This window comes from Glycine max, chromosome 8 (genome assembly GCF_000004515.6).
Source record: "Glycine max cultivar Williams 82 chromosome 8, Glycine_max_v4.0, whole genome shotgun sequence".
NCBI classification, from domain to species: Eukaryota; Viridiplantae; Streptophyta; class Magnoliopsida; order Fabales; family Fabaceae; genus Glycine; species Glycine max.
Genome location: NC_038244.2, coordinates 42,041,889 through 42,104,651, shown reverse-complemented (window position 1 = coordinate 42,104,651; position 62,763 = coordinate 42,041,889). Strand labels below are relative to the sequence as shown.

At 32.8% G+C, this 62,763-nt stretch overlaps 1 protein-coding gene and 1 pseudogene across 1 annotated transcript; one reads left to right on the top strand and one right to left on the bottom strand.

The window, feature by feature from the left end:
• The first annotated feature begins 8,906 nt into the window (after positions 1-8,906).
• On the top strand, positions 8,907-46,690 carry LOC100782497 (callose synthase 7-like; annotated as a pseudogene).
• A 6,773-nt stretch (positions 46,691-53,463) lies between these two features.
• LOC100781965 (cytochrome b561 domain-containing protein At2g30890) lies at positions 53,464-57,011 on the bottom strand. Its single transcript, XM_003530681.5, has 4 exons — positions 56,255-57,011; positions 55,911-56,072; positions 54,675-54,823; positions 53,464-54,046 (listed from the first exon to the last, which is right to left on the bottom strand). The coding sequence occupies exons 1-4, from the start codon at positions 56,393-56,395 to the stop codon at positions 53,740-53,742; spliced, it is 759 nt and encodes a 252-aa protein (XP_003530729.1). The 5' UTR covers positions 56,396-57,011; the 3' UTR covers positions 53,464-53,739.
• Positions 57,012-62,763: the final 5,752 nt, after the last annotated feature.

Sequence of the window (62,763 nt, the reverse complement as noted above, 5' to 3'; positions counted from 1 at the left end):
CTGAGTATGTTAATTTGTGGCATGGTAGACTAGGACATGTGAATGTGAATTCTATCAAGAAGCTTAGAAATATGAATCTAATTAATGTGCTAGATATAAATAACTTTTCTAAGTGTCCTATAAGTGTGGAAGCTAAGTATGCAAAGAAGCCTTTTAAACCTGTCAAAAATAGAACTACGGAACTGCTTGAATTAATTCACACGGATTTGGCTGACTTCAAAAACACAGTAAGTAGAGGAGGTAAAGCATATTTTATTACTTTTATAGATGATTTTTCTAGATATGCCAAAGTTTATCTTCTAAGGACAAAAGATGAGGCTGAAGAAATGTTTTTAAAATATAAGGCAGAAGTTGAAAACCAATTAGATCGTAAAATTAAAAGACTTAGGTCTGATAGGGGTGGTGAATATGGAACTTTTTTTCTTAAGATTTTTTGTGAAAAGAATGGGATTATCCATGAAACTAGTGCCCCTTATACTCCTCAACAAAATGGCATAGCGGAAAGAGAAAATAGAAAACTTAAAGAAATGATGAACGCTATGTTATTAAGTTCTGGTATGTCTACCCAAATGTGGGGGGAAGCCATTTTGTCGGCCTGTTATATACTAAATAGAGTTTCCCATAAACGACTAGATAAAACTCCCTATGATTTTATGGAAAGGATTTGCGCCAAATTTAAATTTTTTTTAAAAGTATGGGGATGTCTTGCTAAGGTAGCTCTACCAGATTTCAAGAGGACTAATGTAGGTACCAAAACTTTTGATTGTGTGTTTATTGGATATGCTCAAAATAGTGCTGCTTATAGGTTCTTGCGTTTGAATGATAATTCTATTTGTGAATCTAGAAATGCAGAATTTTTTGAACAAGAATTTCCTTTAACAAAACATGTTAATGAATTGATTTCTTCTTGTAATACTACTTCAGTGCCTTTACATTTGCGTACTTCTTCCTCTGTAACAAATGAACAAGTTAATGAACCTAGAAGAAGTAAAAGGAAGAGAATAGAAAGTAGTTTTGGACCAGATTTTGTTACTGCCTTCGTGGTTGAAAACAATGATGTCGATAAAATAAATGATATTTTTGTATCTACTTTTCTCATTGAGGAAGATCCTAAAACTTATAATGAGGCTGTAACTTCCATTGATGCCAACTTTTGGAAAGAGGCAATTAATAGTGAATTAGATTCTATCATGTCTAATCATACTTGGGATTTAGTTGACTTACCTAAGGGAAGTAAACCAATTAGATGCAAATGGTTTTTTAGAAAGAAATTAAGAACTGATGGAACCATTGATAAATTTAAGGCTAGATTAGTAGTTGTTGGTTACACAAAAAAAAAAAGAAATTGACTATTTTGATACATATTCTCCTGTTACTAAAATTTCCACAATTCGTTCTCTTGTTGCTTTAGCTGCTATTCATGGACTTATAGTGCATCAAATGGATGTAAAGACAGCTTTTCTTAATGGTGACTTGAGAGAGGAAATTTATGTGGAACAACCTAAGGGCTATGTGATTCAAGGTCAAGAGAACAAAGTGTGTAAGTTGAGAAAATCATTATATGGCCTTAAACAGGCTCCCAAACAATGGTATGAAAAATTTGACCAAACTTTGGTAAGTGATGGTTATATTGTGAATTCATCTGACACTTGTGTTTACTCTAAATTGTTTGGACAAGAATGTGTGATAATATGTTTATATGTTGATGACATGTTAATTTTCGGTACTAATGTGACTGTAGTGGAAAAGACCAAATTATTCTTATCTTCTCATTTTGATATGAAAGATCTAGGAGAAGCTGATGTGATTCTTGGAGTTAAAATGAGAAAAAGTGATAATGGTTTTTCCTTGTGTCAGTCACATTATATTGAAAAGATACTTAAAAATTTAACTGTTATGATGAATTACCTGTGAGAACTCCCTATGATCCTAGCATACATCTTAAGAAAAACAATGGTTCTAGTGTTTCACAAACTGAATATGCTAAAATCATAGGGAGTGTTATGTTTCTCATGAATTGTACTAGACCTGACATAGCATATGCTGTGAGTAGACTAAGCAGATATACTCACAATCCAGGTAATGAACATTGGACTGCACTTCGTCGCTTACTCAGGTATCTTAAAGGTACTATGGATTGGTGTTTGCAGTTTTATAAATTTTCTGCTGTGTTAGAAGGATTTTGTGATGCAAATTGGGTTACTGATAATGATGAAGTAAGTTCCACTAGTGGATATGTTTTTACTTTAGGTGGAGGTGCCATATCATGGAAGTCTTCCAAGCAAACTTGTATAGCACGTTCAACTATGGAATCAGAATCCATTGCTCTTGATTTAGCAGGTCAAGAAGCTGAATGGTTGAGAAACTTGTTGGCAGATGTGCCATTGTGGGGGAAACGGTCTATACCAGTTTCTCTTCATTGTGACTCTGAAGCAGCTATTGGAATTGCTAAGAACAATGTTTATAATGGAAAAAGGAGACACATACGCATTAGACACAGTTCAGTCAGAGAATTGTTAAAAAATGGTGTGATCTCATTACAGTTTGTTAGATCAGAGAACAACTTGGTAGATCCGTTCACTAAAGGTCTAACAAAGAAAGTTGTACTTGAATCGTCGAGGGGGATGGGGCTTAAGCCTTTGTGTTGAGGAAAGTATGGTGGATACCATCAATGGTCAAACGAAACCATATGATTACTCTATTGTATTACATTTCTCATCTCCATGACATGTGGTAATACATTGTGGATAGGTTGAACTTTCAGTTCTTAATGAGTGCATAGCCTTAATTATTAGGTGGTCCATATGAATTGGACTTGATGGACTCACTGCTTGTTATTTTGAAAGATGAGAATTTTTTGCTCTTAATGAATCCATAGCCTCTTTGGTGGTGCTTTTGAGACGCACTTGATGGATTCAACTTCGTGAGAGTGAAGGTGGGCCGCCTTCTATGAAAGAATTAGGCTTTCTTTCTAGAGCTCTCATTAGTATCCAAGGTGTGCACATGGCCATTAAAAGCGCTGATTTGTAATATCGCGGAAATCACAAATATTAGAGAAATACATGTGTTGTAAGGGTCTCATTTGAAAACTTGGTAGTTCAAGAGTAATTCACTACCTAGACACAATTGTTGCCTTACTTCACTATGTATCAATTCAATCATTATGATATTGATACTTAAATGTTACTCTCTCTTTTGCCCAGAAATTGCTCTTTTTTTTAACTCCAACTTTACCATTGGTGGGGGATTGTTGGACAATGACAAACTGAAGCCACAATTGTTTCATTGTGATGTCCCACATCGGAAATATAATATTCCTTTTATTTATTCCCAAATTTCCTAACTGATTTTAATCAGTTTTGATTGTTATTCTTTTAACAAATATTTCCTTTTTTTTAATGCTCTTGATTAGCTATAAACCAAATAGCATAACCTCCACTTTATTAGCAATTCTCTAACGGTCAATTTGTTAAATGTGTAGCTAATAATGATGATTTGTGGACAGGAAAATAAAAAGAGGTTTTTCATTGTTTTGCTATTAAAAAGATGACTGTCATAGTCTTGCACGGGGAGAAAATAATTTTCAATTCTTTTCTTATTATCTACTTCTAAAATTTTGGGCAATTGTTCTGTGATTTCCATAGCCTAAGGCCACGAGTGCACGTGTTCATAGGCTCGTTGTGTTAACCTTGGGGAGCAGTCGGCAAACTAGATTGCATCAAGGTCTAGCCGAATTTTGCTTTCAAGGCAGTGATTTTTCACGGCACAACAAACCTCTAATCTGTGTTATATTTTTCTGTTTTGTACTTCTGACTTCTAGTTTTTTCCAACATGGACGAGAGAATTTAAAATTTTAAAAATTTCAAATGCTTCAATTTAAATTTTTTTATTTTTAAAATTGTGTGTTTAAATTTCATTATTAAAAATGAAAGCAAACTTCTCTAGTAAGTTGCATCACTCTTTACTTCTACCATCACATGCTCAACAAATTGGTGATCTTACTCTTATCGAAAAATATTATTTTTATAATATTTTAAATTTAATATGTTTAAAAGTCATCTTAGGAAAAAATTTGTTGCAAGTTATAAAAACAGAACTAGTACCTTCTAGTCATTTACTTAAAATGTCTTCTGGTTAAGGTCAATTCTGATGGTGCCAAGGTGTTAGAAATTATAGCTGAATTTGCAAAGCCTACTGCACCACTTCCTGTAGCCAATTGTTGCTTGTGTTCCAAAAAAAGTTCACACGTATTTACGTGTCTTCTTTTTTAAATTATTTAAAATTGATTTATAAAAATATGTTAAATTATTAAAAATTGTATTTAAGTTACATGTATTTATGTGTCTCCTTTTTAAAATTATTTAAAATTGAGTACACTTTTTTGTTTAAATTAAATTAATCATATTAAAAAATGTTTTATAATCGTTTAAAATAAGACGATGTTAAATTTTCATTAAATATGATTTCTCCATGATCATAATTTAATTTAGATGATAAAATCAAATTGAATTAATTTAAGTAATTAAGAGGATTAAGTTATCTTGAAAAAAAATTAAAAAAATAAATTAAATTTAACAAATAAATTAGAGGAAAAAATTAATTTAACTATCTTTCTTAGTAAATTAGAGGAAAAAATATTTAAGACTCTTTTTAAGAGAGAGAAGACTTGATAAAACAAGAGAGAAATATTTATGTTTATAATTTATATAAGTTTGGATAGAAAAGAGAGAGAAAGATGGATTATATAACACAGTAATGTTACTTAATTAGAATATATATTTTCCCCCTTATCCCAGGGTTATTGTACTGCATTCAAACTTCTATTTATTCATTTTAGATAATGACACAGTAATGTTAGTTAATTAGTCACTGTTGTTTGTTAACATAGAGTATCATATTCTTCTACTATGTCTTGGCATTTCAAGTACTTTGTTGGAATGCATTATTTGTCAGAGTATATTATAATGCTCTTATTTCATACATATTTTACATAAATGAACTTTGTTTATGGATTCTTATATCATTGTAGCCAAATCTGGCATTGATCCTTCCAACTGTGAAGAACATTATTTTTATATATTATAATTTTAGCTGCTTAATACTCTCACTTGCTTGGATATGACCTATGTCTCATAAGGAAAAAAAATAATTAAATGAGTACTTAATTTTTATACGGTTAAGAAAAAGAGTAAAAAAATATATAAAACATTTGGTGTTAAGAAGCATCAATTCTGAAATTGCTTTTCAAAGACGGTTATTAGTTAATAACCGTCTTTGAATGTTTTTGACATTCAAAGACGGTTATTAACTAATAACCATCTTTGAATGTCAACACAGACATAACATTCAAAGACGGTTATTAGCTAATAGTCGTCTTTGAATGTCAACGCAGACATAGCATTCAAAGACGGTTATTAACTAATAACCATCTTTGAATGTCAACACAGACATAACATTCAAAGACGGTTATTAGCTAATAACCGTCTTTGAATGATTCTTACTTTCAAAGACGATTTTTAAAATTGCTGTCGTAAAAAACAATTTGGTTTTAACGACGTTAAATACAACGACGGTTTAGAACCGTCGTTAAAAACACTTATTAACCGTCGTAAAAAGCCCTTTTTCTAGTAGTGATCACAACACACCCATCCTTCCACAAAGGGAACTTCAGCCATGTGCTCCTCTCACAGGTATTATTGTAACTGCTATTCTTCTGTCTCTCTCTCTCTGCAATGGTCTTTGTGTCACTCTTCTTATTTCTTTGGATGCTTCTCTTCTCTCTCGGGTTTCGAGCTCCCTCTCTCTCTCTCTCTCTCTCTATGTTCTCTGAAGACCGAACCAAATGACCTTCAGAAGAAGAAGATTCACCTTTCTGTCTTCACATTTTGCCATACCCAAATGCCCCCCTCTCTCTATGGGGTGAGTTCCAATTCACAATGCGTTTGTTTCTTCTTGCTTGTGTGTTGCTGCAGTCTCCTCTGCTTCAGACACCTCCTCGCATGCCATTAAACGATTTTGGTTTTCATATTATGAATGGTCAATGAGTAATCCAATATATACTGTTTAAAAGTTATGTAGGAAATATATGCATTTGTATATAGGTTTGGGTATCCCTTGTAGCTTAATTTATTATATTTTGTCTTTGTTGTCTATTGATAAAAGAAAAAAAAAACAGTTTAACAATCTTAGACCCGTTATCTAGAAGTTTGTGGAGAGGAGAATCCGACTCATGTTTACATGCAAAAATGGAAGCTCCTACCAATAGTTATTGGAGAAAGAAGGTTTCAGCTTTATAGACAACATGTCCTTAATTTGTAAAGAATAGTGATATTTGAATATTTCTAATTTATTTATATATTTTATCAACTCTTTTTATTTTTTTCATATTTTTTTTGTCTCATCAATCCTATCAATCACTTATCATTTTTCTCTTTCTATTTCTCTCAAGGGGCTGCGCTATACACCGTTTGATGTTCAAGAATCATTTACCATTTGTAAAATAAAGTTACCAAGATTGTAATTTGTCTTGTTCCATTTCTGATGGTGTAGGAAAATAATTTAAATTTGTAATTTAAATTTTTTAAGATATTGTTTAGATATCAAAAGATATGATCTTATCTTTAGGATTTGTTTAGATATAAAGATAATATTTATAAATTAGAAATTTGTTTCATCTTCTTAAATTATGATGTTATAGATCTCTATATATAGAGATTCATAAGATGAGAATAATCATCAAACATGTAAAAGGAGTCACCATCCTAAATGAGAGAGAAACGTCATGTGAATGGAGGATTTACAAAATTTGTCCTAAAAAACTTTTGTCAAAGTTTTGAAAGTAGGAATGGTGGTCTAAACCACATTAAACAAAATTGTGAATGTTAGCATAAGAATCAAACTATGCTAAATAAATTGGTGATCCTTTCTTTTTCTTATAGTGTTGCGTTCAAGGCCAGCCATAGGCTTTATGTGGAGGTGTGACTGACATATGGTCCATGACTAAAAAAAACTCAATTAAAAAAATCATGTTTGTATATATATATTGTTATTTTTATAACTAAATTGAAGTTTTTTTGTTTTATTTCACATATTTGTTTTTGTTTAAATTAAGATGTGAAATGTGATTAAAAGAATTATTATGTTGTTGTTAGTTTTCTTTTTATGTATTACTTTTATAAGTAGTTTTATATGAATGAGTTTTCATCTAACTGTGACATAAACATGTAATGGATCTATAATAATTTATTTAAAATATTTATTTTTAACAAAATAGAAATACAAATAAAAATATATTTAAGCTTTAATATTAAATGATATTTTGTCAATGATAACTATTACACAAACACATTTAATATTAGTTATAAAAATCTTTTAATATTGACTTTGAACTAACATTGTATCCACTAATGTTAAAAGTAGGACATTTTTAACATCGATTTTTAAATCAATGTTGAAAATGCCTTTCATACTGGTTGTAGAAAGTGTTTTAAAATGTAAAAATCTATCACCTATTACATCCATTGTGGCTTAAACCTATGTAGAAAGTATTTATACATTTTATTTTTGTTCGTTTCAACCTTTTTATTTACCATTCATTAACAAATATCATATGTTTTTTTACTTGTTTATTTAAAATATATTTCCCTCCTAACATCATTCATTTTATTTTTGCTCACTATAAAAGACCTTATATTTTAACCTATTGATATCCCTTTCTTAATGTAAGAGACAAATGGGCCGGTCACTGCATAATCAGTGAAAACCGATACCTCTCACATAACATTTCTCAATGATTTAATTTTTTTTTTTTTGAAAAGAAGGTTTAGCTTTGTTGAAATTGAGATATATCTTAAATTATCCACCAATATAATTCTCGATCAGTAGTAAAATTTGTGATTTAAACTTATACAATCTTAAATATTTAATAATTGGATCAACTTTTATTTGCTAAAAATATCATTTGAAAGTATAAAAGTCATTCATTATTGAAGTAAAAATTTAAGTATTTTTTAAAATAAGAGTACAATCCATTTATTTTTACCATTCAATACTTGTTTTATTAATATGTTCTTCATTTTAATAAAATAAAACAATCCAATCAAGCATATTAATTTAATAAAATCGAAAATGCAGTTATTCCAGGATTATTAATTAGGCAGCAGAGCACACTCTACACTTACCTTTGATAAACCATAAACTCATTTTTCTTTTGTTTTCGTAAGTCTTTTGAAAACACAATGATTGATGGCAACTCCAAACTCGCAAGTCCTCAGCTTCCTTGGCGTGTAAGAATTAAGAAATCGTCAATGCAACCCGGTGTGTGAGCTTTCTTCTCTGTTTTCTTTTTTAATTCTGACTTTCATATCTGGTTTGTTCCTTTTGTTTATCACCAAAAGAAAAGGCACTCAGCAAAAAAGTAGTAGCACTATTAGTCTATTACTATATATGTTAAATTATTTTTTTTGTTCATAATTTTTTTTTAAATTTCTGTATTTGGTCTTTGAATTTTTTTTATTTTTAGTTACTTAACTTTTTTCATTTTATTTTTAGTTTTTCTTTTTTATTTTTTCCCCTTATTTTGAATCCTTTCAAAAGACTAAAAGTAAACATAGAAAAAAGTTAAAAAGCCAAAAATCATGACGAATAAAAAGTTAAAGAATTAAAACAGATAAAAAATAGTTCAAAAATTAAAATAGAAATTTAAAAAATTTAAGTATTAAAAAATAATAAATCTTCATATATATATATATATATATAGCAATTGCATCGCATCAAACTGTGTTCCCTTCTTTTTCTTTATTGTTTACATTTTTTAATTTTTTTGCCATCCTTTTCCCTTGCTAGCAGGGCAATGTATATGTTAAATATATAATATGTTATATATATAAAAGTAGCAGCAACTGCATCAAATTCTGTTCCCTTCTTTTTCTTTAATGTTTAATTTTTTTTTTTAAATTGCCTTTTCCCTTGCAATCAGAACAATTCCGAAACCTCTCTGTGAATCAAGGTATCAATCGTTTTGCTGGTTCCATCTTGTACCCCAGTACAAAAAGATGGAAACTTTAGCTTCCTCTACTATTCACTCAAACCACAATATCTGTTGTGCTTTCTGGGTGGTGGAGGAGGAGAAGAAAATTGAGGAGGAAACCATAAACCTTGTTGCATTGGTTGTGGCAGTGGTGGCAGGACCATGGCCAGCACCAGTGGCACAAATGATACTTTTGGGATTGGTGTGCAGCAACCAAATAAGATGGTGAGGGCTCCTACTATGAATTTTTTAGATTAACTATATCTATTTTTAATCAATTAGGTGGATTAACATTAATCAATTATTAAGAACTATTCTTTAATTATAAAATTACTGTAATTTATGGTCAATAATTATATTATTATGACTCTAAATTAATTGATGAATACTATTACATTGACCTTCTTCTGATGAGTTGGGCTATTTGATTGATGTCCAGCAAGAGGTTGCTGATCTAATACGATCGTTATTTACTGATAACTCCAATAGACGGTTAATGCAAGAAGGTACACAATCTTGATCTCTCTCTCATATTGATGATTTATAAGTTATAATTTGTATGTATGTTTGTATATTTTTGCACATTCTAAAACTGCTTTAAATTCTTCAATGGGGACTTGGGAAATGGGGAAGGTGATGATTTGGACATTGGAGATGTTCCTTCTTCACTTGCTAGCCTTGTGCCTATTGTCATAGCAGCCCTTCAAATTGAGGAGGAGAATCCAAGAGTTGCCTATCTTTGTGAGTAATTTTCATTGAATTTTGATTATTTTTTTTAAATTTGTTTTATTGATCATTGTTAAAAAAAAAATTGTTCAAAAGAGAAAATTTTGAAAGAATTAAAGAAAACAGTATGGAACTGCAAAAGAGAATAATGTATTGAAAATGATAAACATAATTTTACAAGGAGTAAAATGAGCAGGGGCGGACCTATGGCAAACTGAGGGGAGCCTTGGCCTCCCGGACTTCTTTAAATTAGTTTTTTTTTATATTAGGTAATTTTTAAAAAATAATATTTGGTAATTATTTTGTTCTGTAAATAATATTATCTAGATAGTAATAAAATATTCTATTATTTTGTAATATTCATTGTAAATATAATTGCATTTTTGTTTTTCTAGATAATTTTTTAGTATTATTTATTTTTCTTTTAAATAGTCTTTCTTTTTATAATATTTTTTTTATTATTATTATTACTTCAAAAGTTATAAGTAATTATTAATTTGTAACCAAATAATTTTATTAACCTTTTTAAATTTTACAAACACTATATATAAATTGACAACTTAAATTTTGAAACACATTAATTAAGAAACATCCATCTTCTAACGGACAGATCCAGATTGGCATGCGATGCAATTAATTCTTAGGAAAGAAAATTAGATATTAAGTTTGCCTAAAGGTTTGTCACAATTCGCTTTTAATGTTGTCTTTGTTACAACAACGATTTTTCTACAATGTTTTAACTGTCTGAAAGTAAATTATTCTTCAATGGTTGTTGGTTACTATTGTCCTAAAAAATAATTTAGTGAGTTACATAATTTAATTTCCAGTAGCCTATTCAAGCTTTAACACCCAAATTTTCTTTTACAAGCCTATTTAGCTTTACCCACAACTCTACAACTAAAATAACTCACAACACACACCAATTAATCCACTTGGTTGATCTGGTCAGTGCCTTTTTCTTTTCCTATTTACTAAACAAATTATTTTTCTCTTTGTTAAGTCACTCAATGAGTGGATGCACAGTGAAGTACAAAGACATATGAACACTCTTTCAATTATTCCAAATGATTCACAAGGCTGTAAAGTGTTTGCAAAAGGAAAACTTTCTAAAAGTAGATTTTTCTTTCTTTAGAAGCATAAATTTTTTAAATCACCTAACTATGTTTTTTTTTCTTCCTTGCAATGAAATTTTCGAATGAAGGATGTATTGATGGTAAGCTTTTAGGCTTCAAATTAGTTGTTTATTTTGAAATGAATCAGCTGATCAGTAAAAAAGGAGTTGAATAGTAGTATTTATAAGCCTAATATCAATTGTTTAAAATTTATAAGTTAATATAACACTAATGTATCTAAAGGAAAATTAAAAAAAAGAACCAAAATAATATAATACATTTTAAAAATATAAAAAATCAGAATGAAAATTTTAAAATTTAATGTATATATAAAGTGAAAAATTGCATAACATAAGTGCCATTAAGTCTTTTTTATTATATATGAGAAGAGTGAAAAAAAAAAGAATGGGATATTTTCATGCTTCGATTTAATACATAACAAATCTTTTGAAAAATTAGGATTTGTGTTGTTGAATATTTTACTACAAAAGATCTAAATCTTCCTACTTAAAAGTTGCAAATTGCCAAAATGAGTAAAGAACAGTTTCTTCTGTTATTCCTTCCAATATAATAGGATGGACTATAGGCCAAAATTAAATGGTCCAATCAGTTTATAAGATGGAATTAAATATGTATTTTTATAATTATAGTTTTTATTTTACTTGTGTTAGATTAATACGAGGATGCTGATTCATTGATTGATATAACTTAAGACTATATCAATGTAGTCATCTTTACCTACTATAATCAATGAATGAAATATCAAATTTATCTTATTCTCTTTATAGCTTTATGATAGTCTTTTAGGGTATTTTTCAGTAGGAGTAGAAATATCATTCTATCACAATACCACTAAAGTTGGTTAAAAAGTAACAGATTAAAATGAAAGGCTATATATGTCCAGCACGCATGCAGCTCACATTAAATAATCATTACAACGAATTGGCCATAGGGAAACATGAAATAAGTGGGCGACTGCATCACACCAGAGTGAAGCATAAATTTTCATAGATCTTCAGTGCTTATCTCTTTTATTAATCACAGTCCAAATGAAATACAAAAAATTGCAGTGAGCTGTGGACGACAATAGAACATTGAAACCAAGTTCTGTCACAAAGAACATTGAAACCAAGTTCTGTCACAAAGAGGACTACTTCGTAAACAAGCACAAACATGCAGTAACTAGTGAAGACAAATTAAAAACTAAATTTGTGTTTATATTATTTATGTTACTACTCACAGACGGATCCAGAAACCTATTTGTAGGGCTGTTTTTTTTTTTTTTTTTTCCTTTTAAAATTGTTTAAATGTTTATCTTCAAATAAATAATGATTTTTAAGAAAATATTTACTATTTTTACACATAGAATTAAAATTAATTTTTATTTTAAATGATAATAATCTTAATCATTACCATAAAAACAACAAACACACAATTAATTTTACTATTTATAGCCTTAATCATTGCAGTGCACAACTAGTTTTACACTAACTAATTAGCCTTAACTATTATTATAATAATAAAATACACAATTTTATACTAACCAACATAATAATATACATGAGAAGTTCCGGGGGTATAGGACCCCTGCCTGGCCCCTCTAGGTTACTACCATCTATCACCATTTCTGGTTTTTGTTACTATTGATTAGAAAATATTTTCAGTAAATGCATAGATAGATTATCTACTAAAATGACATCCTTACTTTTTTTTTTTTGAATCTACCAAAACTGTCAAAATTGTTCTCATATGTTTTACTTTTACATCAAACTGCACGTGGCTTTTATATGCTGTAAAACTTTTTATTTATGAAAGATGGTGACTATAGTTGTTACTTGTCTGAACTTGTTAATTTCACTACTGATTCTACTCCAGTGGGTTCATTTTCATTCCTCAAAAAATCAACATGTTTCCATCTAGTGTTCAAACTCTCTGATTTGGCAGAAACTAAATCACTTCTATCAAGTCTCCATGAGGGAGATGAACCTCCAACTACTCACTAACCCTCTGATTTGGTCTGATGTTTCACAGAACTCAGAAGAAAAAGGATGTAATAACAAAATGAATATTAGTAAAATATATCCAAAATAAGCCCTTATTGTAAAGTATTACATTGAAGCCAGATTATGTTTGCAGAAATTGTTACTCTGACAGTGAACACAAATTAAAAGTCACCATCTAAAACGAGAAATGAAACAACTAAATAGAATGGAAACATTCTTTGAGCATGTCAAAGGTGTTTTTAACTTATATTTGCGGATGAGTATATGGTACTACTGAGGTTTCTTTGTTTGTTGAATTAGGTCGCTTCTATGCATTAGAGAAGGCCCATGTAATGGATCCATTATCAGCTGGGCGTGGTGTTCGTCGGTTCAAGACTTACCTATTGCAAAAACTTGAAAAGGTACACTGGCTCATTTTATTTTCTTACAGTTATTGAAGTTTTTGAAGGTGCTGAGCTGGTAATGATGGGTGCCTACTGTTCTGTTGATTCATATCTTAAATATTAATTTAAGTCTTATAGGTATTTGTCTTATTCTTTTCAATAAAAATCTTCTTTTCATCAGGAAAATATTAACAATATTAGACAAGGATTATGTTTTGGCTATATAGATTGATCATTTATGAATAAGAACAGCAATCTTTTCGTAATTGCTACCCAAAAAATGAAAATCAACCTGTATTAGACATTTAAAAAAAATTTAATTTGTATGGTTTTAGGCAGGGCCGATCCAAGGATAAAACAACTAAAGTCTATGCTTTAGGCACACCAAAAAATAAATATTTGCTATTGATTTTTATAAAGTAAAAAAGATCACATATGTTGACAAAAGGCTCAAGATATAGCTCTTTCTTTTAAAGTATTTTTTTTTCTTTAAACTTGTTTTAGGCTCTTCTCACAGTTGGGCTGACTCTGGTTGCAGGAAAATGAGCTTACAGTAAGATCTATTGAAAGAAGTGATCCTTGGGAGCTGCAGACCTACTACCAACAGTTCTATGAAAAGAAAATCCGGGATGGGGAATTTTCCCAAAGACCGTGAGGCTTGATCTTAAACTTGTGCTTTCAAGTTTTGTGAATTGTGTTATGATGTCTTATTCTTCTGATGTTGCTGTTGAAGGGAGGAGATAACTAATAATGTTCAGATTGCCACTGTATTGTATGAAGCGCTAAAGACTATAGTACCTCCACAAAAGATTGAGGCTAAGGTTTGTTTTGCTTGATTAGGCTACCATGACTAAAATTTGTAGAATACTTGTAAACTTATTCAGACATGGATTAAGGATGTTGTTTTGTTTATTGCCAGACAAGAAGGTATGCTGAGGATGTTGAGCGTAAGAGGGGACTATATGAACACTATAACATCCTTCCATTATATGCTGTTGGTGTTAAACCAGCAATCATGGAACTTCCCGAGGTTTGTATGTCTGGGGATATATATATATATATATATATATATACACACACACACACATTGTTTGTTTTGCTTCTGCTAACTGTATAATCTCCCTGAAAATTTTAAATTTTAATTTTAAGATCAAAGAAGCATTTATTGCTTTACGTAGAGTGGATAATCTTCCAATGCCCATAATTCGAGCAAGACCTGATACTTTTCATGATGATTCCACAATGCCTACGGATAGGCTTAAAAAAGTGAATGATATACTTGATTGGATTGCCTCAGTTTTTGGGTTTCAGGTAATGAATATCCACCCCTGCTTCTATATTTCCCATTTTACTTGGATTGAAAATTGTCCTGTTTACAAATGCAGGTATGAATTAGGTGCCACGCTTATTATTAATCCATAATAGTTGGGTTCTAGGTTTAAGATGGTGGTGGATGAAGTGACGTAGATAGAACTCATTATAGGGTTTTTGATTGTTGAATTCATAGAAGAACTGGAATCACGGTTTTAGTTTTTACTTTTTAATAAAAGGAATCAAATCTTTAACGGCCTGGGGTAAGTTTCACAAGCAGTGGATTGAAGATTTAAAGTATATGTTTGGTTAAGCAAATTTTAGAGAAATAATGGTTTCGATACCAGAAAAACTGAAATAATGTTTTTTTTTTAATCTTACCAATTTCTTGAGAGAGCTTTTGAAATAATGGTTACTTCCACATTAGAATTCGATGGAATACTAAAAATAACAAAAATTATGCTTAAATTATTACTTTTCGTAATATTAATGCTATCTAGATAACAACAGTATGGCATACTTACAGAGTTGCCGTGAGAATATATAGAATTTTAGTGTAGTGTTCTTGAAGTTTAATAAGCATGCACTGATAGTAAAATTTTTTTTGTACTGTCAGCGAATTAGATATGATCTTTGGTATGACTTTTAAGGTTGTTATTATAGAAGTCAACAAACTTATTATACGTAGTGACCGGCAATATAAAAAACCCTTACATATACATTGTCAATACAATATTATGTCATGCTCATTTCTGGTGAATAATCTGATCAAATGTTTGCTTCTATTTCGTGATACCAAGAAAGGAAATGTGGCTAATCAAAGGGAGCACCTCATACTATTACTTGCCAACATGAATATAAGGGACTGGGCTGAATCATCTTATCAGGTGAACTATTATTTTCTGCAAAAATCTCGTGCTTCAAGGTTTTTTTTTATATTTAATGGACAAGGTGATGCTAAATTTCAGTGTTGTACTTACACTTCCACTTATTATATTAAAAGCTAACAAGAATCTTGTTGCAGCTCCATGAAGAAACTGTAGAAAAGTTGATGGCAACAATTTTAAAAAATTATGAGTCATGGTGTCATTATGTGCGTTGTGAATCCAATCTTAGGTAATTGAATGATATATTGTCAGATAATAAAACTCAAGGATTAGCACCTTTCCAGAGTATGTTTGGATTAAGATGTTGGGAAAGGGAAGGGAAGGTTAAGTTTTCAATTTGAATTAACATTTTATTTTTGAAAATTTTTAAAATGAAAGGAAAAAAAAGAAATATAACCATGTAAGCTTCCAGTCACCCCTTATTATTTTTAGTAAATGTTTTTTACTCAATTTGATTAAAACCGTAAAATTAACCCTCCTTCCCCTTTCTCTCCAAACCCTTGCATCCAAAGCATACTCTTAATTGTGCTTCATATAATGTTTATATATACAAAAAAGAGCTCTTTGGTTCATTTTGGTGTATGATTTTTTCTACACTTAATAGGTATCCAGAAGATTGTGACATACAACAGATAAAGCTGATTTATATTGCACTTTATCTTCTAATATGGGGAGAAGCTTCAAATATTCGCTTTATGCCTGAATGTCTTTGCTATATTTTTCATCATGTAAGTTTTCTATTAGTGTCTGTCACAATAAAAAAATCTGCCTGTCAAACATTGTTAATGGCAGCATTCATTCTTCTGCAGTGCTGCCCTGTAAGTACATCATCTTAGTCTTATGCTTTAATACTTATAACAAATTATAACAAACTTATGCTTCATTATGTTAAAAAAAATGTTTCTCATGGCACTTCTTCTAAACTATCATCATACCATCTTTCTCACCTCCATCAGCAACACTACATGATATCGGGTCATCATACTGCTATCAACATAGACATTACATGATATCGGATCCAAAATTGACCCAATATTTGCACACATTCAACCTGTTACAGCAAGACTTTAAATAAAGAACTTACAAGTCCCTCATTGGGTGAAATAAACAGTAAATTATGGATACCTAAAACTAGGCATCATTAGTTAACTATTTCTGAGCACAAATGACCATTAATCAATTTTACAAGCAACAACAAAATCTTCAAAGATATTTTATGACAGTAGAAAAATCTCACACTGCCAACAACATCAGACCTATTCTGAACATGCGTCATGTATCCTCCCAAAGACAGACCTAGTTCCAACACCATTCTTTCTAATTCTAGCACTGATCCTGACCCAGTAGTTACACATATTTTCAATTTCAGTTTCATGTTTTAACAGAGTAACATAACAAGCATTGGCTAGAATGGTAGTTAGCTAGATATCATGTTAATAACTCTCTCCTTTTTTCTCCCAAAGATGTGCCATGAAGTCTATAACATTTTAGCTAAGAATCTCGCTCGTGTGACTGGGAGCACAGACCTTGTAGAAGGACGAGATGATGAACATTTTCTGAGGGAAGTTGTAACTCCTATATATCAAGTTTTAATGAAGGTCAGTATGATGCAGCAATAATTGGAAGGGTTTTGCTGCTTGTTTTCAAATGTTTGCCTGAAACTTGTTTCTGTATTTGGTGAAAAAGGAAGCCAAGCGAAACAACAAAGGCAAGGCAAGTCATTCCAATTGGAGAAATTATGATGATCTTAACGAATACTTTTGGTAAATGTTTCAGTAAAGTTATCAAATAATGAAAACTCTTGTAACGGTGCCAAAAGCTAGTTTTGTTTACACTTGGATGACAAGAAGCTCAAACCTGTCCTTTTCCAGGTCTAAGAAATGTTTCAATGATCTATGTTGGCCATTGAATTCCAAAGCTGATTTTTTTAGGCATTCTAATGAAACACAGACAAGACATTGGGTCCGTATCTATTTTCTCTTTCTCTTTTCCTTTACATTCTCTGTATGTGTTATTTTTCAACATGTTGAATTCTTCTCGCACAATACATAGGTATCAGATGTAGTTAGAATATATACATGAATATTTGGTTTGTTTTTATGCGAGCATATCATTCACTTTATATTCTACGTTGTTTAAATAACTTCTCATCACATGTTAATGACATTTTTATACTCTATGCGAATATGCCATGTAATATCTTATTTCCTCCCCTATATCGAAGAATGATTTTATTGGCTAATACTATTTCATCCCTAAGATATAAACCACCACAACAACAATTAAGCCTTTTGCACGTGCTGGTGTTGGCTACATGTATAGATCAAACGATGCCATACTGTTTTGAAAGATTCACTGAGACAAAAAGCTATAGCAAGAATAATCCTGTAACTACAAATATGAAGTCCCAATTCTCACGGAATGGAACCCTATGATTAGGATACAATTTTTGGGTAAATGAACTTTTTAATTTTATTGGATATTTCAAGGATCATCTCTCCTCAAAGCTAATTTTAAGTTGCTAGGTGGAGGCACTTGAATGCATTTATATTTCCTACATACATTGTGCAGAAAATCTAAATAGAAGAATAGCTGTTTCATTGAAGTGGTGGGGATATTTGAAAAAAATAAATAAATCTCATATATGATAGAACAACCGACTATCTGCAAATTAACCAAAATAAGATTTAAATGCAAATCAATTCATGACAATCTGTTTTATAAAAAATTTAAAGTACAAATGTCAATGACAGGGCCGCCATAGCCAAGTCAGCACTGAAGATGGCAAGAGGAAGCCCAAAACAAACTTTGTAGAAGTTCGTACATTTTTGCATCTGTATAGGAGTTTTGATCGAATGTGGATATTCCTTATATTGGCTTTACAGGTAATTGGAGTAGTTCGACCAGGGCAATTCATTATGCTGACTTTAACTAGATGTATAGAGCTATGGTTAAGTATTGAAACTTCATCCAACTTTGATTTAAATTTTGAAAGTATTTGTTTCAGGCAATGATAATCGTAGCATGGAGTTCCTTGGGACCTCTTGGAGTGTTTTTTGATGTAGATCTCTTGAGAAATGCTATGACTATATTCATTACATATGCTTTTCTCAATTTTCTTCGAGGTACTTGATTCCTATATGTCTGAGTTTTTTGTTGTGCCTACTTTTATAAAATGATTTATTTAGTGAAGAGAAAAGTTGTGAGGATAAAATATCTACCATCTCACTAAAAAAACAATGCCTGATACTTTCTAAACTTTGCAAGAACAAAACATAAATTAATGTCAGGGTATATTGCTGATGGTAGGCTATATAAAAACTTCGTACCCCATTGCCCAGAGGCTCTTCGCGATGCGAAGGTATGGGGGAGGGATGTTGTACGCAGCCTTACCCTTGCATATGCAAAGAGGCTGTTTCCGGATTCGAACCCATGACCAACAAGTCACCAAGGCACAACTTTACCGCTGCACCATGATGGTAGGCTATATGCACTAACAAATTGTTTTCTACACCTTCCAAAAGGAGTCTGTGGAAACCCAGTCTTGACTAAGAGAAGTTGTGGATCAAATACTGAAAAAGTGTAATGATGAAGCAATTTCAAAATGTTAGACAAAGATGTCCACCTTGGCATGTATTGAGAATGTTGAGCAGAAATAAAAATGCATGAGAAAAAGACAGAAAAAAGGAAACAAGAAAGATTCTGAAATTTGGTTGATTATGTTTCTTTGTACAAGCCAAGCACTCATATAGGTGCTGCTATTCAATCAATCCTGAAAGTTGGTGACTATCAGTTACAAAAAACTCTAACAGACTCTTATAACAAATTGAGTAACCAAATAACTAAACTAATTGTGTAATTTCTCAACTAGCTAGTGAGGAAGTGTCTATATACTCTGAAGCCTGCAACTTAGACTGGGTATGTGTCTTGAAAAGCACAGAGACCCACCCCAGGGGTGTCTATTACTGTTTATTTGGAAAGAATAGCTGACATCAAGGCTATCAAATATCTATAGGAAATGGGGTTAATAGTTTCTTGCTTCTCAAGAAACTGAAAAACACCCTAAATCTGCATACTCGCCCTTGCTAACTGTGATAGCTCTGCTCGCTCCCTATCAACCTTAGTTCTCTGTGTCTCCATTGCTTATTCGTAAACCTCTATTGACTTATGTTTTTTACATACAAATTCAAAATCCAAAATGGAAATATTTGTCAAAAGAACCCCTCCATTTTGTTGGAAGTTGTTCAGTTCTTTTGTAAACAACATAGAGAATATTAAAAAAGAATTAAGGTAGCTTTATTCTCTATGTAGTTTCAATAACAATTACTGTTGTCTTATAGTAAATTTTTTCTCATATGTTCAATTGCAGTAACTCTTGATATTATTCTCACATGGAATGCATTGAAGAATATGAAATTTACTCAGCTGCTTCGATATTTTCTGAAATTTGTGGTAGCAGCTGTTTGGGCTGTTGTTTTGCCAGTCTGTTATTCCAGTTCTCAAGTGAATCCACCAGGGCTTTTAAGATTTGTCACCAGTTGGGCTGGGGATTGGGGGAACCAGTCACTTTACACCTATGTCGTTGTATTATTTATGTTGCCAAACATAGTGGCTGCAATACTATTTTTCCTTCCTCCACTCCGGAGAAAATTGGAGCGCTCAAATATGAGAATCCTTACCTTTTTGATGTGGTGGGCTCAGGTCAGTAACACATACATTTATTGGTTTGTTTTTTGCGGAATTACCAAACAGATGCTTCGTGTATTAGTCTTTCCATCTCTTTCTACTTGAAATATGTTTTTCGGAATACTCTATCTAACATTGACTATACTGCAGCCAAAACTATATGTAGGAAGAGGCATGCATGAAGACATATTATCACTGCTGAAGTAAGTGAGAAATTCTTTTTCTTTTTTTATCAGCAAATGTTAGCTGTTAATTTTGTTAGAATGATAGTGTGGGAGGATGTTATGCCACAATGCTCTGATGATAATTCTAGGCCCATTAGAATTGGAAGAGAGCCCAAATGGCTAGACAATTATATCCAGTGAGTAGTGGGACCACTCAGCCTTCTTTTCTTAGGATTACAGCTCACCCTCCATTCTAGGAGTTTCCTATTAGGAGCAGGATCAGGACACCTGTAGGGTGGATCCTTACAAGGGAACAATCCATTTTATGTATTTATGCTCCTTTCTCATTAATGAATACCCGAGAAGAGTTTCAGTCTTTATTTTTGTTTGTTTTCTTATTTGGAGTGTCCCTCTCTAACAAGGCGTTTGACCTAATTGATAGGGCTCTATCTTGAGTCTTATCAGAAGAATTCAAACCCATGACCTCTCCTTCCCTCCTTCCCTTCAACAATTAAGTCAACCTTACAACTCTTAACTGAGAAATTCTTATCAATTTCCTTTCTGCATCCAGTTCTTTTTGTGGTATATGGAAGAGAGTTTCAAGGTGGAAACCTTGGTTTCACTCTAACAACCTTTTGCTCTGCTTCATTTGTGCTCAGGAAATCTTTTCTTAAGAAAGATGATATTTCTAAACAGGACTGACTATTTAGAGGTCCGATTTTTTTGTTATATTAACCAAAGTAGTCATAGCAGCAAGTAGTGCACAGCTGCCACCGAAAGTAATAGTATTATAATAGAAATAGTAAAACAGCAAAAAACCCCACCCCAAGTGTAAGACTGTTTGGGTGAAAAGTTACTCAATTGAGTGTGCAGACCAAACACCCTTCTCACCTAGAAAAACCATAGCTTCTTTGTAGTTTCTCCATTAGCTGCCACCCCCTCTTACAAAGAAAAAAAAAGCTTGTTTTTTTTTTTTTTTTTTTTCTCATCTGTCATCACCTTGTTAGAGTATATATCAATAAGGCATATAGTTTTATTGTAAACTTTGTAGTAGGTCATTTTATTTACTGTATATGTATCTCAATTAGTCACATGATTAGTTATAAGTCACAATCAATGCTGAGTCAGCACTTTAGCTAGCTTCTCTAAGACTCTTCTCAGAGTCTTGAGACTGTAAATATGTACTTCTTTAGAATTCTGTGATAATAAAAATCTTTCAGAATATGTCCATTTTCTCTGAATATACAAAATATATTATGGTGTACAAAGCTTGAGAAGCTTCATCAATGGCTTCTGATCCTCTTAGACCAGATCCTATCTCCACTTTTCCGTCTCATGGTCATGACAGAGGAGCCTCTCTGCCATCTCTGCCAGCTTCTCTTCATTTCTCTGCCTGCCACTGTTTGCCACCTCTGTGTTGATACAATCTACATCGGCTTCTTCGCCAATCAACTTCTCCTATGCAATTTTGGAGAAACTCTGATCAGAATTTTCTGGCTTGGAAGCATCAAGTAGAACCAGTGCTAAAAGCACATCGACTTCATCGATTTGTTGTAAGTCCTGAAATTCCTCTGCAATTTCGTTCACTCTCCAATAACAATGCAGGGATTGAGAATCTTGCTTATCATGCTTGGGAACTTCAGGCTCAACTCTTACATATCTTGGTTGCAGTCGTCACTTTCAGCTTCATTTCTTGCCAAAGCTAGATCATGTAAACTAACTTGGTTTTAACATTGGGACAAGATCCAAACTAACTTCAATTCGCAGACCAAAGCTAGATTGAGTCAATAACACACCAAGCTTCACAATTTGAAGAAAGGAGATAGGTCGATTCCTGAGGTTTTGTTATGCATCAAAGCTTTTGTGGATTCACTTGATTCTATTGGTGATCTTGTGTCTGAACATGAACAGTTATATGTGATTATTGAAGGTCTTCCACTAGACTATGAATCTCTTGCTTCTCTGATTAGCAACAAATTTAAGCTGTTTCCATTTGCTGAATCAGTATTCTACACAAAATATGATTTTTCATCCACCAGGTTTTCCATCACAACATAATTATGCTTATTTGTCTCCTTCCCAAGTTTGCCCCACTTCCCAAGCACATCACCTCAATTATGCTCCGCCTTCTCAATTTCACTCGATGTCACCTTTATCGGTGCCTCTGATGAGTTATTCAAAGGCCTATGAGGCTCACTCTTCTAAGCCTATTGCTCAACAATCTCAGAACTGGTTCATTAATTTTGGAACCTTAACTTGTGACCTCAAACTCAGATAACCTTAGCAATTAATGCTGAACCAATTCAAGCAGAAGAACATGTGTTTCAAGGCAATGGTCAAGGTTTTCCTATACAATCCATTGGCTCTGCATCCTTTACTCTAAACTCTCATCCACATATTACTCTATATCTCAAATCTTTTACATGTTCCTTCTATAACGAAAAACTTAGTTAGTGCTAGTAAATTTGCCAAGGATAATAATGTCTACTTTGAATTTCATCCCTCTCTTTGTTACATCAAATCTAAGGTTGATAACTTTGCCTTACTTCGAGGTTCTGGCTAAATATTGATGGAAAAGAGAAGGAGATAATATGTTGCATTTACAAGATAAAATTGTCCATACTTCTCTTCTCGTCTCTTACTGCCTACACTACTTCACTCATACTCCCAAATCCTATCTTTTGTTTTTCCTTTTGCTTGTCTTATCATTCTGTTTGTTCTCTAAGTCAACCATTAAAAGGGGAATTTGAGATTTTGAGGAAGATCAAGGGAGAAGGAGACATTTTTTATCGAGAAGGGTCGGTGAGATGATGGCACTGTATGGTATTGTAGCAATGGAGCAGGAATACACATGTTAACAAAATCCTCTAGGTTTAAAAAGTCCTAAACTATACTTTTGATCCCTTATCTTTTTCCTAAAATTCTTGTTAGTCATTTTTCTTTTAAACGATTCATTTTAGTCCTTCATCTCTCAAATTTGAGTTAATGTTGTCCTTCTGAAACAATTGTCCTCCTCATAGCATGACCTTGAAAAACACAATGGGAGTGAAGAAAACTTATTACTCACTTTAAGTGTCGTGTAAGTTTGTGTATAGAAACAAGGTTGTTAGAAAGTTAGCGATAACATGTAGGATGTTATTCAACTGAAGGTAAAGTTAAGCTGAATGTTGTTGCATACAGTAACAGCAGAACGATATTTGTTAGGAAGTCCCACATCGCCTGCCTCAATTCTTGGGGTGCAACTTATATATTTGCTGGGCAACTTCACTCAGTACCAATTGATTTTAAGTTGAAATTTAAGATGATATCAGATTAGGAAGTCTCACATCGTCTGCCTCAATTCTAGGGATGCAACTTATATATCTGCTGGGCAACTTAACAGTGGGGTGTTAACATAACCCCCAAGATTGGGAGTTGTGATACAGCATGCTGAAGAATATATCCATCAATTTGTGGATTTATGAAACTATTTTGAGTTTTTGACCCATAAACATACATTTTGGAAACAATAACAGGTCAATTTGTTGATTTATTTTTCAAATTGATCAGACTAATGCATTGAATCAAGGCACCTAAATGCTGCTTATTAATAATTTCATTTATACTTTGTCTTTAAAATATATTTGTTATGGCAGGTATACCCTCTTCTGGATCATGCTGCTAATCAGCAAGCTAGCATTCAGCTACTATGTGGAGGTATTTTATATTTATGAAAATGGTTTTGATTTGATTTTTATTTTGAGTTCAGTAAAATGTGGACACTAAAACACATGCGAGTGATAATGTGGCTATGTACATATATAATCAAACCAACGAAGGTGATAAGGGGCATCTTTACTTTTAACAATGGATGCCAATGCTAACTGACATATGAGTATGTTAATCAAGTAAAAAACATGGCTTCAATGCCAAAATAGGGAGATAAAAATCCTGAATGGCAAACTGAATTTCTTTGTTAAAATATCAATTCAAATTATTTAGAGTGTTAGAGTATCTTCAAAATATTGAGGAAAAGAATTATATATGATATATTAGGATAAACAAGGTTAGGTGTTTGGTACTTAATTTCTGGTATAAGTAGACTGTAGGTTCTTTGTATTTTGTAACACATCAAAATATTCCATTCTATATTCTCTCTTTTTCTCCTTTCTTACCTAAACCATACAGTTTCAACAACTATATTGGGTGGAGCAAATTCATATTTTGTTATTAATAAATAATGTTATTTTAAAATTATATATCAACATTTATATTCTAATTTTATAAATTGAACACAGACACTACCACGGTTACTTCAACTATTCAAGCCTAATGCTAACAATATGGAGTTTTAATACATCGAAGTAGATGAATGATGAATAAATTCAACTTGTGTTTTTCTACTTTCTGATCCTCGAGTGCATTACCATTTCAAGTGCGCTTTTGTTGGTCCACATAGATCACATAGAGTGATATAGTCTAACCAAATCATCTAATTATGGTAATCAGGAACTGCATCACTGCATTAATTATAATAATCCTAACAAGCTTCCATTGTGTCTTAAAAACACATGGTTTCAGCATCTCAGTGCCTCTCCCTCTTCGAAACACATGGTTTCAGCATCTTTTTATTTTGAGCACAAATTTACAAGATCATAGAATCAATTCCCAAAAGATGAACTGTTGAATTCTTGTAATCATGTTTCATGTATTTTACTTTTTCCTCCGTGTTATGAACTAATGATTGTATGAAACTGACCAAATATTTTTTAAATTGTACTTCATTAAATTTTTTTCTCCTTTCACTAAATTAAACTTTCAATAGATATTGCCCCTTGTTGGACCCACAAAATTAATCATGGGATTGTCTATAGATAACTATCAGTGGCATGAGTTCTTTCCAGAAAATGGTAACATTTAATGTCCTTTTCACTATCTTAACTCCGTGTTCTGTCAGATTATTCAACTAACACTCTTTAAGTGTTACAGGTCAGACTCACAATATATGTGTTGTCTTTGCAATATGGGCTCCAATTATCCTAGTGAGTTGCAAATTTCTAGTTACAAACTTTATCTTGTTCCATTACTTTGGCTTTAATATTTTTGTTGATTATTTCATTTCACTCTTATATCTTTTATTAATGTATATAGGTTTATTTTATGGATACTCAAATATGGTATGCTATATATGCCACTCTATTGGGTTTCATTGTTGGAGCCTTCAGCCATTTGGGAGAGGTTAGTGGCATGTTTATTGCAATATTTTATATTGAACCTTTGTAATTTGCCCCTTTTGTGATGTGATTTCTTCTTAGAAACCTGCATTATTTGTTACTAAGCTATATCATAAAACTTATCTTTACATGATTTTTTTTCCTGAAAGATTTGAGTTATTGCTTGGGACAATGATAGTACTAAATTCATGCTGAAGGTAATACTTTTCTGGCTATATGGTGCATGAATACAGCAAAATTGGTATACATGTCAGATACTGATATGCGTGCTACTGAGTTGCCTCGGTATCAAAGCATGATTGTCTTATCTTCAAACAACGTGATTCTTTTAATATAATATTTTAAAATAATTTTTATTACAATTAGTCTTTTTAATTGTTTTTTCAAGAGATTAATGACCAACAATAATATGACGATGATAGCAAACCAATATTAATATCGGCTATATTAAGAAAAATAACGAAATCAATAAAAATAAATTAATAACATATATAATGTACCTATATCGATCATAATATTTTTAAAATTGTACTACTTATGTATTGTATCTTATTGCACCCAATACTATGCCCATATATGCATACGCATTTTTGGTGATTTTCTACTAACATTTTGCATCTCTTAGATAAGGACAGTAGAAATGCTCCACTCCAGATTTCAATCTGTACCAGGAGCTTTCAGTCTGCGCTTTTGGACTGGAAAAGACAGAAAGACTAAACAAGTGGAATTGGTATGTGTACATTGAAATTATATAACTGCATAGAAGCTAATAAATATCTATCTGGAGTCTTACAATGGAGTTTATCTCTCACAGGCTGAGACATATGAACGAAATAATATTTCATACTTTTCTCAGTTTTGGAATGAGTTTATAAATTCTATGAGAGTGGAAGACCTCATCAGTGACAGGTCCATACTTCTGCATGCCTGCATTACATATCTTCCATTAGATTCCTGAATTTCAACCAATTCTGATTGTATCACTTCAGTATTAATTTTCCAGGGACAGAGATTTTCTTCTAATTCCATATAGTTCAACTGAGGTTTCTGTCATTCAGTGGCCTGTATTCTTGCTTACCAGTAAGGTGTGTCATATGAGTGGTTCCCTACAGCCAAATGTTTATCATAATTTAATGGACGACGTACGATTGTTTTGCTTCCTTTCTAAATCACTTCAATATGTGATAGATTCCAATAGCAGTTGACATGGCAAAAGATTATAAGAAGAAAACTGATGACGATTTATATAAAAAGATTAGGAGTGACGGATATATGTTTTCAGCAGTTATTGAATGCTATGAGACTCTAAAGGACATCATACTGAAGCTTCTGCTAGATGAAGAAGATAGGCAGTAAGAGAGAAATACTTGTATAGCCTCTGTTCACTCATTTAATTTTCTTATTGGAATCCTCAAGAGTATTTTGGGTTTCTTTTCGTGTACGAGACAGGGCTGTGAGCAGTATATGCACTAAAGTAGAACGGTGCATACGAGAAGAAACATTTGTCAAAGAATTCAAGATGAGTGGCTTGCCTTCACTCATTGAGAAGTCGGAGAAGTTATTAACTCTGCTGGTAGTTTTTTTTCCATCATGCTTCCTTTTTTTTCTCAGTATATTCCACTGCCCTCTTGCTAGTCTTATTTTGGTCTTATAAATATCATTTTTCTTACCACAGCAATCTGATGATGGCAAACTAGACTCCAAGATAGCCAATGCCTTGCAAGATATTGTAGAAATTGTCATACATGATGTTATGATCAATGGCCATTTGTATGTTAGAAACAGTGACTGGAGCTTTGGTTTACTTTTTACACTATAATAAGTACTGCTTTACAATATAGACTTGGTTCTGCTTTTTCCAGTTTTCTGCAAAAATCTCAGCAACATCATGTAAAGCGAGGGGAGCAGTTTGTCAACATCAACACTTCTTTTACACACAATAAATCAGTGACGAGAAAGGTTTTTTCTTGAGAAATATACTTAAGTGAATACATTGCATTATTCTTTTTGCATCTGCTGTTGTTGACGAGTTTCTGTTTCTTCTCTGTAGGTTATTAGGCTTCATTTGCTTTTAACAGTCAAGGAATCAGCCACAAATGTGCCCCAAAATCTAGAAGCCCGCCGCCGTATTACATTCTTTGCAAACTCCTTATTTATGAATATGCCAAAGGCTCCCAAAGTTCGGGACATGTTGTCCGTCAGGTTAGTCATTGTGATAGACTAATATATTGAAAAGAAAGGAAAAAAAACTAGAACGAGTATTGAATAATGTGAAGGACAAACTCATGTATGGGGATTTACATAACCCACCACCTCATGCAAGAGTCCTTGCTTGGAGCTCAGCTTGGAGCTTGAAGCATGCACAAACACATTGGTTCTACTCTATCTTGTGTTGAAATTCAACTTTATATTGGAAGAATGAGGGCAACAAGAACCAAACTCTTGATCTCTTGGTGTGGAATATTTTTCACTTATTTGAAATTGATACAATTGAGCAATTATAAATAACAAGAGATTAATTTTGTACACTAATCTAGGCTGCCTGAATATCATGGAATAATCTTTCCTATAAATACAAATCCTAAAAAAGAGAATGATCGAAGGATATAAAACAAATTCTAATTAACCACAAATTCTAAGTGAAGTTGTCCAACAGATATATAAGCTACACCCCAAGAACTGAGGCAGGCGATGTGAGACTTCCTAACATGCCTAAACTGTTTTTACTTAAAATATATAGTTTTTTACTTTTTTATAGAAGCAAATCCTATCCGTTTCTTAAAAAAGTGTTTTTTTAGAAGCCCTTATTTTAAAATTGTTTCTTTTAAGTTTAAACGAACTCACTGTAAATGTACAAATCAAATCGCATAATTCTAATTGATTTCCACAGATCAAATCCATGATTTTGATTGCTTTTCCTTAATTATCAACACTACTCCCTCAATCTGGGTGGTAGATGTTTATCATTCCCAGATTAGAACTCAACTAATGCTTTCATAAGATTTTCTTGGGAGAGCTTTTGTTAATTTTCTCCTTTATAATGCAATGGTCAATTTTCTCCTTTATAAAGTGTTGATCAATCTCCAGATGCTTTGTCCTATCATTGAAGACTGGATTCTTCAAAATGTTGATAGAAGGTCACACAATATCCTCGTTGTATAATGGGTAGGAATTTTGATCTCGTCCAGCATCCTCTTTAGCAAAACTCCTTCACAAATACCTTGTGCCATGACTCCAAGTTCAGCTTCTGCACTACTTCTGGTCACAACAAACTACTCGTTGCTTCTCCAAGTAACCATGTTTGCCGATACAAAGGAGCAATAACAATTGTAACTTTCTTTTTTGATGTGCATCCTGCCTAATCTGTGTCACAGTTGTTAAAGTTTTTTTCTTTTTAAGTAGATTCCCCTGCCTGGTGTTACCTTAACATATCGTAGGAGGAATGACATGACTATAATTTTCTCCATTTTCCATTTTTGGAAGTTAGAGTCTCCTTTCTCAGGAATTTTGAAGTTTCCCATGAGATAGCATTCCTTTCCTTTTCCTTTTGACCTCTCCCATTGGATTTAGTTCCGATAAATCAATTTTTGGCTAATGATAGGAAGTGCAGACCTTTCAATCCAACTGGTAAGGGTACCAGCCTCCACCTTGGGCGAGCCTTTTCGATTTGTTGCTTGCATGGTTGGGTCCACAAGAGAGACTAGAGATGGTTCAGATCAAGCTCTGATACCATGCCGAAAAGTAAATATTTTTCACTTATTTGAAATTGATACTATGAGGAAATTATAAATACGAAGAATGACTAAGATACTAATCAGATGTGTATTTTTTTTTTTTATTACTATTGCCTTTTGTTGTCAGTAACAATTGCAACCCCACTTATTGTGCCTGCATGCACGTATCAACAAATTATTGACTTTCCCAAATATATGGATGATTAATTATTTACTTTTGTTGAGAGAGAAATATTGGAAAAAGTTAGTGTGTAAAGCTAAACACATTCTGGATTGATTTACTATGAAGTAAGGCGTACTAAGGTGACAAAATAACTAATATCTATCCTAAATGTCTGTAATTAATCATTCTATTGTAACCAACATATATACACGTGACTGTATATTCTAATAATGCGAATTTTCTATCAAATGTTAATATCTGAGTTTTGCTTCAGTATTCTGACACCCTATTTCAAAGAAGATATTCAATATTCTGATGAGGAAATCAATAAGGAAAATGAAGAGGGAATATCAATTTTATTCTACCTAACCAAGATATATCCTGGTGAGTATTATTTTTATATTCTTACTTACATTACTTCCCCCTCTTTACTACATGTGCACTCATTTACTGTGTGACATTAATGTACTGTAGATGAATGGTCCAATTTCCATGAACGACTAAAAAGTGAAGAAGTTCTTGAAGAAAATAAGGAGGAGTTAATTCGTCAGTGGGCATCTTACAGAGGGCAGACACTTTATCGTACAGGTCTCGATTATAATGAACAGTATATTTTTGTTGCTAGATATTTGAATACATATTCCACTTTAAATGTTATTTTTCAAACTTTTGTTTTTGCTAGTGAGAGGAATGATGTACTACCGACAAGCAATGATCCTTCAGTGCTTCATAGAATCTGCGGCAGACATTGGTTATTTCTCTATTTACATACTGTATTCAAGTTCAAATCACACAGAAGCCCTTTATATACGTCGTTTCTCTTGCAGCTCTCTCTGAAGGCTATTCCGAGACAAATAAGAAGCTACTCGAAGAAGCACAAACTATGGCCGATTTGAAGTTCACCTATGTTGTTTCTTGTCAAGCGTACGGTTATCAGAGGAAGTCCAAAAATGCTAGAGACAAAAACTGCTATATTAACATTCTCAAACTGATGTTAACGTGGGTCAATACAACCATTTGCTGAACATTACAAGTTCCTTGAATATTGTAAAATAACAATGGGATTGACAATGGAAAAATAGAATATTCCATGCAGGCATTCATCCCTTCGTGTTGCTTACATAGATGAAATAGAAGAGAAGACAGAGGATGGGAAATCTCAGATGGTTTATTTCTCTGTTCTTATCAAGGGAGGGAAGAAATATGATGAAGAGGTATGGACAAATGATTCTCGTTTGATGTCTTATTGTGAGTTGCGCTTTTGTCATATTTACTTAAATGTTAAAAATTTAATTTTAGTTCTGTATAGTTGCGCCTTGAACACCAACCAGTCATGCACTCATCGTATAGGAAAGTCTACTGCAAAGTCTGACCATGACTATTGAGGGGGTGTGCTGGTTTGAGATTTTAACATATTATCTAGACATAAAAAAAGTCTTGTGAATTTTAAAAGTGTTCGGCTGTGACCAAAATCCATATGAAAGTTTATTCTATTATTTTTTGTCCTATGCTTATATAAAGCAAGGATGCCCTGTATTTTAACAAGTTTCCACTTGTATATTGCATCAGTAATAAAAACTTTCTGTTTTCCCTCCCGTGGATATAGCCTTACTCAAGGGTGAACCACGTAAATTTTGTGTGTTCTTTCTCATCTTTCTCTCTTTTCACCTTGCTGCAAAACTCTTGTATGACATTCTGTACAAGTTGCTGCTGCTGTTCTTGTTTGTTCTTCATCACTTCCATAACAAACTGGTATCAAGAGCTCAAGTTGCGATCAAGGGAATTCAAGATTCTTGTCTGAATACAAAGATCAAGCTGCGGGAGTCTTGTTTCTGGTTCTTTCGCTGCTTCACTGTATCAAGAACACTCAAGAAATCATGTCAAACACTATTAGGATTGAAAAATTCAAGGGAAAGAACAACTTCAATCTATGGCGCATCAAGATGCATGCTTTGTTAAAGGAACAACGTGTCTGGGCTCCTGTTGCTTTTGCATCTGTGAAGAAAGAAGTGGCTTCTGAATCAAAAGAAAAGGTCTCTATTTCAAAGACTGAAGAACTTGCAGAACAAGAAAAAAAAGGCTCACTCACTAATCTTGCTTTCCTTGTTTGATGAAGTTTTATATGAAGTTGTAGATGAAGAAACTGCAAGTGGCTTATGGCTCAAGTTGGAAAAGGTGTATATGACTAAGTCAATCTGCAACAAGCTCGTCTTGAAGAGGCGTCTGTTTGGTTTACACATGAAAGAAGGTACATCTCTTAAGGATCATCTTGATGAATTAAGTTCTATTTTGATAGAATTAAGAGATATAGATGTTAAGATAGAGGATGAAGATGCTACCATGATTCTGTTAGCCTCTCTACCATCATCATATAAGAGCTTTGTCAATTCTCTTAGTGTTGGTAAGGAATGTGTCACCATGGAGGAGGTGAAATCCAGCTTATACTCAAGGGAACTTTGATCTAAAGCACCCGAAAATTCTAAAGAATCAAATGGATCTGGTCTGGTGGTCTCTAACTCCATCAAGAACATCAAGAAAAAGGTGTTCAAAGGAAAGAAGAAAACTCATGTCAATCAAAAGGACATCTGTAACTACTGCAAGGAGCCAGGTCACTGGAAAAAGGATTGTCCTATGAAAAAGGGCAAACCATCTGCTGTTATTACCAAGGAAGGTTCCACATCTGAAAATGAGTTTGTTCTCTCAGTTGCTGATCATCACCAACATTCTGAAAATCGGTGGATATTAGACTCTGGTTGTTCCTTTCATATATGTCCTAACAAAACCTAGTTTGACACCTATGAAGAGAAATCGGGTGAAAATGTCTTCATGGGAAATGATGTCTTATGCAAGACAATTGGAATTGGCACAATAAAAATCAAGAGGCATAATGGAATTATCTGAACATTCACTGAAGTTAGGCATGTTCCAGAGCTGAAGAAGAATCTAATCTCCATAGGTATTATGGATGGAAAGGGGTTCAAATGCAACACTGAAAATGGGGTCATGAAAATTCAGAAAGGCTCTACAATGGTCATGAAGGGTATAAAGAGGGGTAATCTCTATATACTTCAAGGTACAACATGTGTTGAGGATGGTCTAGTAGCTTTTGCATCAAGATCCAATAAGAGCATACCTGACTTAACTCAATTGTGGCACATGAGGCTAGGTCATATGAGTGAAAAAGGTATGATGATACTTCAAAAACAACAACTGTTGGGAAATCAGAAATTGGATGAACTTAAATTTTGTGAGCACCATGTTTTCGGCAAGCAACATAGGATTAAATTTCCTAAAGCAATTCACACCACAAAAGGAACTCTTGATTACATTCATGCTGACTGCTGGGGGCCTACAAGAGTACCTTCACTAGGTGGTGGAAGGTATTTCCTGTCCATAATTGATGACTACTCAAGGATGACATGGATCTACATCACGAGTCAGAAGAGTCAAGCTTTCAAATGCTTCAAAGAATGGAAGACGCTGATTGAAAAACAAACTGAAAGGAAAGTTAAAAGACTCAAAACTGATAATGGCTTGGAGTTTTGCTCAACAGAATTTAACAAATTCTGCAGAGATGAAGGGATTGCTAGACAGCTTACTGTTAGGAATACTCGTCAGCAAAATGGAGTTGTTGAACGCATGAACAAAACACTCTTAGAAAGAACAAGATGTCTATTGTCTAGTGTTGGTCTCAATAGAAGTTTTTGGGAAAAAGCTATCAATACAACTTGTTTTCTAATCAATAAAACACCCTCTACTGCTATAGGACTTAAAACTCCTATTGAAATCTGGAATGGCAAAACAACAAACTACTCAAATCTAAGAGTATTTGGCTGCAATGCCTATTATCATGTCAATGAAGGAAAGCTGGTACCTAGATCAAGAAAGGGTCTGTTCATGGGTTATGGTGATGGGGTGAAAGGTTATAGGATTTGGTCACCCTCTGAAAGGAAAGTTCTTCTAAGCAGAGATGTAATTTTTGATGAATCACATCTGCTCCATCCAAAAATTGAGGTTCCAATTGCTGGAACACAGAGCTGCCACTCTCCTCAAGAAAAGGATGTAGAATCTACAACCAAAGACTCTAAAAAAAGGGGTCATACAGATACATCTCCTATTCCTCAAGAAGGTGAGAAATTAGAACATTCCAGTGCAAATGAGGCTCATCAGAATGCTGAACCCGAGCCTACACAGTTCAATTCAGGAATTAGTCAGAGACCTAAGAGGGTCAGTAAGCCTCCTGAGAGATATGGTTTTGAAGACATGGCTGCCTATGCATTACATGTAGCTGAAGAAATAGATTCAAATGAACCTGCCACGTACAAAGAAGTTATTAATCATCCTGAAGCTGAAAATTGGTTGTTAGCTATGAAAGAGGAAATGAAATCTCTATATAAGAATCAAACCTAGAAACTTGTTGAACTACCTAAAGGAAGACATGTGGTAGGTTGCAAATGGATATTCAAGAGGAAACTTGGTCTTTCAGAAAAGGAAGGGATAAGAAACAAGGCTAGGTTAGTTGCCAAGGGATTCGGCCAAAAAGAAGGAGTAGATTTCAACGAAATCTTTTCACCTGTGGTCAAACATACATCCATCTGGATTTTGCTTGCTATAGTGGCAAACCAAGAGTTGGAACTTGAACAACTTGATGTCAAGACTGCCTTTCTCTATGGAAGATTAGAAGAAAATATTCTAATGAAACAACTTGAAGGGTTTGAAGTTCAAGGAAAAGAAAGGTATGTTTGTGTTAACTCATTGGCAAGTGTACCAAATTGTCACAAGTAGTAAAGTACTCGGAAATCCGAGTGTCGAATCCACATAGACTTTGTTTGTACTTAGATTAATGTAAACCCAATTTAAAAGCAATAGATAAAGAATTTAAAATAAAGATAAGAAAATATAGTAGATAAGATAAAGATTTAAAAGAAAGGATAAGAGATTTAAAGATAAAAATAGAAGATAGGGAAGATAAAATATTTAAATTAAGATATGATAAAGAAAATAGAAGATAAAAGATAAGATAATAAAATTAAAAGATAAAAATAGAAGATAAAAATAAAATAAAATCAAAATTTGATAAGGTTGGGACCTAGCCTGCCTTGTTTGCCTAGGATGCATGAATTTATGATTTTTCTTTATCAATTTAGGTGATTCTATTCTACCCACATCTGTTCAATTACTTGTCCCTGATTCCTCACGATGACAAGCCTATTTTATTTATCTATCTTCCAAATTCCTTTGTAAAGACTCAACAAATAAAATGCATGAAGAATGAATTATAGATGTTTGCAAGAATGCATGGGCATAAAATTATCATTCTATTCCTAGCAACGTTTTTCTTATGAAATCCTTTCTTTTTGTTTTATTAGGAGTTACCCTCTTTCGAGCGTCTAACCCCTAAAACCAATACATGCATACATTCTTTAAATCTTATTTAGAAGTTACCCTCTCCTGAACGTCTAACCCCTAACAAAATATAAAGATAAATAATGCAAGATAAAAACAGAAAAGATAATAGAATGGAAAACACCTTTGCATTGATAAATAGTGAGTACATCATACATCGCTAGGCTTTAAGGCCTGCCAGGCCCTAACTAGAGGCTTAACCACTCATGACCATTGAGGGCTTTACAATGAGAAGGGGGTGAAAGAAAGAGAGGGAGTAAATGAAACCCCTAGGAGAGGGGGTTCTGTGGTGTTTTTCTCTTCCTTGGCTTGACTCTCTTTTTATAACTGTTGGAGTGGACTTGGGCCTGATGCTAGAAATCTTCCTTTTTGATATTTTTGATATCTTTTGGGTTTGTTTTGCTTGTAATCATATCTTCTTGAGATTTCTTGATATTTTGGATATTTTCTGGATCTTTTTCTCTTTTAATCTCTCATTTTTATATCTGCAAGCCATAAATAAGAAAAATATCAAATCTTAATATTTAAGCCAAAGATAACTGCTAAATAAATATTTTTAAAGATATTTTCAATATATTTTTATCATCAAAATAACTCATATTTAGCAGTTATCAGTTTGTTAGCAGCAGAGGTCCTTGTATGGTTTGAAACAATCTCCAAGGCAATGGTACATGAGGTTTGACAGCTTTATCACCAGCCTAGGATTCAAGAGAAGTCTCTATGACTACTGTGTTTATCACAACAAGGTGGAGGATGGATCAATGATCTATCTTCTACTCTATGTAGATGACATGCTTAGTGTAGCAAAAAACATGTGTGATAAACAAAATCTGAAGATCCTCCTGAGTGGTGAATTTGATATGAAAGATCTAGGGGCTGCAAAGAAAATCTTAGGAATGGAGATCTATAGGGACATAACTCAGAAAAGGCTATTTTTGTCTCAAAAGGATTACATTCAAAAGATACTTGTGAGATTTGGAATGACAGATTCTAAACCTATCAATACTCCCCTTTCAGAAAAAGAGAAGTTGTCTGCTATGATAAAGGTTCAAGCTCTGGCTGATCAGGACTATATGTCAAAGGTTCCATACTCAAGTGTTGTTGGCAGTCTCATGTATGCCATGGTCTACACCAGACCTGACCTTGCTTATGTTGTTAGCATGATTAGTAGGTTCTTAAACCAACCTCAAAAGGAACATTGGAAGGCTGTGCAGAGAATTTTCAGATATCTTAAAGGGACTACAGATGTATGGTTGATCTATGGATCTAACTCAGATTGTTGTCTCACTGGCTATTCTGATGCTGATTTTGCTGCTGATCTTGTCAAGAAAAGGTCCCTAACAGGGTATTCTTACACCCTTGGTGGCTGCTTGGTGAGTTGGAAGGCAACACTTCAACCTTCTGTTGCCCTCTCAACTACTGAGGCTAAATATATGGCTCTTACTGAAGCTGCAAAGGAAGGAATTTGGCTGAGAGGTCTGATAAATGATCTCAGAATTAATCAAGAATATGCTAACATCTACTATGACAGCCTTAGTGCTATATGCTTCGCCAAGGATCAGGTTCATCATGATAGAACCAAGCATATAGATGTTAGATATCACTTCATTCGGTCAGAAAGAAGAATCAAAGTTCATAAGATTAGCACTCTGCACAATCCTGCTGATATGTTCCCAAAGCTAGTTCCAAAGAGCAAGTTTGATCACTGCTTAAGCTTGCTCAATGTAGATTGTTGAGGATAAGATCATGTGTGCTTGGAAGGTGCAGTTTGTGTTTTATATGGATATTAGTTCAAGGTGGTGAATTGTTGGGCTGTGACCAAAATCCATATGGAAGTTTATTCTGTTATTTTTTGTCCTCTGCTTATATAAAGCAAGGATGCCCTGTGTTTTAACAAGCTTCCACTTGTATATTGCATCAGTAATAAAAGCTTTCTATTTTCCCTCTCGTGGATGTAGCCTTACTCAAGGGCGAACCATGTATATTCTGTGTGTTCTTTCTCATCTTTCTCTCTTTTCACCTTGCTGCAAAACTCTGTGTATGACATTTTGTACAAGTTGCTGCTGCGGTTCTTGTTTGTTCTTCATCACTTCCATAACAAAAAGACTATATTGTGATGCATACAATTAATTCATCCAAACAAGTTGATTAAAGAGGGAAAAATAGAAAGATCTTTGACCTGACTATAGAGAAGGTGTGTAGGATTAGAAGAAAGAGCTAGACAATAAAGTATTTTACCAATGTCTTGTACATTGCCTTCAACAATAAGAGAAATAATCATGTTTGATGGGAGAAAGAAAAGTTTAACAACCCACAAGAAAGTATCAAGGGTTTCGGTGGGATTATTGAATGGGTGCAGCATTTATACATTCCACTAAGAAGTCACACAAAATCTATCATACAAAATAGTTCATCGAAATTTGTATGTTTTTTAATACCAGATGACTTTTTGTAAGTTCTAACAAAAGTCTCAATTGAATATGACCAAATTATGACATCCTGTTGTTTAAAAAATTTGGATAATTTTGATTGAATACCACAATTTATTTATATTTGGATAGATTACCATTTTGGTCCTTGAATGTGTAAACCAATGACAATTTAATTTGGTCCATGAAAGAATGAAAATTTTGATTCAGTCCCCAGAATGTGTAAAAAGTGCAAAGTTATGTCTCATGTACAATTTAATGATAAATTAGTCCTTGAACTTTATAATTTAATGTAAAATTGGTCCTCAAAAAATACAACTTAATATCAAATTGGTTCTTGACTATTATAAGCAGGACAAATTATTGTACTTTATTTATGCATTCATGGACTAAATCAGAATTTTCATTCTTTCAAGGACTAAATTGACTCCAATTTACACATTTAGGGACCACCATGATCATTTATCCTTTATGTTATTTAAAAGTCTTGATTGAATATCACAAGAATTTTTTATCACAAATAAGTCTTTTAAAATCCTTTAATTAATCTCTCATTGCAAAATTGGGAATGTAATTGAGGCAAGCCCACTGTGGGAGAAGCCGATCAAGACCTCTAGTAGATCCAAAAGAAAGACCCAGCCTCCTCAACGGATAAAGAACTCCATTTAAAATTTTTGGATAAAATATATTTTGTCCCTGTATTTTCTATGAAGCTTGGTTTTAGTCCCTCTACTTCAACTTTGATCAATTTGGTCCCTAAATCTTACAAAAGCAGTGGTTTTAGTTCCTAAACGATGTTAATGTCGTCTTTGACGAGGGAGGAAAAACACTGATTTTTTTTTGTAAAGTTCAAGGACTAAATTAATTGATTGAGATAATTTTTGGTATCTAGACTTCCAACCTTTGCTTCCTGTTCCCTCATTAATGGGCCCTTTTTTTTTTCTTGTAATAATCATCTTTAGTACATATGTGTTTGGGTATAGTCTTTTGCTGGTAATGAAAATTTACTGAAGTTATTTTATTGCCTTTGTTCTTTTCTTCTTACCCTAATTTAGCCTAACAATAGTAGAAGCTAGCCTATCAGTAACGAATCAAAAGTTTCTCTAGAATCTATTTGATCTTTTCCACAAAAGTAGAAGCTGAGATATGAATACTGCTATAATAATTCTAGAGTAAAAAGATTATTAAGGGGGCAAACAAAAAGAATGTTATGTGCGGCTATTTGCATGATATAACTGAAGGGGTTTCTATTATGTATTACTGCTATCCATAACCATATAATGAATTAGTTTGATATCATATACGCATGGGTTGCTCAATTCATGTTGAATTGGTTTAGGGTTTGAACAGCCTTAAATTTTAATTCAAATGATTCTATATTGCACTATTAGGAAATTTATCGCATCAAGCTACCTGGTCCTCCAACACAAATCGGTGAAGGGAAAGCTGAAAACCAAAATCATGCCATTATATTTACCCGTGGAGAAGCCTTGCAGATCAGAGACATGAATCAGGTAACTTTTCCTTGGACTTCAATTTAATGAGTTAAGTGGTACTTTCTGTATAAATCAATGCTCCTAATTTTATTGTTTTTTTCTTTCTTTTTGTTAAGGATAACTATTTTGAAGAATCTTTCAAAATGAGAAATGTATTGGAAGAATTCCGGAAAGGACATGAGCAACAGAAACCCACCATTTTGGGTATAAGGGAGCATATATTTACTGGAAGGTCGTCCTTGTGACAATTTCTAGTATTAAATTTTGTTTGAAGAAATTATTTCATAGCTTAGAAAATAAATACTTCTATGTATTTCTTCTTTAAAGGCTGGAGCTTGTGTATGAGTTTATTACATCATAAGTAAGGAAGTTGATACTGTCAGTTTCCTTGTTCACAAGACTCTTAAGCTTATCTGCTACATCAGAGTGTATCAAACTTGAATTGGCACAATTGTTCTTATCTATCACTTATTTTGCAGTGTTTCTTCTCTTGCTTGGTTTGTGTCAAACCAGAAGACCAGCTATTCGACCATTGGCCAACGAACTTTGGCAAATCCTTTAAGGTCAGTCCCAATTTGTTGTCCTGTACTGATACTGCATTTAAGTATTATTATAAATTCCTTGTGATTTTCATCCTGTTTTTCTACCTTTTTCACATTTTACGTTATTTTCTGTTGGAAAGCCACCTTAAGTGAAACCTCTTTGGAGCACCTTCATTGTGCTGGGTGTGAGGTGGTTTTAGTCCCACATCTACTAGAAATATGACTAATGTAGTCCTTACAAAAGTTGGGAAATTCTCAGTTTTGTGGAGTTGAATTAGGTCATCAAAACTCTATCATAGATCCTATCCTAGATCCATTGTTGGGCCACCGACATTTCCACGACCCAAGCTCATAGCCCTAAACATGAAGGTGTGTGATGGAAAGTCGCCTTAATTAAGGCTTTCTTGGAGCTCCATCTTAGATTTCAGAGAAAAGGAGAAAGGATTCAGTGGTAGGTGACATACACCCCTCAAGCTGTAGGTGGCTGAGCAGGATTAGCTAGGAGACACGTAGATCGTATAAGGGGGGATGTGCACTTGAAGTTCTTGCAACAATGACTGAATCCATAAGATTCAGTGGCTGCAAGGCTGTGATACTCAGCCTTTAGTGCTGGACCAGGCCACGATATGGATAAGGTTGGGTCCAAAGAAGATGCAAGACCCAAAGGTTGATCTTCTGCCGTCATTGCCATCAGAAGTTCAATTTGCATCAGAGTAATGGCTCCCTTTGTGAAGCTGGTCTTCAGGTTTGACATAAATTGGCAGACTTTGTTTACATAGAAGGAAATCTCTGGATTGGCAGGCTATGGAGAGTGCAAAATATGATTATTTTTAAGCTAAAATATGTTTTATATCCCTACGAAATTGGGTTTTTTAATTAAATTCTTAGGTTATTTGAAGAGTGTTTTTTAATAATTAATTAGTAAATTTATGTCATAGCAATTACTTTTGTGTTCTTCTTGCTCCTTAAAATTGTTTACATTAAGTAGCTGTATTTTATTGCATATCTATTCTAAATTTTTCATTAAAATTATAAAAAAAAATTCAAAAAATAAATGAAAGTCTATGCAAAAGATGGAACAACTGTGAAAGATTTCATTGTTAACGGTTCTTGGACCCCAAGTCCTGTTTCAGAGATGCCCCTCTCTGTATTCTTAATTATGTCAAGTTACTATCTGGGTACAGGAGGCTCAGTATCAAATAAGGTGGAACGAGACTGATTCTGGAACCCTCTCCTTAAAGGAAGCATTTTTAATTCGGAATCCTTCTGGTTTAAAGGTTAGCTAGTCTAAGTTCATATGGACCAAATCCATTCCGCCTTCAAAAGCTTTCTTAGTGTGGCATATTCTTCAAGAACACATACCTGCAGTTGAGTGTCTTAAACGCAGAGTGTGCATCATGGTATCTGCCTGTAGTTTATACAAAGCAGCAGAGGAAACCAAGAATCATTATTTCTTTGACTGCCCTTTTGCTAAAATCAGGTGGCAATGGTTTCAGCATTTGAAAAATCTTTTCTTTAATGCCTCTCCATGCTCAATCATCTGCCCATCTGTAAGGGAAATTGGGGAACACAAACAACAAACATTATTGTGTCTGCTATTGTTTATATCATATCTGTTATTTGGTTCGCCCGAAACAAAGCTCGGTTTTCTAATGCTACGATACATTCTTTGAAAGCCAAATCCATGGTCATTGTTGGAGTCAACACAGTTGGAAATCTTAGCTCTGTTTGAATGTGTTCTAAAATCTCAGAATTCAACATTTTGAAAGCTTTTTCGGTTTCAGGTCATCCAAAGAAAGCTCCTTCAATAATTCAGGTTGATTGGACCCCTCCAATTTGCAACTGGATTAAATGTAATACTGATGGCGCTGCCAAAGGAGCTCCTGGACCTGCTGGTTGTGTGGGAATTTTCAGAGACCGATCTGCTATCACTTTGGGTTTCTTATTTGCTCTGTTGGTATTAACTTTGCCACTCACACAGAACTTTTGGGAGCTATAATGGACATTGAAATAGCTAACGACAAGGGTTGGTGCAATTTGTGGCCAGAAAGTGACTTCAAGTTTGTTATTCTAGCATTGCATAATCCTAACTTGGTGCCTTTGAAATTAGGAATAATTGGTTAAATTGTATAGTTATAACTCGTTCTTTCTCTTTTAAATGTTTGCATATATTTAGGGAAGGAAATTCTTGTGCCGATAAGCTTGCCTCCTTTGGCACCTCTGCACAAGGCTTAGTTTGGTGGGATTTAATCCCCTCTTTCATTAGGGAGGATTTCTTCCATAATAGATACGGTTTACCTTTTTTAGGTTCAGATGAATGGTTTGGGGCAGGTTCATGCTCCCCCCCCACCCACCTTTTGTAATCCTTTATATTTACTTTAATATATTTTCTTGGTATGTTGTATAGATGATTAGCATTGTCTGGGGTGCCATCCTAGTTGAGATCTCAATCAATGTCTTGTCTTAGCATGCCAGTTTTAAAAAAGAAGTCTATACAACCTTATGAATAAAAGATATACTATTATAGTTTTTTTTTATGTTTGGATACTTTCACGCCGCAATCCGCATTGCAACAGCTGCAATACTTGCAACTGCAACAATAACCGCAATTTAGAACCATAGTGGAATACTGCAATAAGCCAACAACAAATCTATATAGAGAGGCATCGAAGTAGTAAAAGTTGTTTCAATGCTAAAGTATTGTGAAGCTGTTGAGTAAGGGATTGAATAAGCTGCATATTAGCTCTTTGTAATGATAATATCATCTATGTACACAAAGAGGTAGATAGTATTAGTATTGTATCCGTATATGAGAAGAAAGAAGGGTCACATTTACCAGCAGTGAATCCAAGGCAGAGAAGTGTGGTTTTGCAGTTTGCAAGCTAAGGGATTTGTTAGCAACTACGAGCCCCAATGGTTGTTGCATGTAGACTTCTTCATGATAGAGTCCATTCAAAAACTCATTGTTGACATAAAGCTGCTGCAAAGGCCACATGTTTGTGAGAGCTATAGCTAGAACAATTCTAAGATATAGTAACAAGTTTTATAATAGAAGTTTTTGTGTAATCAAAACGAGGTTCTTGGTGAAACTCCTTGGTCACCAATTAACCTAGCTTTGTATTTGTTGATTGTACCATCCAGGTTTTCTTTTATGCGAAAAACCCTGTTGTAGACAATTGCTTCCTTGTTTGGAGGTATGGCAATAAGAGACCAAGGAGCATTTTTCGTGAAGGCATCATATTCAGACTAGATAGTAGCCTGCAATCTTCTAGAATTCTTATTTGAAATTTGAAACAAAAATACATAAAATTGTCAACAATTCTCTCTTCACTTTAGTTAAGTAATCCATATTCCTGAATTTGCAGGGTCCGGTTTCATTATGGTCATCCTGATATATTTGACAGAATCTTCCACATAACAAGAGGTGGCATAAGCAAAGCATAAAAAATTATAAACTTAAGTAATGATATATTTGCAGGTACTGTATGGTTGAGTACAAAATGATATATGAGGGATCTAAATTTTCTACTAATTATGCTTAACATCCATAGAATTCAATTCTAATCTATATTGTGGATTTAAACTCATTTATGGAATTTTTTACTAATTGTACTTAACATACATAGGGTTCAATTCAACTTTACGTCAAGGATTTATCACACATAATGAATATATACAAGTAGGTAAGGGGCATGACACGGGAATGAATCAGATATCACTCTTTGAGGCTAAGGTTGCATGTGAAAACGGAGAACAAACACTTAGCCGTGATGTTTATCGACTTGGGCAACGATTTGACTTCTACAGAATGATGTCCTTCTACTTCACAACAGTTGGTTTCTACTTCAGTAGCATGGTAATTAATCAAATCTCATTTTGGGGATCTTATCTTGATAGTTTAAGGCTATTATGATAGCACATTATTATAATGTACTTTGTCTAATTGGAGTATATAGTGTTTTCTTCCAACATAGAACCAACTTGTTACATACTTTCAGTAATTAAGTATAAAGTATAGAATAAAGTTTAACACAATACATCTTAACATATGCCTGTGAATGGATTCTGTTGTGATCTTACCTTTGTTAATCTTAAATTATTGTTGAAGTTAGGTCTACTACTCAAAAATGGTTTAGATAAAACAGAATATGGGAAAGATATATGGATAGAAATCTAGCTGCAATTTCGCATGAAATGGCTGCTTTCGTAAGACTTGAATTAAGCACTACTCTTTGCAGTCTACAAACTTGTACTACATAACACAAGGAGGGTAGACAATGTTTAATAAGTATTTAATATGTAGGATTCATTTAGTTTAGAGAAAACCCTCAACTTGGTCGTTCAAATTTATATGTCACTACGTTAGTCCTTTAAAAATTTTGGTAACTAAATTAGTCCTTCAAAAATACTTTTTGTCACCACTTTAGTCTTCCACAAGGACTTAAATAGTGACATTTTAGATCTTCAATCAAGGAACTAATTTGGTGACATGATCTTTGGAGGACTAATACGGTGATATGTGTAACTTCAAAGGATCAAATTGAGGGTTTCTCTTCAGTTTAATTCAGGCTCTTTCAAGATTGTGTTGACTTTTTGAAAGTGGAGGATAGGCAAAATGTATATCTTCTATCAAAATCACATTTCTTAATCTGGTATTAAATATGAAACAAATTCCAAAGTTTTAAATATAAACTAAATTTTTGAGTTTATATGACTATATATTTATATAATGAAACATTTGAAATGTAAAAACGTATAATGCAATCGCAGACTACACAACTAAATAAAAAAGAACATGACCCTACTTTTGTGGTGTAAAATGGATCTATGTTGACCCTTGTTTTTTATTTTATCGGTAATGTTAGTTTGTTAGTTTTATTAAAAATGTCAGTTGGAAGATTTGAACCCGCGACCTCTCCCCAGCTCCCCCCCGCCCCTCCTTTCTCCCTTCATCATTCCCCAATCATTGGGCCAACCTTATATCTCCTATCCTGACACATATATTTGGATATTATTAATTTTTCAGGTAACTGTGTTGATTGTGTATGCGTTCTTATATGGGCGTTTATATATGGTTTTGAGTGGAGTTGAGAGAGAAATTCTTCAAAGTCTAAACATACATCAGAGCAAAGCCCTTGAAGAGGCCATGGCAACTCAGTCTGTTGTTCAGTTGGGCTTACTGCTTTTGCTGCCAATGGTTATGGAAATTGGCTTAGAGAGAGGATTTCGCACTGCCGTGGCTGATTTTATCATCATGCAGCTGCAGCTAGCCTCTGTGTTCTTTACTTTCCAGCTTGGAACAAAAGCACATTATTATGGAAGAACACTCTTACATGGGGGCTCTAAATATAGACCAACAGGTCGTGGATTGATTGTCTTCCATGTGAAGTTTGCTGATAACTACAGGATGTACTCACGAAGTCATTTTGTGAAGGGCCTAGAGATCCTCTTGCTATTGATTGTTTATGAACTCTATGGAGAGTCATATCGCAGCTCGCATCTTTATTTATTCATCATAATCTCAATCTGGTTTTTGGCCACGTCCTGGCTGTTTGCTCCTTTCTTGTTTAATCCTTCTGGCTTTGATTTGCTAAAAACAGTGGATGATTGGACAGATTGGAAGCGGTGGATGGGATATCCTGATGGTATTGGTATTTCATCTGATAGAAGCTGGGAATCTTGGTGGGATGAACAAAATGAACACCTGAAATACTCAAATCTCAGGGGTAAAATAATTGAGATAATTCTTGCATTTCGCTTCTTTATGTACCAATATGGAATTGTCTACCACATGGATATTACTCATCATAACAAAGATTTGCTGGTACAGTAACTCATCTTTTGTATTCTCCAATCCTATTAATGCTTTCAAGTTTTATTGGCAGCATCTTACGACTACCTTTGGTATTTCCTTGTAGGTATTTGGACTTTCTTGGTTAATTTTAATAATAATACTGACTGTATTGAAGGTATGTAAATGCTAGCTGGGGGATCAAGTGTGACTTCCCATAAAACCACTATTGCTTCAATTTAATCCTAATCAATTGTTTGCTAGAAAAGTATTATTAACTTAAGATTAAGTTAATTTTTGCTTCTAGATTACATTTTAGACATAAAACATTTATTTTCAATCAAACAAGTGGAGCTTTTAGACCATTTTAGCCATTGCACAGTTAAAATTAGTTCACATTTCTGCATTTTTCTTCTGCTGATTGTATGAATTCCATATATGGGAATGCCAGATTGTATCCATAGAAAGACAAAGATTTGGGACTGACTTTCAGCTCACGATTCGTATTCTTAAGGCACTTCTCTTTCTTGCCTTCTTATCGGTCATGACTGTATTATTTGTGGTATGTGGACTTACCATATCAGATTTGTTTGCTGCCATTATCGCCTTCATGCCCTCTGGATGGGGCATTATTCAGGTGAGTTAGAACTTCTTCATCATGGTGAATATTCTACTTGCACACCTCCTAGAAAGTTTTCTATGCAAGTGTGCCTTCATTCACAAAAAAATACTGATACATGTTCCTTTCTTTCATTCGCACTCAAGATTGCACAAGTATGCAAGGTGTGCTTTAAAGGAGCTAAACTATGGGACTCAGTGAAAGAGCTATCCAGAACTTATGAATATGTAATGGGATCAATAATCTTCTTGCCAATAGTTATCTTGTCATGGTTCCCATATGTGTCAGAGTTCCAAACCCGCTTGCTATTCAATCAAGGATTTTGTAGAGGGCTCCAAATTTCAATGATTCTTGCTGGAAGGAAGGACACTTATAAATCTGATTGACATACTATTGAATTGCTAAGGAAATCTGACAAGTACCACACATCAAGGTTATTTTCGTACCATACCTTAAAGAAAGGGATACTTTTTATTTTGCTCACTGATTCCATATCTTTCTAAATATTGGCAGGAATATTTTGAAGTTTTCAGTTTGAGGGATATTGATCTCCCACATAACTGAATATTTTGGGAGCTCTTATATTCCATTTTCCTTTTCATACTAAATTTTACTGAGAATAGGAATTAAAAAATATCCAAAATGAAGGCAATGACAAGCAGTAAAGCAGGACTTTCAGGTTTTGAAATTTCATTACTGTATAAGCAATGTTTGTATGAGCTAAGAAGCTTTTTTTTTTTTATATACCAAGTTTTGAACTTTGAATCCTTCTGATGGTTTCAGATGATATCTGTAAACCACAAAGCCATGACGGGAAAGTGAGAATTTTATTTATTTGTTACAATATAAAGGATTCTGAGGTCAAAATCATCATTACTCATTAAAATTAAACTATGTATGAATATTTTTAAATATTTATATGTTAAGTTTGAAGTTAGTTTACATTTAGTTTAGGATATGAAGGCCGTATCTTAAATAAAGTTAGCTTTTCTCCTTATATATGTGTCTTGTGTGTATCTTCGAGTAACTGGAACTAAAAGAATCACTAAGCATTGCATCGAGATAACAAAATTTTACAAGTAAAAGGAAAATTTTATAGCTACTGAACTAACCAAATTATTTCAAATATATTCAGGGATGCATAAAATCTTATCACTTATTTAAAAAAACAAAATCTAGAAGATATACTGGTGAATGTTTGATAGTTACAGTTAATCTCACACTGCTACAAAATACACAATTAACAATGCTGCTATTACATCAGTTGAAGTAAAACCAATTTAACAAATTGTGTGGTGGTACAATTGTAATATTTTGCAACAGTTTTACATCAAGATAACCAATGTTAAAATCTCAATCCTTTCTCACACAACCTAAATTAACCTTGCACCGCTCCTCTTCTCTCTCACACAATAAGAAGGTCCTTCTCTTCCCTTCTTAGATTCTCTCACCTACACTATACCAAAATGGCGATGAAGAAGTCTTTGTGGACATTAGTGTGGGGCATGGAGAAGACAGAGATGTTAATTAGCTAAGAAATCTCAAATCGTCTGTCTCAACTTTTGGGGGACAAATTCATTTAATGTCAATTGGTTTGATGAAATCTAACTCACCTGTTGTGGCAGGTATCTATGGAGGAGGGGTGAGGAATAAATGTTACATCGATTGTCTCAACTTTTAGGGTGCAGCTTATAATATACATATTGGATAATTTCACTTAATGTCAATTGATTTTAAGATAAAATTTAACAAGAGATGTTATCCCAACATGCCAAAGGAGCGCACTAGCCCTCGTCGACAAAGATATTGTTGGGTTTTATTTTCTTTGTCAAGTCGCAGTCACTGAGAGAAAACTCTATTAGAGTCACTACTTATTTATACAAGATGTGAGTGTACTTATTTATACAAGATATGTGTGCTATACTCACTATTTTTTTTTCAATGCTTACATACTTGTCAAAAAAATTGATTAATTAGTTACTCACTATTAAAATGGAACACTATCATAATCTAAAAGTAACCAAATTTTGCAAAGACTAAAATCAGACAGAACGTATTTGCAGGTATTTAAAACATATTGAAGAATAAATTTTTATAATATAAAAAGTAAAAATGTACTAAATTTTGTGATTTTAAAATATAGGAACTAAAAACCTACGTATTAAATTTTTAAAGACACTAAAACAAAAAAATTTGAGAAAACAATAAATAAAAACATATTTTACTCATTTAAATTTCATACAAGGATATGATGGTATACAAATTCAATCCACATAAGTTGATAGAAACTGTGCGATGAACTTGAGATTGTTTGCTGGATTGCAGGTACCACATTTGGATAGCCCTATGACATGTATGCACTTTCACCTCTCTTCATCTTTAATCCATTCATGGTATAGAAGGTTTTGTAGGTCTTTTATTTCTACGTATACCGATGAAGGAAACAAAGTCTGCAATTTTTCTGGGTCAACAATCAAATGTTTTAGGTACTTAAGATGTATGATCTCCAACTTGCAGGAGTCCGAGTGATCTAATTTTCCATGATCCATACTTGCTAGTTTCCCTCCGGCTAAATTTAGATCTTTCAAACTCACGGGTAGATTGGTAGGCTTCAACAATCTTGGAATACTTTCTTCAGGAAAGTCTTCATCAAGATGCAACTTTTTCAAATTTGAAAGCAAACTGATCCGGATATCATCGGTATACCTTGTGCCACACACACCCCATGATATTATGAGATGCTCAAGTTTTGACAACCCTTTCAAGCTTTCAAACTCATTTTCATCGATTATGGCCCCACTTCCTATATGTATGCTGAGTCGCTCCAGATTTTTCAAATCTGCAAGATCTGATATTTGGTAGCTACTCTTGCTAGAACTACCAATTACAAATCCCTTGAGTACTTCAACATTGGTCAGCTTCTCAATCCTTTTTGGCATTCTCTCCAACAAGTAGCATTGAGACAAATCCGACCATCTGATATTTTTCAATGATTCAATATCATTAGGTAGGGTTTCTAGATTGTGACAGGCCTTGAGACCTAGAACTGCTAGGCTCTCAAGTTGGAAAATGGAGGGTGGCAGCTCGAATATTCTTCATATCCCACGGAGGCTAAATGCTTTTGATCCCTTAACTCCTTCAAGAATTCTTCATTGTCCACTTCAATATGCATGATGTTTTGGTGAATCATGCAGCCAACGACCAAGTTGAAGGACCTCCAACTGCTTCATTTTGGCCATCCATTGAGATAACTAGCACCAACATAAAAAAACACCTCTCCAATGGGTAGATTTCAAGCCAAACCTATCATTTAGTTTAACTTTTTGTTGGTCAAGTACCAAACTACGATGCAAAGTATTTGGGTGATGAGATGAGGCTGCTAGTTGTGAATAAACTCCACAAAGTTGTTCTTCATGATTTTGTAACAATGGATGCAAGGATTAATTTTAAATTTATTCACAACAGGACACTTTCCATTACCCTGCGGTACAATTAAGTTCCGTCTTAAAAGATGATCAAACACCATTTCAAATTGTCCTATCATGATGTAACCCACTATGACCACCAAAAATGTACAGTGTTTTTCTTTACAACATTGTTTTCAGGGAAAAGTAAGAGAGACAAGAAGAAACGTTTATGAAGGCGATCAAGTCGATTATGATGTACCTTAAACATTTCCAAGTCCTCAAATTGTGGGCTTTTAGGGAGTGCTCTGTTCGCTTCTTCTCTCTGCTTGAGCTTCACATCCTCAAATGTTTATCCTGATGATCCGGCAGCTTCTATATCAGAAGCTGGCAACAACTTTTGAGTTGAGACTCTTATTCACGTATGTTTTTGTTGCGAATATAGCCATCCACAACCGTGTCAAGGAGTTCTTCTTCATTTGTCTTCACCTTCCAAAACAGATCCTTTATCTTGTTCAACTCAGACTTCAAATCTTTAAAATCGCTTGTTTTTCTACTGTCACTAGGCGCTTCAACAGTGTAGGCACTGCTTTCAAGGGATTTGTTCGAATAGACATTTCTTCTGCAATAAGATATTGAGGGACAGAGTATTGGGAGATTTTGTGACTTTATGAAAAATTGATGAATGAAACAATATAGTTTTTGTAATAAGATTGAGGAACAAATTAAGCAGTGGCAGATTGTGTGATTTTATGAAAAAATGATGAAAGAAACAATATATATATGTAACTTTAATAAACTATGTAATCGTTGTATCATTGCATGCATGGAATAAAATGGCAAAAGCTTGAAGTCATTATTTTCTTAATACGGAGTTCAGTGCAACTTCATATTCACTCAATAGATGCTTCAAAATAAAATTGAAATTTCTTCAATATCCTACTATATGATAAAACTTCAACCACAACTTATAATTCCAATTGTATTTCAAAATTATAATTTGTTTATAAACTTAAATTTATAAATCAATATTAAATATGAATTTGTCTATGTAAAAAAAATACAAATTTATAAAATTCGTATATAGCAGGACAATTCTACTTCAGGTGTTTGTTTGTGTACAGATAAAAGGTTTATGATTAAAAGGTGTACACTATACTCGATCAAAATTATTATTTACATTTTATGAAATATATGTCCGAAGTTCATAATTTGATGACTAAAGACAGATTTTTTTTCATAGAAAATAAAGAATTTATTAAATTAAAATCACAAAAATCATGATTGAAAACTATGATAGAATATTTTTTGCTTCAGAAAATGATGAAAGAAAGGTATGTTTTGGTTTGGTTTAAGTTTGCAAGGAATTAATAATTATTCCAGAACCCAGTGACAAGTTTGGCATCATTCTTTTCTCCCATGAAAAATTGCCTCAAGTCCATCCTTGCTTTCACAAATGTAATTATTCCAGCAAATAATGACAAGCAAAGAACCAGATAGACTAAGCCTAGTTCATTCACCAATGAAATTGTTCCATGTTAGATTTCTAAACCAGATGCAAATTGGTACCTTCTGGTAAATTAACTTAATTTAATACATTGATCAAGGTGAAAACACAACATTAACCAGAAAACGATCGAGAGGTGAAAATATATACTAATATGTTGAGATAGAAAGTATGTAAAAACAATTCAATGTGTTAGAGACAAGAGAAGAAGACAGAAATCGTTGCAACATCTAGCTGCTCTTGTTTTAAAAATCTGTGCACGATGTAGCTCATACCAATTATTATACAGGTTAACTTCCAAATTAAAAGCATGACTATCAGTTAAATCGACTACTATCGTACGTGTTCAGGAGCTTCAGTATTCAGTAGAATACTATGGGTTGCAAAAGTGTTAGATGTACAATATAAGTTGCATGAATACGAGTACAGTATCAAATTATCAATCATAAGTATGAGTACAGGATATGAGATCTTTTAAAAAATATTAAGGGTACATGTACCTTAATGTAAATTTTAAAAAATAACAAATATAATTTACACAAACATTACTGAATCATACATAAATGATAAAAACAAACGTCAATAAATACTAGTATAATTTATAGCATAAAAAGGATATTTTTAAGTTCTTCAACTTGACCAAAAAAATATCTTATAATAAAAAACTATAATATATAAATATTGAACTAGCAATATTATAATACCTATGGATGACGATCACTATGATATCACTCTTTAATCGTTTCAATTTCAATATTTCCTCGTCTATCATCAGAGAAAACAATTGCCCCTAAATCTAGTTCGTCAATAGAAAGAGTAGTAACCACAAGAATATCAACCCCGTCATATAAAAATATTACTCATCTTCAAAATGATTCACATAGAGTTCAACTCATTTAATTTGTATTCACAAAGACTAGAGACTGATGAGTGACATATTTAGGAGGTCAAGATCAGAGACTAGAGAGTCTCTTGTCATCACTAGACACGATCAGAGACACGCAATAGCAACGCAAATGAGAGCAGATAATATGAAAGGAAAAACCTTATGTCTTTACTAAAAGATAAAGTTTTATTTATTGGACTCTGGGTCGTACAAACCCGGCCAATACGTACCCATGTGTACCTAAATTAAATATCCAACGTTTTTTTGGAAGATGTTTTTTGTGCATACCCAGTATGTACCCACAAATATACCAACCATTTTTTTAAAGCAAAAGTGAATTTTATTCATAGAGGGCATGCATGAAATGTAGGTGTGTTCAAAATTTGGGTATTTAAGATAACTATAATCATACCTAATAAATAACTAGATTATAAATGGGTATTATAACTCTAACCATATCTAGTTATTATTTTTAAAATATAGATATATAACTTGTTATGAATATACTAGTTATATAGCCAATGCAACAAGTTATATCTAAAATTAATTACATAACTATAATAAAAATAAATTATTTAAAATACTCATTTCTATAAAAACTATTTTATAATTATAACTATTTTTTTTTAAAAAAAATAAGTCATTTAAAATACCCATAACTATAAAGTTGGTTATAGTTTTATGCCTATTTTTATATAACTAGTTATAGTTATAATTATAATTATTTTTTTAAAACTAGTTATTTTGAGTATCCTAATGAAATGTGTCTCATCATAACAGACAATAACAAGATAATGTAAGAGAAACATCTATCAGTTCTTTCAAACATATATATAATCTGTCCAAAGGAGTATTATACCAGTTCGGTAAATTTACTCCAGGAGATCTAGCTCCTTTATGCTTAAACCAGATCCAAGAAATATGCTTAACATGGGACACAACACTGAGAACATCTGGAACAGTGTTGTGAAAAAATAACTTGATTTCTGTGAAGCCACACACACCAAAGTACAGTAGCATGCAAAATTAGAAACCTTAGCTTTAACACCCTTTTCCCTCTCAAAAACAGTCCGTAGCTTTAATAATTTAGATGTCTTTTATGTCTAAAGTTCATAACTTAATGATCTAAAAATTTAACTTTTTTTCATAGAAAAATTAAATTAAAATCACAAAAAATCATGAAGGAAAATAATGACAAGGATATTTTTAGCTTCCGAAAATGATGAAATTTGGTTTGGTTTAACTTTGGCAAGGAATTATTCCAGAACCTTGTAACAATTAAGTTTGACAGTATTCTTTTCTCTTATAATTAGTCTGCCCAACATTAATTTTCAAGAACTAGAAGGAAGTTGAGTTCATATATAAGCAGCAAAGTTAATTTCTGCCAAACAAGCATGTCAATTTCACACATTTTGGACTCTAATCTCAATATAGCTGGTATGGCTAGTTCAAAGCAGTTATGGTATGGCTATAGTTCAAAGCAGTTGGTAAGCGATAATTGAATTTAAAATCTTGATGCCAAATAATTACAAATTTCAGATCCACTATTTCATCCATTTCTTTTTAGTGCAATCTTAACTAATGTTGTAGTTCCCAAGGCTTAAACAGAAATATTTAAATTTTAAAATGCAATTTGATTCTTAAAACTCATACACAACCAACTTGGTTAAAAAACGGTGCACGATCACGATTTCAGCCACAAGGTCAAGGTTTTTAAAATGTCTACGACTACAATGCAACCACAATTGCATCTGCTGCATTTGTCTGCAATTATTCCCAATATCAAAAAATGCAACAAAACCACATACGGCTGCAACTGCAATGTAAAATCTTGGATGCTTGCTCATACCAATTATTTATTTTTCTTTCCCTACTACATCCTTATGGACCTAAAAACTAGGTAAAAATCAATTTAGAATGCATTGGATGTTTAATTTTCTGGTCTCCATGAAATGATATTTTAAGTTCTTGAATTTGCTGAAACTAAGTCTATTAATATATTTTTTACTTTTTACCTTTCAAAAAAAAAATGTTCTTGAAATTGTATGTTAACCAGACAAAAACATATAAGCCACCAAATATGTTACTTACAATCTTTGAATGGCTTTGCCATTTCTGACAAAAACAATAGAAATTATTTCTTATCTCCTGCATGAAATAAAAATTCACCATTACTCTGTATACTTTGAACACTTGTATCCTATGTAGAAGTCAGGGTCAATTATGGTGAGGCATTGCTTTCATCTTCCTCAACATGTGTCACCCTTCAATACCTTCTCCTTTTCATCTGGATCACCTTCATTACAACTAGGAGTTTTTATTTCATTGCCCAAAACCACTCCTTGGTTTTGTATGTAGACCCATTTTTCTTGAAAAAGGTAGAAAAACACAATCAAAGATATCTGAACAGTGAAAAGAATGTTCCAAATTTTTATGCCCTTTGATGTCTTTTGGTGGTAGGCTCCTAAACCAAGATATACATTCAAGACACCCAGGAATGTGACCGCAGTTCCGAGTATCCAGTGTGCAAAGAACCACACACTTCTTTTGGATCCCCTGTGAAGAACAAGAAAACTTCCATTTCATCATGTTCTATTAACAAAATAGTAAAACTATCACTAAAAATTAGAATTGAAAAGAAACCGTGAAGTGTTTAGATAAATGTACTTGCTACCTTAAATGAAAGAACATAGAACATGAAAAATCCAATAATTTTTACTCCTTTGGGGGGAGGGGGTAATGAAATCCCATATAAGTTTAAATGACAATAATGTTGAAATACCTAAATGTCTGCAGTTTGAAAATGAATAATCTAGTTCTTAAGAATTTTTGTTATGTTTCAAATTTTAGGATGTTGTATAGATAAAGATAATAAGGATATTATTTTCATTACCTAAACTTAAGGATGTTATCAGTTTTATCTTAAGATCGGGGTGTTGTTGGTATTTGAATTTTGTGTTACACTAAAAGTCTACATATAATGTCCAAGGATAAAAGTTTAACAAGCTCCTATGCATTCTCTTCTTTTAAAAAAGTATTTTTTCTACAAAAATCCCAATTAATAAAATGATTCAATGATCTAAGCTTGCAATTTTAGGTCAACATGGATAAAATTTCCTAACCAATAAAATCATGTAGGCAGATACACATTTTCTCAATAACAGGGGAATTCAGTAGTTTTTACCTTTGTGGTCGAAAAATGCCCAGTAAAACTTGCAGCCAGATAACACCATATAGTGCAACTCCTAATCTTTGATGACTATTGTTGAAGAGGTTGTTGAAATTTTTTATGGACATGATTGCTCCAGCTGTGGCAAGTAGCACCGCAATCATCTGTTGAACAGAAATTCAAAAGTATATATCATATTAGAAAGGAAAAGGTCATCAATGAAAAAAATATATTAGACAAGTTAGTTATTTCTGTTAATGATGGGCTAATATTAACTTCTGGCCTTCATTATAGCTGTGACTTAGTGACAGGAAGGGCCAACAGCATAATTTTGTTGTCCTCTTCACAGGCTGTGTTTCACAAGTGAGATGGAGAAAGCTTGAAATCTCTAAAAACAAAAAGCACTATTTAATAAAATGCCTTTCTTGTCCTCAAAGTATCCATTATAGTCCTTGACAACAAAACTAGGAGGCAATCACCCTCGCATAATCTCATTAGCTACTAATAAGCTTTAGACTAAATAAAATAACTAAAAAGATAAATCTTACAACTTTTAGCTTCATTTCATCATCACTAAAAGTTAATCAGTGGTGCAACTAGCTACCACCTATTAAAATAATTGGAAACCATTGGCGGATCCAAAAGGGGACCAGGACATCCCTCTTGCAAAATTTTAACTAGTTAAGTTGTCTCAAAAGGCTCAAAAGTGACCAAATATCTTGTTATATGTATCCTAATCTAAAACACTTCAGCTTATTTTGTACTCACTCGTATTTTATTCTCAAAATTGTATGTTAACTTTAATCATTCACTAATTGACAAAATGCTTTAACTTTATGTTTGAATTATATATAGATTTAGAGTTTTAAAAAGTGCAAATCAGTTTTGAATTCATTTTATCCCCTTCAAGTCATATAGACATATAGAACTACAGGTGTATCAAACAGTTACATTACTAACATAATCATACTGTGTCTGACCTGTAATAAAAATGAAAAAATAATAAAATCTTGAAACTTCTGCCAATAAATGTCAACTAGTTCTAGAATTATCAATTCAACTGAGCAAGGTGGAGATAAAAGTAGATAGAACCATTTTAAAAATACTATTTACTAATTTTTTGCCCTTTTCATAGCAGAAATTTTCTAGACTCGTTCTGTTTACTACCATGAATACTTAAGTATATACACAATCAATTCTTACATCAGATTCAGAATTATGATGCCATATGGACTAATAAGATATACTTGCCTGCAAAATTGAATGAACATAAAACAAAATTCTATGCCTTTTTGGATTCTTCTCTCTGTTTGACAGTCTAATTGCAAGTATACCAACAGGCATCAAGAACCCCATTGAAGCCCATAGGAGAAAGCCATGCAATGTAATCTGAAACTGAAGTCCCGGACTCATCTTCACATATAAACCAATCACCAAAAAGTTAGATTCACAGACAAAACTCATAAACAAAGGATTAAACTTCATATAAGATTAGAAATTAGGCAACGGGAGCATAATTAATGAACAGGGGATGCTGCCAACTTTATTGAATAAAAAAACTCAGAAGAATATGCAACAGAAATGGAACACCTTACCTTAATGTGGTTGCTATCTATGGTTTTTGAAGGACTGCTTGTAATTTGGTGGTGCTCTTGGGATGATCTAACAAGGGGAAATATGATGGAAACAAAACTTGCAAGAAAGAGGAAAGCAATGAACTTTTGCTGAACTCCCATTCTTCCTAGTTCTTTTTTTTTTTCTATATGAAAATATGAAAAAGTGGACAAACTTAATCTTCAATACTAGTGAAGATTTAAGGAAGCAGAAAATTATAACATTCTAAAAATAAAAACTGAATATGATTTCTCATGGACTGAAGGATCTAGCTTTTCCTTTTTTTTTTTTTTTTGGTGTCTTTTTGCTATCTGTGTGTGAGGATTTCTGAGCGGTGAGCACTCTTATCTATATAGTACAACAAAAAAAGTTGTCACCAATTCAGTGAAAATATGAGATCAGTATGAGGTCAGAGAAAGCTCATCAGAAGACTCAGGATAGAAAGAGAGTTTAAACCTTAACCTTCCTAAGTATATACATTTGATTTCAGCTTATATTGACATTTTCTGAAGGTTGTTGCATGGAAATTGATTGTTACTATATAGTCCAGAAGATCTTATATAAATAATAAATGGAAGTGGAAATGTGGTATGGAATGAGATTTCAAACTTGTGGGGTTCACTTTGGCAGGCTTTCTGTGTTGATGGAGGAGAGAATGTGGACTTGCAGAGCTAAAGTGCGTCAGATTTCAATGTGAGGGGTTAAAATTTATACGTCTATGATCTATGTAATGTACAGAGAGACAAAGTGGGTCGTGCTAGATTTACATGGTAGTGAACATTATCTTTTGCTTCCCACTTTTGAATACACATCATTATAACATGCTTGAATAGACTTCTCCACCAACCAAATACCGAGGGCCAATATACATAATTTGATTATTAAAAGTAGGTCAATAAAATCAGATTCTGGAAAGATTTTCAACTTCTTAATAAAAAGCAGAGTAAATGCTCACTTTTGTATATAAGTAAAGCAACGATAATTTAGTCTTTTTTTATGTTGATAATTTAGTCTTGAAAAGTACAACAAATTATGATTTAATTTTTTAATGTAACAGAAGTATGACAATTATATTCTTGTGTTGTGGTATATTTTAATGTTAAATTGATTTTTAAATTTTACAATTTATAGGTTAAATTAATCTATAAACATTACAATTTAATGGTCCCATAAAATTTAATGATAGTATAATTGTTACATTTTTTTATATATACAAAAATTAAATTAGAATTTGTTTTTTTATGAACTAAATTATCTTACACTTTTAAAGTGTTCATTTACTAAAAAAAAGTATATCTGCTTTTATGCTGCTTAGCTAATGTTTCTTTTCTATAGAAACTATTAGCTACCCATTTTTGTTGGTATTACTACTCATTGCACTTGATATTTCATATATAGATATATATTAAAATTTTGAGCCAAATCTTCTAATCCATTATGTGGGCTATTTATATTATCATTTTTTGGTAACTTCTTAATTATGCTAGTATTATCAAAGCTATAAATAGAACATTATCTGTATTATTTTTTCCTATATTTTATTTAATGGCACTGGTAGGTGACTTACAAAGACGTCAGAGGATATGGAAAATCAAAATATGTGTAGCAGACACCCATAACTCAGTATCATTTTGAGTTACTAGAATTGGATAAATCCACACTTTAATAATAACAAAATATTTTAATACCACGCCAGTCTGTGATTCAGTGAGCTTGTGTGTGTTGTTCATTAATCATGTAGACTTGTAGAGATTCAAGACGCTAAAAGACAAATCATTTGTCAACCACGTGAGTGCATATTATTATAATTAATATACTATAATAAGTATATGTATACTTATTGAAACCTCTAACTATATCTTATACTAAAAACTAATTATATTTAAGCATAAAATTTGTTCCAGCCAAAGACATAAAAACCAACTAACATTTACCAATAAAATAAACTTTTTAAACAAAAAATTATTATCAACTCTGATTTTAATTGTACAATTATACGCAACTGTGAGCTATTTTCATAGGAAAAAAACGATAACCATGCATTCTCTCATAGCAAGAACAGAAGGTACGTACTAACAATCTAATTTAGCAAAAAGAAAAACGTTCATTTATTATATATATATATATGAACAATTATTTTCAATGTGATCCCAGTTACAGTATCCCATCTAGATCTGTTACTACTGTTATAAGTAAACTGAAATTGATATGAAACTATATATTATGAAGTATGAAATTCATATCGAAAATAAATCTTAGGTATAAGGATAAAAAAAAAAGTATAATATTCTAGTATCTGTGTACACTTCATTGTGCGTTATAACCAATGGTACAATAACAACAGTAATGAGCTAATATTTGAAAATAATTATATGTACACAGATCAAATTAAATACTTTAATATACTTTTTGCCAGTTTACATTCGTACGTTTTTTTATTTAATATACACAATAAGGCAGAATTTCATTCAAATTGTTTTTTTCTCCATTTTAGTTTATTCTACACTTTTCCACACCATGGTATATTTGACTATTTGTGCATGTGCACAAAAAATGATTGTGCATGTGGTTCTACATACGACATATTGCGGTGATTTTTATGCGATTAGAATTCTTTTTTCTTTTTTTTCTGGCATTTTTTATTTCCTCCCCATGAACTTTATGTGGAATTTTTTAAATTTCAGAATTGTGACTATTCAGAACATGCGACATTGTTTTCTTCCTATAGCTAATTTTCCTGTGTGCGCTGAGAAAGTGAGAATAGAACAAAGCAAAGGATGGCTATGGACAAGGCATAACGATATAAGGTATGAATAGTGGACCACAACAGAATAACCAATGCATGAATTAATGCTATTTTTTTTATGAGTGAATCCAAGAGTTTCTTGCGGAAAGCAACGTGGTCCTACTTTATGAAATAATAATTATCATGCACACCATATGATAAATTGGAAGCTATGCCTATACGTGAGGATATTCATTTGCTAAATTTGAGTGATAGTGAAGTCTCTACAGCTATGTTTTGCACGTGATTCAACATTAATTGATTATTGTTATCGTTCATCACACTTTTGAACACAACCCTCTTCTATTATTGTTTATCCTTATACATCAAATGTTTATTTAAACTCCCTTATTAGTCAGTGTATAATGATTTTTAATATGAAATGGAATGAAGCAGAGCATAACGGAATAAAATAAAGTTATTATTCCAGTATTTGAATATTTTTATTGGAGAACTATAAAGTCTTATTCCGGATATATAAAACAAGTTGTAGTATATATAAACATATATAAAAGGATTTAATTTAATTAATTAAGACCAATTGGTCCACTATGCTCGCACTACACATTTTAACAATTTTACCATGGAGGGTGGGGATGACCACAGAGAGAGATTAGATAGAAAAGGATGCAATTTATTCAGTTTAGTTTTATTTTATTTTATTTTAAGCATTCAAATAATAAAACTTAATATTAACTATTGTATTTCATTTTTTTAATGAAGATTTTATTGGTAGACGATATGTAAGTATTTTTGTTAGCGCTGGATGAGCCTTGAGATATTCTCTATTCCTATTGAACTTCTAGGATCTAACTTACTTAAATTTTTTGGAAGAAAAAAAAAACTAAAAATTCATTTCTTTGCATCATTCCATATGTGCACACCATACGTGTGGTTAAAAGTTACCCATATAAGTTTATTTTCATTTTAAAAAAAAAAGGAGTTAAAACAAGCTAGCAAAGAACTAATTCTAATTAAGATGTAATGAATATCTTCTTACTATGTTTGAAGTGTGCACATCATTAAAATGAAACTACAATGTCTTGTGGTTTGAACCATGCTGAGGGAGATTCTTCTCACAAAAAAAAAAAAAGTATGCAAGTATTATTGCCTTTTATAAATTATGGACATATATACCTGATTGCATTATATAGTTAAACTAATCTGGAATGTTCGTTAATAAATTGTCGTTATATATACACAAGAGTTATATCACAACCACCATTGGGTCATCATAAAACCAAATGGGTCCATGACACCAAGGTTGAACACATGAGCCCATCATAATATATTTCTTTTTTTATATAAAAATAAATAAATCTATCAGCATATGAGGTTGTTGCGATGTCTGTGCTTCAAAACAAACATTGCCCACTAACAATCATTCCCTTGACAGAAATGTCATCAAAATTCCCTATTAACATATGAGGCCCAGTGATTAATTAGTAAGATTAGTGTGTCAACTGTCAAAGATAATGATTTCTTCTATTGGTTTCAATGTTTGGTAATTTGGTTATATATCCAAAAAAAAGAGTCAAGTACACAAGATTATTACCTTTTTCAACAAATTGCTTCCCTTATGTCAAGGGGTATCTCTAGAAAAGTCTAAATTGATTGGAGCCTTGTAACAACTTTTCTTTCAAAAACTTGATTAGGGTCGCTTTATATCTTATCATTTTCTAATCTTTATATGTCAAGTGTTGAAAATAAGCTCATCGGAATAGGGAAAGGGTTTTCTTAATGAAACATCCCTGCAATTGAAGTCACAATACTAATCATTTGTTGCAAGAAAATTCTAGCTGAGAAACTTCTTACTCTGCCGTAAATAACGCTCCCTTTTCTTTATTCTTAATATTGACTTTCTTACCTCTATATATAATGGAGTTTTATTTTCCCCCCTTCTCCTTTCCTGATGAGGCCAATTATGACTCATGGTACATGAATATTTTTCTCTTTCAACCTAAGTTACATTTGATTTTTTTTTTTTTTTCCATCATATACACCAGCATTGTCAACAACCTGCAATTTTATAACTACATGAAAATTGAAAATTCAACCTTGTATCTTTGATAAATTTAAACTTGCTTTAAATTCCCTTATACCTAGGGTGGCATGGATTGGATTTTTAAGAATCTAATCCATATCTAATTCATACCTACTTAAATAGATTGGATCTTAAATCTATATCCATATTTTTTATAAAAAAAAAATTTAGATTCAAGATCCAATTCATTTAAGTGGATTGGATTTAGTCATATCCAATTTATATCTACTTGAATGTTATAATGATTTTTTTTACCAATTTTAGTAATCAAACGTTAAAAAGTGAAAACTTAACATCTATTCATTTAAGAGTTATTTTTAGTCGACCTTGGTCAAGACTATTTTCGATCGATCTTGGTTAAGGTATTTTCGGTCTACCTCAACTAGGACAACTTTGACTAACATTAGTCGAGACATTTATAGACCGACGCCAATAAGGACTATTTTTTGGTTGACATCGGTCAGTGTATTTCCGATCAATGTGACACCCTCTACCCTACAAATATATGTACTAATAATAAAAAGAATAGGAATGCAAAATTAATTAAAAGTTTTAAAACACATTTAAATAAAAATATTTCGGAAGGTAAAAGGTTCATATTCACTTTTCTAACATCATAATAAAATTTGTCCAAATAAATAAATAAATAATCATCAGCTCCAAACAAGATCGTCCAAGTTTTTGAAAAGGAATTCAACTAATAGCGAAAACCATAAAACAACTACATTGTTCATGAAATTATAACATGTGAATTAAAAGCCTTGTGCCCCGATGTCACATCTATCAGAATATTTCCCTGAGAAAGGCTAAGCCCCTCCATCTCCAGCATGATCATTACCATAGGCTGGCTCACCTAAAACAAAATGACAATCAACCCAAACACAAACACACACCGAAAGTGAGTTATCATATTTCTAAATAAAATACGGATAAACAAAGACATAAGCAAAATACATTAAGAAAATATTTATCATATAGCCCAACGTAATACGATTCTTGTCACCTCACCACATTATCATTTAAAATTTATTTTTCAATTACCAATCACATTACACGTAAATCACACACTCGACTTAAGACATAACAACATTCACAATTTCACAGTATAGAATTCACAGGCGTTATGCAACAATTATACTACGACTCAAGCCTATATATAATGTGATACCGTACCAGTGAAAAACAACACTAGGATGCTTAGGAATACATAACAAGAGACGCCACACAATGGGGGTATGTCAGGCTACTCTCACTAAGTGAAATCATAAGGTGACCATCAGGGTCACTCTGAAATCGAGTGTATTTACCCCTAAGGCCTAAACTCCGAATCACCTTCCTGATTCAAGTCCAACCCATAAAACAACTTTTGCATGTAAACATTATTCATGAATAATACAATATTCACGACTTCACACTTATTTTCAAACGCATTTAATATAATGCGCTACAATTTAACACCTCAGGTCCTTAACTCAGAACCCTACACTTTCCTTTTAAAACACCTCATGCATAAACATTTTTCTCAAGATAAACGCAGTCGAATTATTGTATAATTCACAACTCACAACTCAAATAATATCACCTCGCACACAATTTGAGTCACAATTTCACGATCCCAAAATAACAATTAGAAAACAATCTCATGTCAAGAATTCTTATAC

Bases quoted from the DNA above. Each gene is read 5' to 3' on its own strand.
- LOC100781965 (XM_003530681.5), bottom strand. From the start codon at position 56,395: ATGGGAGTTCAGCAAAAGTTCATTGCTTTCCTCTTTCTTGCAAGTTTT. The intron at 56,073-56,254 runs GTAAGGTGTTCC...TTATATGTGAAG, and splicing joins TAGATAGCAACCACATTAAG to ATGAGTCCGGGACTTCAGTT. The intron at 54,824-55,910 runs GCAAGTATATCT...TCTGTTCAACAG, and splicing joins ATGTTCATTCAATTTTGCAG to ATGATTGCGGTGCTACTTGC.